The sequence below is a fragment of the Bufo bufo genome, chromosome 2 (genome assembly GCF_905171765.1).
Source record: "Bufo bufo chromosome 2, aBufBuf1.1, whole genome shotgun sequence".
NCBI classification, from domain to species: domain Eukaryota; kingdom Metazoa; phylum Chordata; class Amphibia; order Anura; family Bufonidae; genus Bufo; species Bufo bufo.
The window spans coordinates 54,756,329-54,817,276 of NC_053390.1; the positions used below are offsets into that span (position 1 = coordinate 54,756,329).

At 45.0% G+C, this 60,948-nt stretch overlaps 1 protein-coding gene and 1 long non-coding RNA gene across 3 annotated transcripts; one reads left to right on the top strand and one right to left on the bottom strand.

Annotated features, from left to right (window-relative positions):
* Nucleotides 1–22,161: 22,161 nt before the first annotated feature.
* LOC120991319 lies at nt 22,162–31,892 on the bottom strand. The gene is made up of 4 exons (XR_005776623.1): nt 31,814–31,892; nt 23,701–23,803; nt 22,521–22,624; nt 22,162–22,430 (listed from the first exon to the last, which is right to left on the bottom strand). It is a non-coding gene; the product is annotated as an uncharacterized LOC120991319 (long non-coding RNA).
* Nucleotides 31,893–35,194: 3,302 nt separating this feature from the next.
* On the top strand, nt 35,195–60,480 carry SMAD7 (SMAD family member 7). 2 transcript variants are annotated; one of them, XM_040421111.1, is made up of 4 exons: nt 35,195–36,149; nt 39,713–39,766; nt 44,020–44,094; nt 57,759–60,480. In XM_040421111.1, exons 1-4 carry the CDS (start codon nt 35,672–35,674, stop codon nt 58,295–58,297), a joined length of 1,146 nt encoding a protein of 381 aa, XP_040277045.1. In that variant the 5' UTR covers nt 35,195–35,671; the 3' UTR covers nt 58,298–60,480. The 2 variants fall into 2 exon arrangements, with proteins under 2 accessions (XP_040277045.1, XP_040277046.1); XM_040421112.1 differs by lacking the exons at nt 35,195–36,149; nt 39,713–39,766 and adding an exon at nt 39,802–39,910.
* Nucleotides 60,481–60,948: the final 468 nt, after the last annotated feature.

Here is a 60,948-nt window from a genome sequence, read left to right on the forward strand (position 1 = left end):
TTCAAGTGTAATTTTAATGATAAATTTGGCCCCCCAGCAGCTGTAGTAATGGAGAAATCCACACTGACCTGCCCACCGCTGCACCGGTCCAGCTCCATGGCGTCTTCACGGGATACGTCCGCCTCTGCAGACAATGACTGCCCTCGGGGATGGTGTGTCCCCAAGTGGCATGGGACCCAGCAGTCACCCACCGCTGATGCCAGTCACTGTCTGCAGAGGCGAACATGACCCCGTCTGTGCAGAAGGTAACAGATGGGGACAGGAAGACCAGTGGAGATAGCCAGGATGCTGGAGCAGCGGGCACCAGGTCACTGTGGATTTCTCTACATGTATAGCCAACTGGGGGGCAAATAAAAAAACAAACAAACAAACTGGACAACCCCTTTAAATATATTCTTTTCAGGAAGTCTGTCCCCGATCTTGAAATGCTGCAATGACCTGTAGCCCATGCAAACAAGATTTTTTGCTTAAAGTCCCCAAAACCTCTTTTAATCTTTTAACCACTTAAAGGGGTATTCCAGGACCTATCCTGAAGACAGGTCATCAATATTTTCTTCCCGGATAACCCTTTTAAGGATGCGTCATATTTTGAACACAGGATTCAGGACGCAGGGTTTGTTTTTTTTTGTTTGTTTTTTTATCTCTGCATTTCAAAAGCCGTTTTTTCATTTTTCTTTTGATATAGCCACATGGGGTTTGTTTTTTGGCCGGACCAATCGTAGTTTTCATTGGTTCCTTTTTGATGTACATACAACTTTTTCATCACTTCTTATTTTTTATTTTATTTTTTCAGAAGGTGGAATGAATGAAAAAAGAGCAATTTTGGCATTTTTATGGGATAAATCATGTGATTATGTATTTTCTTTTAAATTTACTTTGTATGTAAAGTCAAAGGCGCTTCGGTGATTTTTTTATTTCCACTTTTTCCTTTTTTTCCTACAACCTTTGGACCTCTGATCACCCATATAATAGACATATATTGCGGTGTATGATGTCAATTACAGTAAAACTGAGGCTACTTTCACACTCTTGTTTTTGGCAGATCCGTCATGAATCCGTTACAATAATACAACCGCATGCATCTGTCATGAACGGATCCGTTTGTATTATCTGTAACATAGCCAAGACGGATCCGTCATGAACACCATTGAAAGTCAATGGAGGACGGATCCGTTTTCTATTGTGCCAGATTGTGTCAGAGAAAACGGATCCGTCCCCATTGACTTACATTGTGTGTCAGAATGGATCCGTTTGGCTCAGTTTTGTCAGGCGGATACAGAAACGCTGCAAGCATCGTTTTGGTGTCCGCCTCCAAAGCGGAATGGAGACGGAACGGAGGCAAACTAATGCATTCTGAGCGGATCCCTTTCCATTCAGAATGCATTAGGGCAAAACGGACCGCTTGTGAGAGCCCTGAACGGATCTCACAAACGGAAAGCCAAAACGCGAGTGTGAAAGTAGCCTGACAGTATGCCAATTAGGCCCTGCTAAATACAGAACCTAATAGGCAACTGAACGTTGTAGGCCTGGGGACCATTCTGGCTGCCATGGCAAGCCCTCTGCACCCTGCCATCATGTCACGGGGGGGCTGATGGGCTGAAAGAGGAAAAGAGAGGAGTTATACTGCCAGGATCCGAGTTAACTCCATTTCCAGAACGATCTGAAGAATAGATCAGGCATCAGTCCTTTGCATAAATCTACACGCCCTCAAATTTATAAGGTCTCTTTCACACGAGCGAGTTTTCCAAGCGGGCGATATGCGTGACGTGAACGCACAGCACCCGCACTGAATCCTGAAAAACGCAGCATGTTCTATATTCTGGGTTTTTTACGCAGCTCTGGCCCCAAGTGAATGGGGCTTCAGTGAAAAACGCATTGCACCCGCACGGAAAAAACTGAACGCAATCGCAGACAAAACTGACTGAACTTGCTTCCAAAATGGTGCGAGTCTCACTGAACGCATCCGGAGCCAATCCGTCACGCTCGTGTGAAAGAGGCTTCTTTGTTAGGAAATCCTTTGCCATCATTTAATGTCTACAAGGTATACAACCCCATTCATTGTATGCTCCTTGTCACTTATAGTTCTCACCGTTATCGTTAAAGATGGCGCCATGCGGCGTCTGCTCTTCCAGTTTCTGTTTGTATAGAAAGTGTCTGTTCCTCAGCCAATGGCGGAGCAGCCCAAATTTTATTTGGGATGATAAATTTGCTTGAGGCTGAATGGGAGTCAGGCCCAGGTGCGTCCTGCAGGAGATGTCACTGAGATCTTCTGTTGTCACCCGTGTTCCTTGCATTTATGGAAGAACCTTTAAAGTTTGCGCTCCTGCATGATACTTCCTCATGTTGAAGAGTACGGATGGTGCCTGGGGCTGGGGATGCGTGTGCCTGCAGCGTGAGCGCCAGTAACAATGCTCAGCAGGCCATCACCTTCATACATGAGTATTATTAGTATTTTAAGGCGGGAGGGAGGGGGGGAGGGAATACTTTTGCCCCAGGTACAACTGACAACATTCTGACACCCATCAGCAGACCACACAGTACATAACCACCCTCTGGTCATGTCTAATTGAAATTTCTTGTCATTTTCTTGTCTCTTCTAATCTAGTGGGTGATGCTGACAACCAATATGGCCGCCATTACATAGCTTCCCTAGGTGGGTGGAGTTATTTTAGCTGTCATATCGATTGTCACGTGGCTTTCCTGCCCCCCAAAAATAGATGTCACATAATACTACATTTCTCAGACAGTTCCACTTCCGAGATGTACCTCATCATTGGGAAGCTCCCTGAGAAAAGTGGACAAGCCCTTTAAGTGAGATCATATTTCTAAGCAGTGATGTTTGTAAAGGGGATGGGCGGTGACAACGATAGATGTCACTATTAAAGGGTCTTAAATGGGTTGTCTGGGCTACAGACATTCATGTCCTATCCTTAAGAGAGGTCCTTAATATCAGATTGTGTGGGTACGACAGCCCCACCGATCAACTATTTTGGGCTGCTGCAAACAGCGCCGTATACCATGTAGTGGCCGTGTCTGGGTACTGCATCTCGCCTCCCATTCAAGTTAATGGGAAATGAGCTTCAGTACATTGGCGCCAGAAATTACACAGTGTACGGAGCCTTCTGCGTCCGCTCTGCACACTGTTAGCTCCCGATGCTGTGGCCCCCACCGATCTGATATTGATGACCTATCCTGGGAATAAGCCATAAATATCTGCAGCACAGAGAAACAAGTTAAGCCCATCTGTCAGCAGATTTGTCCCTATGACACTGGCTGACCTGTTACATGTGCGCTTGGCAGCTGAAGGCATCTGTGTTGGTCCCATGTTCATATGTGTCCACATTGCTGAGAAAAATGATTTTTTATTATATGCAAATGAGCCTCTAGGAGCAATGGGGGCGTTACCATTACACCCAGAGACTCGGCTCTCTCTGCAACTGCTGTGCCTTTTCCACTTTGACAGCACCAGGCAGGCGGGAGGAGGTTTTCACTGCCTGTCCCTCTCAATCAAAGTGCAAGTGGTGCTGCAGTTGCAGACAGAGCAGAGCCTCTAGGTGTAACGGCAACGCCCCTGTTGCTCCTAGAGGCTCATTTGCATATATTAAAATATAATTTTTCTCAGCAATGGCTGAATGAATGGCATTAATTATCACTTTATCATTAATTATTGTTTCCCCAGCGAAATCAAGAGTCTATGTGATCTCCATCCTGTGGCTTATCAGCAGCTGGGAAACTACAATTCCCAGCATGCAACCTGCATCTATCAAGGCATGCTGGGAGTTATAGTTTTACAGCAGCTGGCCAGTTCCCCCTCCTGTCTTGATGACTTCATTTGCATGCTGCGTATGTGCCAGATGTCACTTGAGGTGGCTTGTGATGATGTATCTCGCTTCTGAGGCATCAGTCAAGCCAAGGGCGTGACTCTTTAGAAGAGCGGCTCCACCCTCTTGACTCTTTACATGCATTAGAATACAGCCTTGTTTCACCGCTTGATGCCGAATCTGCGGAAATGTAGAAGAATATCATTGTGACGTCCTAGGTAACAGGCTGACGGAGGTTTGGGGTCATAATTCCTCATGATGGGTTACCTTTAAATGAAGCCACTCGGATTTATATGTCACGCGCTGGCGGCGGCACTGCCTATGAAAAGTGCAAGCTTGGCAAGCATGTAAAAGTCCTTGTTGTTCGAGGGTTTAAGGCTGTTCTCATTCTGGCGTCATGTGCACAGTCAGGACCGTACTGGCATTTACCTTGTCTGGGACACCTGTCTCCCAGGACTTAACAGCTGATCTGAACGTGCGGACATTGTGTACCATGGGAGTCTGCACCTCAGGAGTCAGGTGGATTAGTGGACGGCAGGTATTAGATGTATGCAGCCTGATCTGAATGGCGTCATAAAATATACCAGGTGGGTCTAAGGCTACTTTCATACTAGCATTTACATTTTCCGGTATTGAGATCCGTCATAGGATCTCAATACCGGAGAAAAACGCTTCCCTTTTGTCACCATTCATCGTCAATGGGGACAAAACTTAACTGAACAGAACGGAATGCTCCAAAATGCATCCCGTTCCGTTTGGTTGCGTTCCCATAACGGAGAGCGGTTTGCAGCATGCTGTGGTTTTCTTTCCATCCTGGGAATGCGGAGGAAAACGGATCTGTCATGACCCACAATGCAAGTCAATGGGGACAGATCCGTTTAACTCTTTCACAATAGAAAACGGATCCGTTCCCCATTGACTTTCAATGGAGTTCATGACGGATCTGTCTTGGCAATGTTACAGATAATACAACCGGATCCGTTCATAACGGATGCAGACGGTTGTATTATCAGTAACGGAAGCGTTTCTGCTGAACCCTGCCGAAGAGTTAAAGTAGCCTAATACATAGCACGAGTGCAAAAGTTATCGGCAGGTGTGGAAAATATGCGGCAAAAGTAAGAATGCATCAGGAAGGCGTCTTATTAGCTCCAAATTTATTCTGCAGCAGGACAACGACCCCAAACATACAACCAATGTCATTAAAGGGAACCTGTCAGTGGGTGGCCGCTAGCACATCCGCAATACCCAGTCCCCATAGCTCTGTGTGCTTTTATTGTGTAAAACAAACGATTTGATACATATGCAAATTTACCTGAGATGAGTCCTGTCCCTGACTCATCTCACGTACAGGACTCATCACAGGGTAATTTGCATATGTATCAAATCGGTCTTTTCACACAATAAAAGCACACAGAGCTATGGGGACTGGATATTGCGGATGTGCTAGCGGCCATCTAGCAACCCATGTCCTCAGCTCTATACACAAAATCCCGGTGACAGGTTCCCTTTAAGAACTATCTACAGCATAAAGAAGAACAAGGAGTCCTGGAAGTGATGAGATGGCCTCTACAGAGTCCTCAACATCATCCAGCCTGTCTGGGATTACATGAAGAGACAAAACGATCTGAGCAAGCCTACATCCACAGAAGATCTATAGTTATATTTCCAAGATGCTGAGATGTTGTATAGTTAGATCTCATAGATGATGGAACAACCTCCCTGCCGAGTTCCTCCAGGTGTACCTAGAAGAACTGAGGATGCTCTGAAGGCAAAGAGGGGTCACACCAAATATTGCTTTTGATTGATTCCTTCACTTTGCATTTTGATAATAATAAACTATTAACACTTCTATTTTTTGAAAGCCTTCTCAGGCACTGACGTTACCTAATTCCGTTATATGTTCCGTTATAACGGAATTTTAGAACGGAATGCAAAATGCAAACCTTTAAGGCCTCTTTCAGACGGGCGTCCCGGGTGCATTGTGAGTGCGCACACAATTTCAGTCATTTTAACTGCGATTGCATTGCGTTGTTCAGTTTTTATCGCTCGGGTGCAATGCGTTTTGCACGCGCGTGATAAAAAACTGAATGTGGTACCCAGATCCGAACTTCTTCACTGAAGTTCGGGTTTGGGTTCGGTGTTGTGTAGATGTAATTATTTTCCCTTATAACATGGTTACAAGGGAAAATAATAGCATTCATAATACAGAATACTTACAAAAATGTTGCTTTAGGGGGTTAAAAAATGAAACAAAATTAACTCACCTCATCCTGTTGTTCGCGCAGACGGCATCGTCTTCTTTCTTCTTCTTTGAGGACCTGCAAAAGGACCTTTGATGACGTAATTGCACTCCCCACGTAGTGACGTCAGTGCAGGTCCTGCTGAATGAAGATAGAAGATTCTTCTATCTTCATTCAGCAGGACCTGCGCTGACGTTACCGCGCTCACCACGTAGTGAGCGCAATTACGTCATCAATAGTTCTTTTGCAGGTCCTCAAAGAAGAAGAAAGAAGACGATGCCGGCTGTGCGATCAAGTGGATGAGGTGAGTTTATTATTTATTTTTTTTTAACCCCTTAAGCAACATTTTACTAAGTATTCTGTATTAAAAATGCTATTATTTTCCTTTATGACCATGTTATAAGGGAAAATAATACAGTGAATAGACTTTAATCAATTTACTAACATTATCTCCTAGCAACCATGAGTGAAAATCGCATTGCATCCGCACTTGCTTGCGGATGGTTGCTATTTTCACGCAGATCCATTTATTTCTATGGGGCCTGTGTTGCGTGAGAAAGGCAGAATATAGAACATGCTGCGATTTTCACGTAACGCACAAGTGATGCGTGAAAATCACCGCTCATCTGCACAGCCCCATTGAAGTGAATGGGTCCGGATTCAGTGCGGTTGCAATGCGTTCACCTCACGCATTGCACCCGCATGGATTTCTCGCCCGCGTGAAAGGGGCCTAATAGTCCTGTCGACAGGACTATTTTTTCAGTCATGTACAGTACAGACCAAAAGTTTGGACACACCTTCTCATTCAAAGAGTTTTCTTTATTTTCATGACTATGAAAATTGTAGATTCACACTGAAGGCATCAAAACGATGAATTAACACATGTGGAATTATATACATAACAAACAAGTGTGAAACAACTGAAAATATGTCATATTCTAGGTTCTTCAAAGTAGCCACCTTTTGCTTTGATTACTGCTTTGCACACTCTTGGCATTCTCTTGATGAGCTTCAAGAGGTAGTCCCCTGAAATGGTTTTCACTTCACAGGTGTGCCCTGTCAGGTTTAATAAGTGGGATTTCTTGCCTTATAAATGGGGTTGGGACCATCAGTTGCGTTGAGGAGAAGTCAGGTGGATACACAGCTGATAGTCCTACTGAATAGACTGTTAGAATTGGTATTATGGCAAGAAAAAAGCACCTAAGTAAAAAAAAAACGAGTGGCCATCATTACTTTAAGAAATGAAGGTCAGTCAGTCAGCCGAAAAATTGCGAAAACTTTGAAAGTAAGGGCTATTTGACCATGAAGGAGAGTGATGGGGTGCTGCGCCAGATGACCTGGCCTCCACAGTCACCGGACCTGAACCCAATCGAGATGGTTTGGGGTGAGCTGGACCGCAGAGTGAAGGCAAAAGGGCCAACAAGTGCTAAGCATCTCTGGGAACTCCTTCAAGACTGTTGGAAGACCATTTCAGGGGACTACCTCTTGAAGCTCATCAAGAGAATGCCAAGAGTGTGCAAAGCAGTAATCAAAGCAAAAGGTGGCTACTTTGAAGAACCTAGAATATGACATATTTTCAGTTGTTTCACACTTGTTTGTTATGTATATAATTCCACATGTGTTAATTCATAGTTTTGATGCCTTCATAGTCATGAAAATAAAGAAAACTCTTCGAATGAAAAGGTGTGTCCAAACGTTTGGTCTGTACTGTATAACGGAACCAAATGGAACCGTTATGTGTCCCCATAGACATGTTTTAGGACAGAGCAAAACGGAATGCCTCTTGAAGGGTTCTGTTTTGCATTCCGTCCTAAAATTCCATTATATTTTGTTATAACTCAATCTACAACGGAATTCCGTAACGCCAATGCGAACCGGCTCTTACATTGCACATCGTTGTATAGGGTAAGGGGAAATTCACCTGAAAAATAGGAAGAATTGCACACCATATTTATAATAAAAAATGTAAGTCTACCCTGCAAACAATCCTAAAAGTTTGATGACCATTTACAAGACCTCTGCTTGATGTCAGTAAATGGAGACACTCTGCCCTGATCATGTCTAGCTGACCCGGATGCATAGTTTGTATCATTGTATCAGATCTCTCTCTCTCTCTCTCTCTCTCTCTCTTTATCAGTCTTTGGGTGTGATTAAGAATGTTTACATTCTCTGACAGAAAGCAGAGGTCATGAAACTGGTAAGTAATTGAAACACAAGGTAAATGATAAAGGTGCAGACGATTTCATTACACAATTTTTTATCTTTACTTATATATACAGTATATATATATATATATATATATATATATATATATATAAAAATAAGGGAAACCCCTTTATGCTGGCCAGGGGCGTACATATAGCAAAATTTACCATGGGGCCCCTTCCATGTCTTGGATCATACCATCACACAGCCATATTTGAGGTCCAATGCTTGTTCACCTAGCCCACTACCTGTCCTGGTTGGAGAGAAGTTTGCTGGGAGCCTTCCCTAATCTAGTTGGCTCTTACCTTGCTTGAGCTGGGCCCCAGCACTGGGGGGCCACACAGAAGCCCTTGAAGTGACCTTTTCATAGCTGCCTGATTGTTTGATGGACAACTGTCCTCACTGACCCCCCCCCCCCCCCCTTCCCCAATAAAATGTAAGTTTAGGGTATATTATAAGGGAGAGGGAGATAAGGGGCGAAGCAATAAAACTGGATGGTTCAACAATCCAACTTGTCTGGCCACCTTCATTTACATTAGACATTAGACAGCCTCTATAGACTGTAGACAGCCTTGATAGATATTGGCCGTCCTGCACAGAGGTTTGCCTAAATAGACATTAGACAGTCTACATAGATATTAGAAAGCCCCCATAGATATTAGGCAGACTTCATGGACATTAGACAGCATACATAGATATTAGACAGCCTGTATTGAAATTACGAAGCCTCCATAATTATTAGGTAACCTTGATAGACAGACATTAGACAACCTCCATAGATATTAAACAACTTCTGTAGATACAGTCCTGATCAAAAGTTTAAGACCACTTGAAAAATGGCAAAAAATCCTATTTAGCATGGCTGGATCTTAACAAGGTTCCAAGTAGAGCTTCAACATGCAACAAGAAGAAATGGGAGTGAGACAAAACATTTTCTGAGCATTCAATTTAATGAAAACAACGAATAAACTGAAACAGGCTGTTTTTCAGCTGATCAAAAGTTTAGGACCACATGCCTTTAAAAGGCCAAATCTGTGCAAAGATGTGGATTCATTGTCATTTTCTGTCAGGTAGTCACACGTTGTGATGGCAAAGGCAAAAAAACTCTCCCTTTTTAAACGTGGTCGGGTTGTTGAACTGCATAAGCAGGGTCTCTCACAGCGCACCATCGCTGCTGAGGTGGGACGCATTAAGTCATTTGGAATTTCTTAAATGATCCTGAGGGTTATGGAACAAAAAAGTCAAGTGGAAGACCCAAAAAATGTCATCAGCACTGAGCCGGAGGATCCAATTGGCTGTCCGTCAAGACACTGGACGATCCTCGACCCAAATTAAGGCCCTTACTGGTGCTGACTGCAGCCCCATAACCATCAGACGGCATCTGAGACTGAAGGGCTTCAAAAACAAAAAACATCTTCAAAGACCTCGTCTCCTTGAACACCACAGAACTGCTCGTTTGGACTTTGCAAGAGAGCACCAAACATGGGACATTCAAAGGTGGAAGAAAGTTTTATTCTCTGATGAGAAAACATTTAACCTTGATGGTCCTGATGGTTTCCAACGTTACTGGCATGACAAGCAGATCCCACCTGAGATGTTTTCTACGCGCCACAGTGGAGGGGGCGCCATAATGGGGTCTGGGGTACTTTTTCCTTCAGTGGAACAATGGAGTTTCAGGAATTGCAGGGGCGTCAAACGGCCGCTGGCTATGTCCAGATGTTGCAGTGAGCATTCCTCATGACTGAGGGCCCTCGTCTGTGTGGTAACGACTGGGTTTTTCAACAGGACAACGCTACAGTACACAATGCCCGCAGGACAAGGGACTTCTTCCAGGAGAATAACATCACTCTTTTGGCCCATCCTGCGTGTTCCCCTGATCTAAATCCAATTGAGAACCTTTGGGGATGGATGACAAGGGAAGTTTACAAAAATGGACAACAGTTCCAGACAGTAGATCGCCTTCGTGTGGCCGTCTTCACCACTTGGAGAAATGTTCCCACTCACCTCATGGAAACGCTTGCATCAAGCATGCCGAAACAAATTTTTGAAGTGATCAACAATAACGGCGGAGCTACTCATTACTGAGTTCATGTTTGGAAGTTGGATTTCTGTTTTGGGGGGATTTAGAGTTTTTTTGGAGGTGTGGTCCTAAACTTTTGATCAGCTGAAAAACAGCCTGTTTCAGTTTATTCGTTGTTTTCATTAAATTGAATCCTCAAAAAATGTTTTGTCTCACTCCCATTTCTTCTTGTTGCATGTTGAAGCTCTACTTGGAACCTTGTTAAGATCCAGCCATGGTAAATATGATTTTTTGCCATTTTTCAAGTGGTCTTAAACTTTTGATCAGGACTGTATTAGAAAGCCTTCACAGGCCTTCAATATTCTTCATAGATATAGGGCAGCCTCTATAGACATTACAACACCTCCATAAATATTAGGCAGCCTCTATAGATATTAGACAGCCTCCATAGATATTAGGCAGCCTCTATGGATATCAGATGGCCTCAATAGATATTAAGCAGCCTCTATGGATATTAGATGGCCTCCATAGATATTTGGCAGCCTCTATGGATATTAGATGGCCTCTATAGATATTAGACAGCATCTATGGATATTAGATGGCCTTCATAGATGTTAGGCAGCCTCTATGGATATTAGATGGCTTCCATCGGTATTAGGCAGCCTCTATAGGTATTAGACGGCCTCCATAGATATTAGGCAGCCTCTATGGATATTAGATGGCCTCCATAGATATTAGGCAGCCTCTATGGATATTACATGGCCTCCATAGGTATTAGGCAGCCTCTATGGATATTAGATGGCCTCCATAGATATTAGGCAGCCTCTATGGATATTAGATTGCCTCCATAGGTATTAGACAGCCTCTATGGGTATTAGATGGCCTCCATACATATTAGGCAGACTCTATAGACATTAGACAGCTCTCACAGATATAGACAGCCTCCTCTGATCTTAGGCAGCCTCCATAGATATTAGACAAGCCTCACAGATATAGACAGCCTCCTCTGATCTTAGGCAGGCTCCATAGACATTAGACAGCTCTCACAGATATAGACAGCCTCCTCTGATTTTAGGCAGGCTCCATAGACATTAGACAAGCCTCACAGATATAGACAGCCTCCTCTGATCTTAGGCAGCCTCCATAGATATTAGACAAGCCTCACAGATATAGACAGCCTCCTCTGATCTTAGGCAGCCTCCATAGATATTAGACAAGCCTCACAGATATAGACAGCCTCCTCTGATCTTAGGCAGGCTCCATAGACATTAGACAGCTCTCACAGATATAGACAGCCTCCTCTGATTTTAGGCAGGCTCCATAGACATTAGACAAGCCTCACAGATATAGACAGCCTCCTCTGATCTTAGGCAGCCTCCATAGATATTAGACAAGCCTCACAGATATAGACAGCCTCCTCTGATCTTAGGCAGCCTCCATAGATATTAGACAAGCCTCACAGATATAGACAGCCTCCTCTGATCTTAGGCAGGCTCCATAGACATTAGACAGCTCTCACAGATATAGACAGCCTCCTCTGATCGTAGGCAGCCTCCATAGATATTAGACAAGCCTCACAGATATAGACAGCCTCCTCTGATCATAGGCAGGCTCCATAGCTATAGACAGCCTCCTCTGATTTTAGGCAGGCTCCATAGACATTAGACAAGCCTCACAGATATAGACAGCCTCCTCTGATCTTAGGCAGGCTCCTTAGGCCAAGCAGATGCCAGAAAGGAAATCTAATATATTTAATGGGGATAAAGATCCTATGTGACCTGTTGGGAATAGTAGAAGTTACTTCAGTGATTTTGATGCTGTTTGCACAGAACTTTTATCTCCTCCGCCGTCTCTTTCCTCCTCCCACCCTCCACCTGTCTTGTCTCATTGATCAGATAGGGGTTAGGAGGACCAGGAGCTGAATGTTATCATTGCTCTTTTTGCTCTTCTTTGTTTGAGGTAAAGATGTCCTTTGTCTGTGACTTTGATGGTGACAATACGCCTTGTTTGCCCTGCCGTCTGCTTGGAGTCCGTGATCAGCCGCCGTCTACTCAGCTCCATTCCAACTTTCGTCAGAAACTGGTCAACAACAGGCTTTGGACCTGGAGCAGAGTGGACCTGACATCATGTCTAAAGAATTGTGACCAGACCATTAATTGGTTCCTCTTATCTGGTCCATTGATTTATGGGGGAAGGACAGGAACGACGCTGCCTGATCTGCTGCTATAAATCTGACAATAATCGCATGAAAGTAATTATTACCTTCTATTCCTGACGCTTTCTGATTGAATTATGGAACGGAGATTTAAAGGGGGACTCCACTCAGAAATGAAGTTTGGCCAAAGTAAGATGAGTTAAAGGGCATAGTCCAAAAATAAAAGAAAGCCCCAGTAAAAAGTCCTTCAGTCGTCCCATTCTGTTGAAAATTATTTTCAAAATTCTAAGCCGGTGACAACGGATACTGTCACCATTATAGAGATGATAGGGGTAGTCACACAGTTTTTGCTGGCATGTTTGTCATTCGTAGGTGAGAAACGTCTGCTAGTAACTGTTTGGGGATCAGCAATGGCAGCCATATTCCCTGCTTCTCAGAAACAACTCAGTTAAATAAATTTCAAAGGCGTTGACCGCTAAGGAGAGGCCTCCCCAAGAGTAGGCTCCCCGCTAGTGCATTTTCACTAGGGCCAATAATGGGGGGTCCCAGGATTTCCCATTTTATCACGTTTATATTCTCTGATAGAAACACGTCCAAGGTTAGACCAGTGTGGACAAGCCCTTTTAGTGTGCAAGCGGAGCTCACAAGGTGACAACAGCCGTGGCAAACAGATCAAAGGGCCACAGAGGCGGCCACCTCCCAGGGAAGGGTAATGGAGATATCTCACAACAACCATTTGTAACCTATCCACCGGACTGGGGATAAAGCCCCCATATTCCATCATCTGCTGAGTGTGGAGGTGGTATTTGTATGTAGCCATATAGTGGCCCCAGAATGAATTTTACTGGTTGGCCCTAGGCACTCCAGTCCATCTATCTATTATCTATCTATGTATTATCTATATATCTCATATCTACCTATCTATCTCATATCTATCTATCTACTGTATCTATCTATCTATCTATCTATCTATCTATTTATCTCATATCTATGTATTATCTATATATCTCATATCTATCTCATATCTATCTATCTCATATCTATCTATCTCATATCTATCTATCTATCTATCTATCTATCTCATATCTATCCATCATCTATATGTTATCTATCTCTCTCTATCCATCCACTGTATTATCTATCTAATATCTATCTCATATCTAAGTATTATCTTTCTATCTATCATATATCTCATATTTATGTGTCATCTATCTGTTATATCTATCTATCATCTATCTATATATCTCATATCTATCTATCTCCTATCTATCTATCTATCTATCTATCTATCTATCTATCTATCTATCTATCTATCATCTATCTATCTATCTCATATCTATCTATCTATCTATCTATCTATCTATCTATCTATCCCTCTACTAATATTACATAATAACAAACCTTTTCCGCTCAGGGAGTGAACTCTTGGTTCAGTGACTAAGCCCCAATTTCTGGAGGAACAGCAATTATTTGGTTACAATAGACTTGCTGCAGGATGACGGCTCCTAACTGTGAAATTGGGGTTTAGTCACAGTCGCAGCTCATATGGAACGTCCTCATTGTCAAATTAAAAACTGTATGTGTCATATTCATCCAGTATCACCGAGAACAGACGTGTCATTATCTGTCTCCAGGATGACATAATCTGGACAGAACACAAACTTTGCTCTAATTTCAATAAACTGTATATTCTATATATATATGAAAATATCAAAAGGGTGAAGTTACAGGCCGCCCCCATGATGACTCTTCTTATTATTGTGTTCTTGCTGATTCTCGACCCATTAAAGTCAACCTGCAACTGCAGCACGGAGTGCACACGGCCAGGGCTCGTATATTGCGGACCGGCCATTTGTGGCCCGCGATACAGGCACGGAGCCCTTAGGTTCGTGGGCATGAGCACTTATTCCCCTGCCCAGTCTTGGATAGGTGGTACTGTGAACCAGCACCTATAGGTGGAGTCCACCCTGCTTTATATACCTACCAGCAGGGGCATGTCTTAAAGGGGACCCGTCCTATCTCCTGATGTGTCTGCTGTAGTAACTACTTGCATTACCTGTGTAATAATTCTGGGGCATCTCGTCTTATGACTTTATGATGTGCCGTTCCTTTATTATTCCTGCCAAAAGTCATTCAATAATTGCATATTGTTTGAAATGAAGACTGGCGGTGGAGGGTGTGGGCCTGATTGCATAGTGTCGGACCCCCCACCCAGCTGGACCTTCATTGCAGACTGCTAGCAATTAATTCATAACTTCTAGCAGGAATAATACATATAAGATGCAGAATTGTTATTACATGAGGAACACAAGCAGTTGGTAAAACAGACGAGTGAGAGATAGAGGTGACAGCTCCTCCTTAAAGCTGAACTGACCTATTTCAGCAGGGAATATCTGCGCAGTGGTGCGCCTCACTGTCTATATTTTAGATTTGAGTATATTTTTTCGCCTTCAAGGGTAATATTTGATGTGCTTAAAAATGACATTGCCATGTTCAGTCTGAGCTCATACTTCCATACATGGCAACGGTAATCATACCAGTCCTGGATATTACTGTGCGGAATGTTCTTCCAGGCTTCTGTGGTGTCATCTGTCAGAATCAGCCTGTGATTGGCTCCGGGTACATCGCGAGCTTATCATCAAAATGTCCAGATCTCTATCTGGAGTCCATGGCTCCTCATTGTCTCCGGACTGTTCCCTCACTCCTGCTTTCTCTAACCTCTACCTCATTTTTCTTTACTTCTATCTTTCTCTCTCGCTTCTTTTTCTCTATTACTACCATTTTCTCTTTCCTTTCATTCTCCCTTTTCTTTTTCTTCTCTTTCTCTCCCTTCCTTCTCCTTCTTTCTCTGCCATCCTTCTCTCTTTCTCTCCCTTCTTGTATGGCTCCAATCACACGTCCGCAAAATGGGTCCGCATCCGTTCCACAATTTTGCGGAACGGGTGCGGACCCATTCATTCTCTATGAGGACGGAATGGATGCGGACAGCACACAGTTTGCTGTCCGCATCCGCGGTGCGCGGCCCCGATCTTTGGGTCCGCAGCTCCGCAAAAAGATAGAGCATGTCCTATTCTTGTCCGCAGCTTGCGGACAAGAATAGGCATTTCTATGGGGGCGCTGGGCAATTTGCGGGTCCGCAACACACCACGGACATGTGAATGCAGCCTAACTCTTCCTCTTTCTTGCTCTCCATTTTAATCTTCTCTCTTCATTTTATACTTTCTTTCCTTGTTTCTTTCTTTATTCCTTCCTACCTTACCCTTCTCTCCTTCCGTTCTCTCTATCTTTCTTCTCCCACTCGCTCCCTCTTTTCTCTTTCTGTCTCTCCATTTGTCTTCTCTCTTTTAGGCTACATGCACACGAACGTTAGGGCTCCGTGCAAATTGCGGTCCGCAAATGCACGGGCACAGACCGTGGGGCAGCCGCATGGGGATGACAGACCCCTTCACTTGAATGGGGTCCGCGATCCGCATCCGACGGTCCGCACCACAAAAAAGTAGTGCATGCGCTACTTTTTAGCGGTGCGGAGGCACGGCTAGAAACACCACGGAAGCACTGCGTAGTGCTTCCGTGGGGGTTACGATCCGTGCCTCCGTTCTGCATCTCCGTGATTGCGGACCCATTCATGGGTCCGCTATACGTGATGCGGAATGCACACGGCCGGTGCCCGTGTATTGCGGACACTCTGTATGCGGGCCGCAATACAGCCACGGGGGGCAGACGGTCGTGTGCATGTACAACCGTATGTGTTTTGCGGTCCGCAAATTGGATCCGCAAAAAATGCCCAAAACGGACAAGAATAGGACATGTTTTATTTTTTTGCGGGGCTACGGAACAGACATACTGATGTGGACGGCACACAATGTGCTGTGCGCATTTTTGGTGGACCCATTAAAATGAATGGGTCCGCATCCTATCCGCAAAAAAAACGGAACGAACACGGAAACAAACAACGTTCGTGTGCATGTGGCCTTATCCATGCTTTCTTCCTTCTTTCACATTCTCACTCTAACCCCTTCCCTCCTCTTTCCTTTATTCTGTTGTATTCTCTCTTCTAGGCTGCTGTCACATAGGTTTATGTCAAAGGTTTTTTTTGGGTGACTTTTTTGCTCCATTTTTTGCAGTAAAAATTCCAAATAGCTGAAGGTCCAAGGGAATATGAAATGCAGAACATGCAGTGTTTTTTGTACTGGTCTTTTTGATCATTAGTTGGCATTTTGTTTTGTTTTTGGCTTTTAAAAAAAAAAAAAAGGTGTAAGGGAAATATGAAATGTCCTGGGTTTCATATTTCCCTTAGGCCTCTTTCACACTTGCGTTGTTGGGATCCGGCATGCACTTCCGTTGCCGGAGGTGCCTGCCGGATCCGTAACAACGCAAGTGTACTGAAAGCATTTGAAGACGGAACCGTCTTCCAAATGCTTTCAGTGTTACTATGGCAGCCAGGACGCTATTAAAGTCCTGGTTGCCATAGTAGGAGCGGGGAGCGGGGGAGCGGTATACTTACAGTCCGTGCGGCTCCCCGGGCGCTCCAGAATGACGTCAGAGCGCCCCATGCGCATGGATGACGTGATCCATGTGATCACGTGATCCATGCGCTTGGGGCGCCCTGACGTCACTCTGGAGCGCCCGGGGAGCCGCACGGACGGTAAGTACACTGCTCCCCCGCTCCCCGCTACACTTACCATGGCTGTCAGGACTTTAGCGTCCCGGTAGCCATGGTAACTATTCAGAAAAAGCTAAACGTCGGGTCCGGCAATGCGCCGAAACGACGTTTAGCTTAAGGCCGGATCCGGATCAATGCCTTTCAATGGGCATTGATCCCGGATCCGGCCTTGCGGCAAGTCTTCAGGATTTTTGGCCGGAGCAAAAAGCGCAGCATGCTGCGGTATTTTCTCCGGCCAAAAAACGTTCCGTACCGGAACTGAAGACATCCTGATGCATCCTGAACGGATTACTCTCCATTCAGAATGCATTAGGATAATCCTGATCAGTATTCTTCCGGCATAGAGTCCCGACGACGGAACTCTATGCCGGAAGACAATAACGCAAGTGTGAAAGAGCCCTTAGATCTGCAACTAGATATGGAGCTGGTGGATCTGGCGCTCTTGGCCTTTTACAGCTCATTCACTATAGGAAAAAAAGGCAGTAAAAATGGTCATTTAGAGAAAAAAAATGCCACTACAAAAAAGTCACAAGAACGGCAGCAAAAAATACAAGTGCTCTAATAAAACTGAGGAAAATACATGTGCAAGGACTCTAACAGTGATATCATACTTCCTCACATGTTGGCTTACATAGGACTGCAGTTAAACCTGCCGAAGCAAGTGAAGTCCAAAAGTGTCACAAAGTGCTACAGGACAAATTCATCGCTGCTACAATTCACTACATCTCTCGCACAAGTCCACCTCCCTATTATCATGTCAAGTATGGGAGTTGGAAATTAGAGCTTTGTTATAACTTTATGCCTCGGGGAGATCAGTAGTTTATTAGATGAAACCTTGCACTTAAAGTAAATTCACCCAAAACTGAATTTTCAAGCTTTTCTGTGAAATTAGAGAGTGACAGGGGTAAGAGGGGCCGCTTACCTTATGTAATGAGACAGCACCTTTACATATCGGGTTCCTTCCTCCAGTCTGAGGAACCACACCGAGGTGATAACTCTTGCTGAGGGGCATGATGCTGGAAAACCTCCTTACCTTTGATCCTCAGTAAACCCTTTGCCTGGGTCAAGCATCTGCAGACGTTTTTATTGCTCGTCTGCCATAAGGCACTGTCTTATGTCATAGAAAACCACAAAGTAAAAGGAAGGCTCTTGGCGACAAATGTTGCGGGTTTGCATCCACCGTAATGTTGCGTGTACATTTTACTGTAGGGGGCAGCACCGAGCTTATTCACAAACTGCGGCTCCGCAATTTTAAAAAATGCTCTTAGAAAATTTTTACAGGTATGTCTCTAGAATAACAAAAAATAAGGAACCCTGGAAATTGTCTAAATTAAATATTGTCTACCATTTTGTGTATACAGCTCCTATGCAGACCATTGTGTCTCCATGGTTACGCAATAAATGTCTCCCTTGGAAAAATCCTCCACAGAACCCCCTCAGAGGTCAGATCCACATGCAGAGTTAGCTCCATTCAATGGGAGTTAAGCCACAAATGGCTACCTTTAAAAATTGGTAGTGGGGTCAAGAAGTGGTGATACCCCCTGAAAACAGGTTCTGGAGGGGAGCCTGAACACTTTAGGGTATGCTCACACATTGGAATTTGCACATATATAAAGTATAAACATACCTTTTGTGGAGCTTTTAGCATCAGGAGTAGTGTGAATGTGATGTTTTATTCTGCCAGGTTCTGCTCCTGCAAGTGCACTGATGTGCTCTTTCTTCTCTGCATTGATCTGCTTCACAGCTCCTCCCCTCTGCTATGAGTGACAGCTGTAGCATCCAACCAAGAGACCAGTACAGCTGTCACTCAGAGCAGAGGGGAGGAGCTGTGAAGCAGCTCAATGCAGAAAGCACTTCACAGTGAAGCTCCACCTTCTGGGCACTTGCAGGAGCAGAACCTGGAAGAATAAAACTTCATATTCACACTACTCCTGGACTCCTATAAAGACATTTTGGTGCCAGACCACAAGCGGAGGAAGTGTTGACACAGGAACATAGGCAAAGAAGTTCTTCTCACAGGCAACCTGTGGCTTGAACTGCTGATATCCCAAGATGATAAGCTTTATAGATATTCTGGTACACTTACTGCACTTCTTCTTTTCATGTCTGCTCCCTGCAGCCACGTCCCCTTCTAATACCCCGGTGTAATTGAATGACTATTTTCAGGAATGCTAAGAATAGCTGTCAGTGCACTGAATGCTGATTTATATCATGCAGAGTTTATTATGTCATGTGGCAGAGAGGGCCGAGGGTGTCAGGACATCATCCGGAAAGTATGGTGACTCCTATATTAGATTCCACTAATAAAATGATTATTTCTGTCTATGTGTGGTCACATTTAATGGAATCTGCCCACTGAGGGTCAATTAGAGCATTACCCATGTCAGAGTTCTCAGGAATACACAATTTCATCTCTCTGTCAGATAAGAGAGGATATTAATATATTTCACTTATCTTTACTGAGGTTATATATCAGAGGAACCAAACCGTATCAAACCGCCACACTGAGCACAATCTCTGGGATGAAGCCACCGGAGACCTGAGCCTCACATCAATATTACAGTACTATAAAATATCCAGGAACATACATGATGATAGATAGATAGATAGATAGACATGAGATAGATAGATATGAGATAGATAGACATGTGATAGATAGATAGATAATAGATAGATAGATAGAGAGAGAGATAGATATTAGATGATAGATAGATAGATAGATAGATATGAGATAGATAGATATGAGATAGATAGATAGATAGATAGATATGAGATAGATAGATATGAGATAGATAGATAGACATGTGATAGATAGATAGATAATAGATAGATAGACATGTGATAGATAGATAGAGAGAGAGATAGATATTAGATAATAGATAGATAGATAGATATGAGATAGATAGATATGAGATAGATAGATAGATAGATAGATAGATAGATATTACATAGATAGATAGATATGAGATAGGAGATAGATATTAGATAGATAGATAGATATGAGATAGATAGATAGATAGATAGATGATAGATAGATAGATAGATATGAGATAGATAGATAGATAGATAGATAGATGATAGATAGATAGATAGATAGATAGATATGAGATAGATAGATATGAGATAGATAGATAGATAGATAGATAGATATTACATAGATAGATAGATATGAGATAGGAGATAGATATTAGATAGATAGATAGATATGAGATAGATAGATAGATAGATAGATAGATAGATAGAGAAGAAAGAAAGGCAGCACTCCAAAATTGATGAAAAAAGTGGACGGTTTATTCCCCCATCCAGCAGCGACGTCTCAGTCTCTCATTGGAGCCTTTGTCCAGCTGAGTAACATGTGCACGGTGGCAGACATAAGTAGTGCAAACAATTTCATAATCACAAATCGATAATTAGACAATAAAGTGCGTCAAAAATATAACAATATTCAAAATACAATTCATCTGTCGTCATGATTATATATATAATGGTTGTGAACATGATCATAAAAAGTGCATACCATGATCCGTATAGTGGGAAAATCAATAAACATACATGATTGCCAATCAATATATGTAAAGTGTGCACAGTGTATGGCAATCAAAAATCAGTTAAAACATTAAAAAACCTTGAATGAGTCAGGTTGAATCATAGAGACATGGTGGAGTCTGCTGGCGTCCGGAAAAGCGATCGGCGCGTGCGCCGCTCCATGTGCTCTCGCGAAACACGTGATGATGCAAAGGGATATGGGAACCACATTAAAGATGGCCGCTATCCAACTTTCCACCAGGGCGCATGCTCATGCCCATACAGGCCGGCAGGTACCCTGTACAGAATTGCAAAGACACACTCAAAGGGTCCAAAGCTCCGCAGTTTTAGCAGACAATAAGCTGATCCACAAACGGAGAATCGGCGGGTGAACACCAGTCTCCATAGCGGAACGTCCGTATCAGGGGGGCATCACGGCATGTCAAACTAGATAGATAGATAGATAGATAGATATGAGATAGATAGATAGATAGATAGATATGAGGTAGATAGATAGATAGATAGATAGATAGATAGATAGATAGACATGAGATAGATATGAGATAGATAGATATGAGAGAGATAGATAGATATTAGATAGATAGATAGATAGATAGATATGAGATAGATAGATAGATATGAGATAGATAGATAGATATGAGATAGATAGATAGATAGATAGATAGATAGATAGATAGATAGATAGATAGATATGAGATAGATAGATAGATTAGACAAATAGATACATACTAGAGATGAGTGAATTTCATATTTTGAAATTCATTCACGCTTCGTTTGGTGGTAAAAGCAGAATTGCGTTATGGATTCCGTTACCACGGACCATAACGCAATTCTATGACGGAATATCTTTAGAGGCATTCCGTTATTCATTCCGTCCTAATAGAAGTCTATGGCCTGCATAACGAATCCGTCCTCTCCTGCGGAATGAATAACGGAATGCCTCTAAAGATATTCCATCATAGAATTGCTTTATGGTCCGTGGTAACGGAATCCATAACGCAATTCTGCTTTTACCACCAAACGAAGCGTGAAGGAATTTCAAAATATGAAATTCACTCATCTCTAGTACATACATAAATATCAGACAGATATGAGACAGATACCTTGACAGACACATAGAGAGAAGTATTATTCAAGAATAGATAGATAGATAATATAAGAAATATAATAGACAGATATTTGGCATAACACAGTGTATAAATTCAGATCATCTTGTTTTTAGCATCAAACCAGACTATTCCACCTCCTCTGATACATGCTGCAGTAGTAAATGATTGTGTTATTTTCCGTTTCTACGCTATGTCGGGACAATAATCCAGAGTATTTATAATCCGGCAGCTATCAGGTTTGTGTAACGCTGGATTAAAGACATTTTGTGGAATATATCTCCTTACCCTACTGCCCTCTTGTTCTTAGAAGAGTGGGGGGGGGGGGGGGGGGGGGACGACGATGACACATGACTACAGAACAGTAGACGTTTTCTAATTAAGAATTTTTGCGCGGTAGTTTAATTTCTTCTTTTACCAGCAAATTAGCATTGCAAAACTCTACATACCCCTAGAACCTTGAATTCTATGAGCTGTCCTTCAGGAGAGTATCTGCACGCCCCTGGGATATTAATTGGGGTGATCCCTCTAAAATGACTAGAATATGCCAGAGGAATATGTGCTCTGTGCTCGGCCTGTACGGTCTGTCTCCTGGCTGCATTGACCTCTGTGAGGTTCGATTCCATTATACGCCGGTGTAATTGAGACACGACTCCGCTCTTCACAATGGTTTCCTGGAAAGAAAAGGCGACCTAATTACCCAGCGGTGTCACTGAGCACCATCCTGGAGTGACTGCAATATCCGCACAAGAAGCCGCTCTCACCTGAGCTTTAGTTCCCATGGTTACCGAAGGAACAGCTTCCTATTAGAGACGCGTCTTCACACGAGATCATTATTGTCCGGGCGCTTATTTACTTCTGAATTTTCCTTGATAAAATTAGTTTAAAGGGTAGGTGTCATCAGAAAATCAAGTTTTTATTTTATTAGATTTTTTATAATTTTTATAGATTTTTTTTTTTGCATTTTTCCATGTCACCGTTTATTTAAAACAAAATCCTAAAATCGTGCCGTTTTTAGCGTGGCCACTAGGCCTAAAAATATATCCTGTACTTTAGCATTTAGAGATATGCTTTACAGCAGCCACAAGGGCCATAGACACAATGGTCAGGAGGGGACTTCATTGACTTCTATGGGAGAGTTTTCCAGGTGTGCTCTGTGACCTGTGCAGAGGTCATTGTGCAGGGAGGAGGGAAGCTAAGACATTAGTTATTGTGAATGGCAGATCCTGTGTGTGTACAAATATATATATATAAAAAATATTTTATTGTGATCCTGCCTGTGATGATAATGAGATGACTGCTGAAAAGCGATCTCCACTGACCATGAAGCAGTGTCAATTATTAGGCTTAGTGGCCAGTGTGAAAATTGCAGGATTTTAGCATTTTTATTAAATATAGATAGTGACATTGAAAATGTAATAAAATCGCCAAAAAAACTAACAGACATAGGCCGCATACACACTTGGGGATCGCAAATGCAGTCTCCAATGCACGGGCAACATCCGTGCAGCGGGCCGGACCCATTCAACTTGAGTGGGTCCGTGGTATGTCCGCACCGCAAAAAAATATGACATGTCATATTAATTTGTGGTGCGGAACAACGGAAAGAAACACCACGTAAGCACTGCGTAAATCCTTCCGGTGTTCCATTCCGTGACTCCGTTCCGCATCTGCGTAATTGCGGACCCATTCAAGCGAATGGGTCCGCATCCGTGATGCGTGGTGCACACGGACCAACGGCCGTGTGCATGAGGCCATAAAATGGGATTTAAATAGGCCATTTTACGACACATTCCCTTTATTTAGATTTAAATAATTTTATTGATTGAAATTCAATAGGAACAAAATGTTTTTACATTTTTCCCCCCTAATAAAATAGTAATATTTCACATGATCCTCCAGTGCCAATAGCTAATTAGAGGAGGGGTAAAGGGGGCCACCAACCCTGAGCAGTGTATTCTGTGCTGGGGTCCTTGGGCTGCCGTCGTGCCTGTTTTTACATATCAATTTCATTCTTCTGGTACTGAACTTCTGTCTGTGGAAAACTCTATAAAAAATAAAAGCTCAGAATAATTCAATAAAGCTTAAAAGGAGCAATAAAGTTGCAATATCTACAAAAAAAAAAAAAACTACAAAAAAAGGTCACATCTGCAGCCTTAGTAGTCCACTACGTCACCGCAGCTACTACTACTGCCTCTCCATCTATACATCTTATTCCTTGGTGGGATCTCTAGTTGGTTTTGGGTTCTCAAAGCCAGTAAAAAAAGTCTCTGATTTAATTTCTATATACCAGCATAGTCCTAGGTTAGGGTTCCACTGTGACCTCCCCAGCATAGGGGTAGAGTGCAGCTTTAACGATTATTCACAGTCAGGCCGCCTAGAAAATGACAACTGCCTAAAAAAAATCTAACATTTTCTGTCTACAGCTTCAATACAATTCCCAAGGCTGAGAAATACGGGTAGAGCTTCCTACCGATCATGCAGTACCATCAGGGAGGCTTCTGATCGACTCCAAATTTGTACTGCAGCAGGACAACGATCCCAAACACACAACCAATGTCACTAAGAACTATCTTCTGTGTAAAGAAGAACCTGGAAGTGATGATATGGTCCCCACAGAGCCATGATCTCAGCATCTTAAAGTTTGTCTGGGATTACACGAGGAAACAGAAGGATCTGAGCAAGCCTACCTCCTCTGAAGATCTACGGTCAGTTCTCCAAGATGTTTAGAACAACCTTCCTGCCGAGTTCCTTCAAAAACTGCGTGCAAGTGTACCTAGAAGAACTGATGATGTCCTGAAGGTAAAGGTGGTCACACCAAATATTACATTTTTCTTTTGTCCCTTTTTTGCAAATTTATAAAAAAATAAACTATGAACACTTCTATTCTTGAAAGCATTCTTAATTTGCATAATTTCCCTCACACCTGTCTTAGACTTTTGCACAGCACAGCATATCCCATCCATTCGGAAGCCGCACGTGGCCCTCGTACAGACTTTGCACAAGAGTTTTAAGCAGGACTAGATTTCCTACATGACTGTGTGCAATCTGAATGGCAATTTCAGTGGCGCGTCTGTGACACATAGGGCAGGGCTGCCTGATGAGGAACCTGACAGACTTGTGTCTCGGTCCATCCCCAGATATATTTTCTTAGGTCATTACCCTATTGTCCCATTTATTTCCTCTTCACTAACCTGTAAGACTTCCTATGCTGTGAGGTCATCTCCATGATACATTGGAACGCGGCATGATGTGTGTATATATGACTGTGTATGACTGAATAATTGAGGTGTACATAGCCCAGCGGAATCCGTACTCCAGTACTCTGCGGACACGTCAGCGGTGTACCAGTATACTGACTCTAAAGCCAGATAGGCACCCGAGTCTCTGGGTACCTATTTGCTTAGAAAAACCGCAAAATAAAGTATAGTAGAAAAACATTTTAGGTTATTTAGAACATTTTTAAAGAAAGTTTAACAAAAGTTTAGTTACTCTTTATTAAAGGGGTTCTGCAGTTTGTTTTAACTGATGATCTATCCCTTGGATAGATCATCAGCATCTGATCAGCGGGGGTCCGACACCCGGGACCCCCGACAATCAGCTGTTTGAGAAGGCAGCGGCGCCGCGGCCTTCTCACTGTTTACCGCTGGCCCAGTGACGTCACGACTTGTATCAACTGGCCTTGGCGCGGCTAAACTCTGTTCACTTGAATGGAGCTTAGCCCCGCCCAGGCCAGTTGATACAAGTCGTGACGTCACTGAGCCAGCGGTAAACAGTGAGAAGGCCGCGGCGCTGCTAGAGCGCCGCTGCCTTCTCAACTAGCTGATCGGCGGGGGTCCCGGGTGTCGGACCCCCGCCGATCAGATGCTGATGATCTATCCAGATGAGTCCGTGTAAGGTTCGTGTTGCATCCGTGTGGTGGAGGCCCCATTGAATCTAAGGGCTCATGCATACAAACATGTGGCGGCCGTTTAGTGTATTGGGGACCGCAATTTTTGCACAGAGAGAAACCCCACGGAAGCACTCCGTAGCGCTTCTGTGCCTTCCAGTGAATGGGTCCGCATCCGCGATGCACAAATGGCTTGTACCTGTATATTGCTGTTAGCGGTCCGCAATACGGGCACGGCCAAGCATTGGCTGTGTGCATGAGCCCTAACTCTGTCCCAGTCCCGAGTAAGGAGTGGATGCTGCTCTTGCTCATTCCCCAGACTTTCCCATCCCTTGAAGACGCGGTGGTATGAGGGAAACGGGCTCACAACACCCATTAAGAAGCCCAATCCGCCTACCCTATGAGAGCTGCGTCCTGGTGCTGACCACTATGCCATCTCACTTGGTAACACTCCTGCCCTCGTCTACCCACTCCACATGGGCGCACTGAAGTCAATGCCTGGTAAGAGGCGCCCAGTTACACCTCTTACATAGCTGTTTCCGTTTTTCTGTGAAACGATTTAATTTACAAGGATGTCGCGCCGTATAAACCGGAGCTGTCGTATTACCCAGGACAAGTTCAGACAAGGGGTCAATCTACACCAACCGGCGCTGTCCCGGCCTGCCCCAGTAATTGAGGGGACAGATATATTGTCTCCGCTGGTAGGAAGAAAAAATGGTGAGATTATGAGATTGACTCGACAGCAGCTGGAGTGTGGAGAATGCGAGGGAACCCTGAGCAGGTGCTGCGCGGCCTACACGGAGTCACAGGCGGGCCTGCACACTGCCCCCTAGTGGTGGAGCTTATTGGCTATTCTGTGGTATGCTGGTACTTGCAGTTCTGAAAGAGATCGAAGAGGTCTGTCCACGTTGGGATACACAAAAGATCAAGACCCCAGGGGTTTTCACACAGCTTCCCAGGAGTCCTGCATGGAAAATGTATCCAGAAAAACGTGGCTGCTTTCTTCCAAAAACAGCACCACTCTTGTCCACGGGTTGTGTGTGGTATTACAGCTCAGCCCCATTCACTTCAATGGAGCTAAGCTGCAATACCGGACACAACCCATAGACAGGGGTGGCACTGTTTCTGGAAGAAAGCAGACATGTTTTTCTAATCCTGGACCACCCCTTTAAGGATTGTTGCCAAGCTGGGTGGTGATGTTCCCTGCAGGAGCTGTAATGGAGGCTGCTATGGTTGCCACCCAGCTTTCCAAGAAACAGATGTTGTGTCTCCAACTGATGAGAACCTAAAATTCTCAGCATGCTGGGAGTTGTAGTTTCACAGCAGCTGAAAAGCTACTGCGATAGAGGGACGAGGGGCTGCCGAGCATCTCAGATTCTGCTTATCTTGGGCGAGGAGGACAATAAGAATTGCTGAAATAGGGTGACCAATCTAAATGTCACCCCAGAGCGGATGCCTGAGATTGTCACCCAGTTTAAGGCCTCATGCACACGGCCGTGCCCGTATTGTGGCCCGCAATCAGCACACCCTATCACGGATGCGGACCCATCCACTTGAATAGGTCCGCAATCTGGAAGGTCCGGTGGGTAACGGAGGCATGGAACCCCATGGAAGCACTATGGTTTCTCTCTGTGTCTCCGAATGGGTCTGGATCCGTCTGCGGCAACCGCATGGAGGTTGCCCGTGCATTGGGACGGTAAATTGCAGTCCCCAATGCACGGAATGGCCGGTTCGTGTGCATGAGTCCTAAGGCTGTATTACACCTGACGATTTTTCGGCAGATGATCGCTAACGAGCGTTCGTACGATCTCGCAGTGTAAGGCCTATTGCACACGGACGTTTTTTTTTCCCGTTTACTGGCCGTTTTTTGCGTTCCGTATACGGTCCGTATACGGAACCATTCATTTCAATGGTTCCGCAAAAAAAACGGAATGTACTCCGTATGCATTCCGTTTCCGTATTTCCGTTCCGTTTAACATAGAACATGTCCTATTATTGCCCGCAAATCACAGTCCGTGGCTCCATTCAAGTCAATGGGTCCGCAAAAAAACGGAACACATACGGAAATGCATCCGTATGTCTTCCGTTTCCGTTCCGTTTTTTGCTGAACCATCTATTGAAAATGTTATGCCCAGCCCAATTTTATCTATGTAATTACTGTATACTGTATATGCCATACGGAAAAACGGAACGGAAAAACGGAACAGAAACGGAAACACAACGGAAACAAAAAACGGAACAACGGATCCGTGAAAAACGGATCGCAAAACACTGAAAAAGCCATACGGTCGTGTGCAATAGGCCTAAGGCCGAATGCACGTCGCCGTGGAACACGGTTCGTGAGATACCGGACTGGCATCCTGCTTACTGCAGGAGCGCACGGCGTCCTTGGTTGCTATGACGCCATGCGCATTGTGCCGCCGCGGCAGTACAGTAATACACCTGTATAGATCATACGAGTGTATTACTGTACATCGGCGGCGGCACAAAGCGCACGGCGTCATAGCAACCAAGGACGCTGTGCGCTCCGGCACTAAGCAGGATGCCAGTCCGGTATCTCACGGACGTGTGAATGAAGCCTAATACTGACGCCGATTGCCCGCAAACTCTCGTTCAATGCACGCTTGCTTAATCGGTCTGTGTAATGCAGCCTTTATGGACACATCCAAAGTCTGCGACGCTGAATCAGACGGCGATTTGAATCTGTTACTCAGCTTGTTAGAACTCCTCGCTTACGTGATATAATGGTTTATATTGTGCTTTATGCTTTTGGCCTGGGCAGTGGACGGGTCACGGAGACATCTGACCGCCAGACCCCGATGTTCCTCTAGGTCGTCCTTCTTCCCCCTTTTATTCCATTGTCTGCTATTGACAACCTGACACCTCGTCTTACATTTCTCTGCGCCTTTAATGTGGTCATGTGACTCCTCAATGACCTGTGGGGTCTCCGCTGTGTGCAGTGGGGGGCATCCTATTCTACAGATACAGGCTGATTTGCAAATAGGTGCTAAATACTCCCCCCACCCCCGCCCAGGATCCCAACCTGTTCTAAAAATGTCAAAAATAAGAACCAGCTCTTCACACCCTCCGGCAGATCGGTCTAATTGGGCCCCATTGTATAATGTGTCCAGTGACGCTGGGATGCTGACCTGGTGTATCTAAGCCCATCATCTGTGATACAGTCTGCGTCCCCAGTGTATCTCAGTCCGTCATGTGCGATACAGTCTGCATCCCCAGTGTATCTCAGCCTGTCATGTGTGATACAGTCTGCATCCCCAGTGTATCTCAGCCCATCATGTGATACAGTCTGCATCCCCAGTGTATCTCAGTCCGTCATGTGCGATACAGTCTGCATCCCCAGTGTATCTAAGCCCATCATGTGATACAGTCTGCATCCCCAGTGTATCTCAGTCCATCATGTGTGATACAGTCTGCATCCCCAGTGTATCTAAGCCCATCATGTGTGATACAGTCTGCATCCCCAGTGTATCTCAGTCCATCATGTGTGATACAGTCTGCATCCCCAGTGTATCTCAGCCCGTCATGTGTGATACAGTCTGCGTCCCCAGTGTATCTAAGCCCATCATGTGTGATACAGTCTGCGTCCCCAGTGTATCTCAGCCCATCATGTGTGATACAGTCTGCATCCCCAGTGTATCTCAGCCCGTCATGTGTGATAGGCTTAGATACACTGGGGATGCAGACTATCACACATGATGGGCTGAGATACACTGGGGAGGCAGACTGTATCACATGATGGGCTGAGATACACTGGGGATGCAGACTGTATCACACATGATGGGCTGAGATACACTGGGGACGCAGACTGTATCACACTTGATAGGCTGAGATACACTGGGGACGCAGACTGTATCACACATGATGGGCTGAGATACAGTCTGCATCCCCAGTGTATCTCAGCCCATCATGTGTGATACAGTCTGCGTCCCCAGTGTATCTCAGCCTATCAAGTGTGATACAGTCTGCGTCCCCAGTGTATCTCAGCCCATCATGTGTGATACAGTCTGCATCCCCAGTGTATCACACATGACGGGCTGAGATACACTGGGGATGCAGACTGTATCACACATGACGGGCTGAGATACACTGGGGATGCAGACTGTATCACACATGACGGGCTGAGATACACTGGGGATGCAGACTGTATCACACATGACGGGCTGAGATACACTGGGGATGCAGACTGTATCACACATAATGGGCTGAGATACACTGGGGATGCAGACTGTATCACACATGATGGGCTGAGATACACTGGGGACGCAGACTGTATCACACTTGATAGGCTGAGATACACTGGGGACGCAGACTGTATCACACATGATGGGCTGAGATACACTGGGGATGCAGACTGTATCACACATGACGGGCTGAGATACACTGGGGATGCAGACTGTATCACACATGACAGGCTGAGATACACTGGGGATGCAGACTGTATCACACATGACGGGCTGAGATACACTGGGGAGGCAGACTGTATCACACATGATGGGCTGAGATACACTGAGGACGCAGACTGTATCACACATGACGGTCTGAGATACACTGGGGATGCAGACTGTATCACACATGACGGTCTGAGATACACTGGGGACGCAGACTATCACACATGACGGGCTGAGATACACTGGGGAGGCAGACTGTATCACACATGATGGGCTGAGATACACTGGGGACGCAGACTGTATCACACTTGATAGGCTTAGATACACTGGGGATGCAGACTATCAAGTGTAATACAGTCTGCGTCCCCAGTGTATCTCAGCCCATCATGTGTGATACAGTCTGCATCCCCAGTGTATCTCAGCCCGTCATGTGTGATAGGCTTAGATACACTGGGGATGCAGACTATCACACATGATGGGCTGAGATACACTGGGGAGGCAGACTGTATCACATGATGGGCTGAGATACACTGGGGATGCAGACTGTATCACACATAATGGGCTGAGATACACTGGGGACGCAGACTGTATCACACATGACGGTCTGAGATACACTGGGGACGCAGACTATCACACATGACGGGCTGAGATACACTGGGGAGGCAGACTGTATCACACATGACGGGCTGAGATACACTGGGGATGCAGACTGTATCACACATGACGGGCTGAGATACACTGGGGATGCAGACTGTATCACACATGACGGGCTGAGATACACTGGGGATGCAGACTGTATCACACATAATGGGCTGAGATACACTGGGGATGCAGACTGTATCACACATGATGGTCTGAGATACACTGGGGATGCAGACTATCAAGTGTGATACAGTCTGCGTCCCCAGTGTATCTCAGCCCATCATGTGTGATACAGTCTGCCTCCCCAGTGTATCTCAGCCCGTCATGTGTGATAGTCTGCGTCCCCAGTGTATCTCAGACCGTCATGTGTGATACAGTCTGCGTCCCCAGTGTATCTCAGCCCATCATGTGTGATACAGTCTGCCTCCCCAGTGTATCTCAGCCCGTCATGTGTGATACAGTCTGCATCCCCAGTGTATCTCAGCCCATCATGTGTGATACAGTCTGCATCCCCAGTGTATCTCAGCCCATCATGTGTGATACAGTCTGCATCCCCAGTGTATCTCAGCCCATCATGTGTGATACAGTCTGCATCCCCAGTGTATCTCAGCCCATCATGTGTGATACAGTCTGCGTCCCCAGTGTATCTCAGCCTATCAAGTGTGATACAGTCTGCATCCCCAGTGTATCTTAGCCAGTCAGGCGTGATAACATCTGTTGAGCCAGTGTATCTAAGCCCTTTCATGCAGGATACAGTTTCTGAGGCCAGTGTATCTAAGCCTATCTCTGGACTCTATGTACTAGATGTGCCGGCCATATCCCATGTATTTTGCTTTGCGCCGTGTACAGTATACAGCACAGCGCTCGGTATCAGTAGTCGCCTGTCCAGGGGGCGTCCCTGTGAGAAGCCCCCGGTTCCACATGTCTGCCCTGTAGGGTCTTCTCGGGCCTCCTTTATCTCCGGAGCCCTTGTTGTGTCTCACACCCCGGGGCTGTTGTTGGGCCCTGGCTCCAGCTGTCTGTCAGCCCCAGAACAGCAATGCAAATGAGGCAGAGGCGGCATTGTCTGCCTGCAGCACAGACGGGGCTGAGCCCAGCACTGCTGCCGCCCGCTCACCTGGCTGCAGAGGCCACAGCACCAGATAACAAAGGTGGAAAAAAGGAAAGATTGTCGCCTGGTGTCACCTGCCCGGACCTGGGGGGGGGGGGGAGACGAAGGGGTTACAGGGAGGGGGACAGACGGCTACTGGGATAGGAAATACTGTAATCTCACTGAAATTATACCGTATGTCTGCCAGAGGATGGAGAGATGGACAGATAGATGGATGGATGATAGATAAACTTTCCATGTTCTTCCTAAAGAACTCAGCAGTTCACATCTTAATAAGGCTCCATTCACACGTCCGCAAAATGGGTCTGCATCCTTTCCGCAATTTTGCGGAACGGGTGCGGACCCATTCATTCTCTATGGGGACGGAATGGATGCGGAGAGCACACAGTGTGCTGTCTGCAGCCGCAATTGCGGAGCGCGGCCCCGAATTTGGGTCCGCAGCTCCGCAAAAAGATAGAGCATGTCCTATTCTTGTCGGCAGCTTGCGGACAAGAATAGGCATTTCTATGGGGGCGCCGGGCTGGTGTGTTGCGGACCTGCAATTTGCGGGTCCGCAACACTCCACGGACGTGTGAATGTAGCCTTAGGCCTCTTGCACACGAACCTGTCATATTCACTTGAATGGGTCTACAATCACGGAGACGCGGATCAGAACCCCACGGAGGCACTAGTCTGCCTCTGCACTGCAAAAAAAATATAGAACTTTTTTTGCGGTGCGGACGGATCACGGACCCATTCAAGTTGACTGGGTCTCGATCCGTCCCGGCTGCCAGTGCACGAAACGGATGCACAACGTTCATGTGCAACAGGCCTAACTCTGTGCCTCAGCCAGGGATCGGAGGGTTAAGAGTCTCCCCAGTGCACTGGCCCCCAGCTATGGAGCATTAACCCCTTCTCACCCAGACTGGACATGCAGGGCTGTCACCGGCGGCTCCTATAGACGCTGTACGCGAGGCTCCTGTTGTTATATATGTGACATAAAAGAGCTTTTAGTAACCTGAGCTGTTTGTGCAACACAATCACTTTTTTTTTTTTAAAGCGACAGAGTGTCTAGACACCCACGTGATGGGGCGAGCCACTGAGCACTGGAGCCTGGGAGCAGGGAGGGAGGGGGCAGAGACAGCCAGGGAGGGAGGGGGCAGAGACAGCCAGGGAGGGAGGGGGCAGAGACAGCCCGGGAGGGAGGGGGCAGAGACAGCCAGGGAGGGAGGGGGCAGAGACAGCCAGGGAGGGAGGGGGCAGAGACAGCCAGGGAGGGAGGGGGCAGAGACAGCCAGGGAGGGAGGGGGCAGAGACAGCCAGGGAGGGAGGGGGCAGAGACAGCCAGGGAGAGAGGGGGCAGAGACAGCCAGGGAGGGAGGGGGCAGAGACAGCCAGGGAGGGAGGGGGCAGAGACAGCCAGGGAGGGAGGGGGCAGAGACAGCCAGGGAGGGAGGGGGCAGAGACAGCCAGGGAGGGAGGGGGCAGAGACAGCCCGGGAGAGACAGCCAGGGAGGGAGACAGCCAGGGAGAGAGGGAGGGGGCAGAGACAGCCAGGGAAGGAGGGAGGGGGCAGAGACAGCCAGGGAAGGAGGGAGGGGGCAGAGACAGCCAGGGAAGGAGGGAGGGGGCAGAGACAGCCAGGGAGGGAGGGGGCAGAGACAGCCCTGGAGAGACAGCCAGGGAGGGAGGGGGCAGAGACAGCCAGGGAAGGAGGGAGGGGGCAGAGACAGCCCTGGAGAGACAGCCAGGGAGGGAGGGGGCAGAGACAGCCCTGGAGAGACAGACAGGGAGGGAGGGGGCAGAGACAGCCAGGGAGGGAGGTGGCAGAGACAGCCAGGGAGAGAGGGAGGGGGGAGAGACAGCCCAGGAGAGAGGAGAGACAGCCAGGGAGGGAGGGGGCAGAGACAGCCAGGGAGGGAGGTGGCAGAGACAGCCAGGGAGAGAGGGGGCAGAGACAGCCAGGGAGGGAGGGGGCAGAGACAGCCCAGAAGAGACAGCCAGGGAGGGAAGGGGCAGAGACAGCCCTGGAGAGACAGCCAGGGAGGGAGGGGGCAGAGACAGCCAGGGAGGGAGGTGGCAGAGACAGCCAGGGAGAGAGGGAGGGGGGAGAGACAGCCCAGGAGAGAGGAGAGACAGCCTGGGAGAGAGCAGGGAGGGGGCAGAGACAGCCCGGGAGAGACAGCCTCGGAGAGAGGGAGGGGGCAGAGACAGCCCCGGAGAGAGGGAGGGGGCAGAGACAGCTCAGGAGAGAGGGAGGGGGCAGAGACAGCCCAGGAGAGAGGAGAGACAGCTCTGGAGAGAGCAGAGAGGGATGGGGCAGAGACAGCCGCAGAGAGACAGCTCAGGAGAGAGCAGAGACAGTCCCAGAGAGACAGCTGATGAGAGAGTAGAGACAGCCCATGAGAGAGGAGGGGGCAGAGACAGATCAAGAGAGCAGAGACAGCTCCAGACACAGAGAGCTCAGGAGAGAGTAGAGACAGTCCAGGAAAGAGGAGGAGGCTGAGACAGTCCCAGATACAGAGAGACAGCTCAGGAGACAGAATTATTATAGACAGACCCAGAGAGTTCACAACTCAGGAGAGAGGAGAGGGCAGAGACAGCTCCAGAAACAGTGAGAGACAGCTCATGAAAGAGGTGGGGCAGAAACAGCTCCAAGCACAGAGACACACAGATTAAGAAGTGGGTTCAGAGACATCCTCAGACACAGAGGACAAGTTCAGAAATAGACAGTCCATGAGCAAGAGAGGTGGAAGGAAATATACCAGGATAGATGAGAGGGCAAAGAGACAGCCCAAGAGTGTAGGGAGTGCTGCAGGTAATCCCAGTGACAGAGAGACATCTCAGAAAAGTTTAGAGGGTATAAACAACCCCAAATACAGAGAGACAGCTCAGGAATAAGGGACAACTGCTGAGAGAGAAGTGAAAAGAAGTCAGCCAGGATAGAAGAGAGGGCAATGAGTCCAGAAGGAGCTGGCAGAGGTGACCCCCAAGAAAAGAGACAGAGGGGCCATGACATAAGTAAAATAAAAGTGCAAAAGTAATAAAAAAGAGATCACACACATCCCTACCAGACCTGGAGAACCAACCAGTACTGGGCATCTGCTCCTGGCACAGTCCACACTGGCACAGACCAGGAAACTGCCTCAGACACTGGCATGGGAAAGAGACCTCCATAAGTATTGTCAATGGGCTTTGTGAGGCTGGCACATGCAGGTTTTTTGGTATACCTAGACCTGTGCCATCTACAGGCAGTGCGACCCCGGTGACAGGTGAGAGGGTCCCTGCCATTGACAGCAGCAGCAGCAGCAGCAGGATGTGTCTGATGGGACCTCCTCCTCCCTCTCCTCCTCCCTCCCCCAGCCGTCCCCTCCCTCCCTCCCCACATTTCCATCACACAGCCCGGCCTGCCCCGCAGCCTGAGGAGGAGGACACAAGACTCTGCTGCATTTTTTCCCCTCTGTCCTCCTGAGCAGCCGGATCAAGGATTCTTGTGGATTACAGCAGGAGCTGAGCTTGTGGCGTCTGCCCCCCGGATATACCGCAGCGCCGGCTCCAGCACTCGTTACATTGTATCCCTGGATCTACAGCGTGGGGCCCCTGATTGAGCCTTGGGCTGACACTAGTAATCGGGCATGCTGGGGCACCTCCGCGGGCACCTATGGTGTGTGTGCCCCCAGTGAAGGATCTCCCTCCGCTTTGCAGGATCTCTACCCCCCTCTAAGACTGGCGTATGTTCCAGATCGCCTTGGCTACTGCTCGGACCTCCAGTCCCCCCCGGGCTGCTGCTGCTTGTCTCTGTCCTCCGGCCTCGGATCCAGGATCCTTCATGATTTGCGGGCGTCATGCACGTTTTTTAGCCGGGAAGCCTTGCTCTCGTCCCGCATGTTCAGGACCAAAAGATCGGTGCTCGTCCGGCGACTCTGGAGGAGTCGAGCTACTCCCGGGGAGACGGGGGAAGGAGACGGGGAGAGCAGGGCGCATGGGGCCGGGGGCTGCTGCATGGGCAAGACCGGCAAGGTGTCCAAGGCGCAGCTGGGGGGGTCTGAGGCTGAACTGAAGGCGCTCACCCACTCTCTGCTTAAGAGGCTGAAGGAGAGGCAGCTGGAGGGACTGCTGCAGGCGGTGGAGTCCAAGGGGGGAACCCGCAGCCCCTGCCTCCTGCTGCCCTCTGCCAAGCTGGACTCCAGGCTGGGACAGCACCCCTTCTCCCTGCCCCTGCTGCTCTGCAAGCTCTTCAGGTGGCCGGATCTCAGGCACTCGGCCGAGGTCAAGAGGCTCAGCTGCTGCGACTCCTATGGCAAGAACAACCCGGAGCTGGTGTGCTGTAACCCGCATCACCTCAGCAGGCTCTGCGAGCTAGGTACGGGGGCCAGGGGACACATCTGAGCTGCACCCCACTGTGTGTGTAGTCTGCACCCCCACTGTGTGTGTAGTCTGCACCCCACTGTGTGTGTAGTCTGCACCCCACTGTGTGTGTAGTCTGCACCCCACTGTGTGTATAGTCTGCACCCCACTGTGTGTATAGTCTGCACCCCCACTGTGTGTATAGTCTGCACCCCCACTGTGTGTATAGTCTGCACCCCCACTGTGTGTATAGTCTGCACCCCCACTGTGTGTATAGTCTGCACCCCCACTGTGTGTATAGTCTGCACCCCCACTGTGTGTATAGTCTGCACCCCACTGTGTGTATAGTCTGCACCCCCACTGTGTGTATAGTCTGCACCCCCACTGTGTGTATAGTCTGCACCCCCACTGTGTGTATAGTCTGCACCCCCACTGTGTGTATAGTCTGCACCCCACTGTGTGTATAGTCTGCACCCCCACTGTGTGTATAGTCTGCACCCCCACTGTGTGTATAGTCTGCACCCCCACTGTGTGTATAGTCTGCACCCCCACTGTGTGTGTAGTCTGCACCCCCACTGTGTGTATAGTCTGCACCCCACTGTGTGTATAGTCTGCACCCCCACTGTGTGTATAGTCTGCACCCCCACTGTGTGTATAGTCTGCACCCCCACTGTGTGTATAGTCTGCACCCCCACTGTGTGTATAGTCTGCACCCCACTGTGTGTATAGTCTGCACCCCCACTGTGTGTATAGTCTGCACCCCCACTGTGTGTATAGTCTGCACCCCCACTGTGTGTATAGTCTGCACCCCCACTGTGTGTGTAGTCTGCACCCCCACTGTGTGTGTAGTCTGCACCCCCACTGTGTGTGTAGTCTGCACCCCCACTGTGTGTGTAGTCTGCACCCCCACTGTGTGTGTAGTCTGCACCCCCACTGTGTGTGTAGTCTGCACCCCCACTGTGTGTGTAGTCTGCACCCCCACTGTGTGTGTAGTCTGCACCCCCACTGTGTGTGTAGTCTGCACCCCCACTGTGTGTGTAGTCTGCACCCCCACTGTGTGTGTAGTCTGCACCCCCACTGTGTGTGTAGTCTGCACCCCCACTGTGTGTGTAGTCTGCACCCCCACTGTGTGTGTAGTCTGCACCCCCACTGTGTGTGTAGTCTGCACCCCCACTGTGTGTGTAGTCTGCACCCCCACTGTGTGTGTAGTCTGCACCCCCACTGTGTGTGTAGTCTGCACCCCCACTGTGTGTGTAGTCTGCACCCCCACTGTGTGTGTAGTCTGCACCCCCACTGTGTAACCCCCTGTATTATGTCACTCTATATACTCTGCACGCCAACTATAGTCTGTCAGACATCAGATCATGTACCCCACTATTTTAACTATAGACTGTCACCTCATGTCATATAGTGTGTACCTGAGGGCTGCATTACTTTATATACCTGGCACCCCAACTATTGCTACATTCCTATACTGTACCCCAACCCTTATGTCCTCTTATCTTGTACCTTTGAACCACAGTGTGTCTAGGTGCCCCCTCAGCACCCTGGCTGTCATCACATCACATGCCCCCATAGTATACTCACTCTGCGCCCCTCACTAGAAGTCTCTTGGTCTGATCTTACAATGCAATATGATATTATGCCATGTCTGTCATTCCTGTACATTATAAGGCTTTATTAGAAGTCTCCTCTGTCTTCACTCTTCTTGAGGATGATGGTGGATTTTACATTAGTGTCACTTATAAGGATGTATGACTGTAACACTATTCATGTCTGGGGCAGGCTTGGCTGTCTGTGCATGTAGATGTGAAGTTGCTGGTGACACTGGGTTACTGGGGGTATTTATTTGGCTCCTGGTGGACTCCAGGTTTCTGGGGGTATCTAGCTTGCTGGTGGACTCCAAGTTTATGACTGGGGGGTATCTAGCTGTCTGGTGGACTCCAGGTTTCTGGGGGTATCTAGCTTGCTGATGGACTCCAGGTTTCTGGGGGTATCTAGCTTGCTGATGGACTCCAGGTTTCTGGGGGTATCTGGCTTGCTGCTGGACTCCAGGTTTCTGGGGGTATCTGGCTTGCTGGTGGACTCCAGGTTTCTGGGGGTATCTGGCTTGCTGGTGGACTCCAGGTTTCTGGGGGTATCTGGCTTGCTGGTGGACTCCAGGTTTCTGGGGGTATCTGGCTTGCTGGTGGACTCCAGGTTTCTGGGGGTATCTGGCTTGCTGGTGGACTCCAGGTTTCTGGGGGTATCTGGCTTGCTGGTGGACTCCAGGTTTCTGGGGGTATCTAGCTTGCTGGTGGACTCCAGGTTTCTGGGGGGATCTAGCTTGCTGGTGGACTCCAGGTTTCTGGGGGGATCTAGCTTGCTGGTGGACTCCAGGTTTCTGGGGGGATCTAGCTTGCTGGTGGACTCTAGGTTTCTGGGGGGATCTAGCTTGCTGGTGGACTCCAGGTTTCTGGGGGGATCTAGCTTGCTGGTGGACTCCAGGTTTCTGGGGGGATCTAGCTTGCTGGTGGACTCCAGGTTTCTGGGGGGATCTAGCTTGCTGGTGGACTCCAGGTTTCTGGGGGGATCTGGCTTGCTGGTGGACTTCAGGTTTCTGGGGGGATCTAGCTTGCTGGTGGACTCCAGGTTTATGACTGGTGGACTCCAGTTTCCTGGGGGGCATCTAAGTTTCTGGCTAATGGTGTCCAGTGAAGGCACTGTCAATATAGGAAGTTGGCCAGACCTGTGAGCACTTCCCCAGATGTCGGGTGCAGTTTACTCGCTCCCCCCTGGAGTCACTGAGTCTGAGCTCTGATAACACAATGCAATGCTGCTTTACAGGCAAGTGTTAACTCTCTAACTCCCACTCGCTGGCTTCCAGGTTTTATGAGCCTGAGGTATTTATTGCTTGGTGCAGTGTGTAAAGCTTCCTAGACATCCAGGAATGTGGAGGTAAACTCCCAGTGCACCCTGATATCTGCCCTGTACATTACGATGCCAACCCTCATCTCATTATACCATCTGCAGGTGCGTGCCCACTGTAGCCCCAGAGCCCGGCATGCGGAGGGTTAAAGGCTTTATTAGGCTTATTGTGCAGGAAATCCAGTTGTAACTCTGTTGTGTTAATGAACTGGCAACATTGTATCAAGGTGAATGTAAATACAAAGAGAGAGAGAGAGTCCTGGCATTGAGGGCATTGCAAATCTGTAAAAAAAGAGAGAGAAATATCCCCCCCTAAGTGCATCCTGGGGGTGAGGGGAGGGTTAGAGCAGGAGCAGGCATGGAGAATGTCTCTCTCCCCTCTGTGTGTTACTAGCTGGGGATTATCCGGCATTGCTGGCTTGCAGAGTTGTACTAGAGATCCCTGATCAGACAGCCAGAGGAGCAGATAGCACTGAGCCTGGCGCCAGGCGGTCTCTTGTTTATCAGACTCCTAGAATCAAGGCAATCACCGCCTGCTGCCCCAGCTCCAACCCCCAGAGCTTACACAAACACAATGTCCCTCTTATCACAAGTCTCTATCTCTTCTCAGTCTTTTCCTTCTCATGGCTCCTTCTTTATTTTCTCAATACTTTTTTTTTATGCTTTTTGCAGAGTCCCCCCCACCTCCCTACTCCAGATACCCAATGGAGATTCTCAAGCCTTGTGGTGAGTACCTCTGCCTTTACTTCGAGTTCTTTCTTGTGCCTTTCATTCAGACTTGTGTCACTTCTGCTCACTGACAGTTTCCAGGCTATGTCCAGGCAGCAGCTACAAGTCCTGCTATCATTATGGGTAGGATGCACTTAATGTGTAAGTTGGGAAAACTTTTGTACCACTGAACTGAGCTTACTTTTATTAGCTTTTTATGTCTTTTTTATTTTTTATTTAATGATTTTTTTTTTTTACCTATTCTATTTGTATGTTAGTATATGATTTATTTAATATACATTTATTGTTTCAAAGCATTTAATATACAATATGTATTTCACCTTTATGTGCTTTAATCTATTTTTATTTGTATTTTTCGATTTGAATATTTTATCTATTTTTATGTATTATATATTTTACTTTTTATGCTTTTATTTTCTTAATTTTTTTTATTTTTTTTTACTGAAAAAAATTTTTTTTTTATTTTCTGGGAAAATACTCACCTCATTAATGTAAAATATATGATTATTTTTATATATTAAATGTATAACTTTTTATTATTTTCTTAACTTATCTATTTTTATTGGTATTTTTGTATCTGATTATTTTATTTATTTTTTATTCAAAGTAACTTTTTTTTATTTTTTAAAAAAATTTTAAAATTTTATTTTGTGTTGGATTTTACATGTTGGTACTGATTGTCTAGGCACTGTCATTGTCTATCCCACCTTTATAGCCTTTGGATAGGATGGGAATGGCATCTTGTCAGTACTGAACTTGTTAAATGAGTCTCTGGCAGGCCTGTTGCTCTTAATAAATGGGCTGCCCGCCAGGGCAAAAGCCCATTTTCATCTGGCACCGGCGCTGTTGAGTCGCCTGTGTGAACCTGGCTGGCATCCTGCTCACCTTGTACTAGATAAATAAAACTGACATTGTGGGATGCTTGTAGATATGGAGTTGGCGACAAGGTGCAAACACACTGGGCTCTGGGTATTGATTTGGTCAGGGGTTCTTTTCATGATTGTCATGTTACACGCAGTAAGCAGCATGTCTGTGCATCTGTCTATAGTTGCGATGTATTCTGGGTGACCATTTGGTGCCCTATAGGTGCTAGAAGGTTGTACTGTTTTTTTTTCAATGCTGTTTTTCCGTAAATGGATCTACCTTTAATTCAGCAGGATTTGGTTGGAATTTTTTGGTCTAGCCGGCTGCCAGTGTTGACACCCAGTTGGTTCTTTCCTTGCTGTGTAGCCGCCTACAAGATACCAGTCAAAGAATTGGTTGCACAGATCAGATGTGAGCGAGCAATTAACATTTCATTGGCAGTTTAAAGGAATCAAATGTTTATACCGATGGTCCTAACTACAACTCCCAGCATGTCCTGACCACCGCAGGCCCATAGGGCCTCACATTCCATTTGTAGCGTTACTGTATTTGCAGTGGAGGACATATTTGGACGGGATCCTCACTTTGCTGCTAATTCCAAGCTGTTGGTTTTTTGGCCACGCGGAGCCGTGTGTTCCCTCTGTTTATCTGGGGTTACTAGGTGAGAAGCAGGAACATCGTTTTGTAATGGAACAATCTGAAATCATCCCCGGTTTAACAAGAAGAAAGTGAAGGCTCGGCCGGTCTCATGATAAAACCACATTAAAGACCTTGATCTACCACCATGGACACAGAGGTCAACCAGTGATGAGTCTGGAGCCCTGGGCAATGACTGGTCACTGGAACAGAACTTGTGCTGCTTTGTATGTAGTCGGCGCAGACTTTCAGGCCTTTCTAAGCTACATGAGCAGTGTGGTCCAGCTGTTGTGGAACTACAACTCTCAGCATGCACATTGCAAAGTGACGGCTCAGTCCCAAAATGCTCATTTGTGAATACAAATATCTCTTGGCGCCCCTAGTGGTGGAGGGGTGGTACAATGCAGTTATTATGTCAGATTAGCTGCCAGGACTGGGTGCAGCAATAACTGTCTGTATGTCATCTGAATGATTTATACTGGGCATAGTGGTGTGAATCCTCAGGGCCTGGATTCTGTATATGTCAATGTATCTGTGGGAATTCCTCCCGATCGCCAGATTTGCTTTCAACTTGCAGTGGGATCAATAATCCCTATGCTTATCGGCATGCATCGGCTGAAGCATCTGGGCCAGACCAAAGTTTATCCATGAAGACTGGAAACATGGATTCTGATTCTTGGTGGGCAAAAGATGCCACCACAGGGAAGGATGCTATCAAGTAGCATTGGCAGACCATTAATCTTTACACCAAAGTGGGGGGCGTGAAAGGACCCTAGGGCATCATATCGTAAACCACTATAGCCTCTATATATTACATTTGACTGGAAATTGAATGAAGCCTATTTTGGAATTGTAAAGATGGCTGCTGTGGGTCTGTGGAAGAGATGGAGGCTTCAAGATCAAGGCCCTGGCATCCACGTGAAAGTATACAAGTTTTGAAGCTTCCTGAGAACGTCCCTTCGTTCCCTTGTGCTGTTACCTGGCCAAGTTCCTGTAATCGCATAACCTGGGGCGGCGTTTTGTGTGGGAGTTCAGAACGGTGCGCCTTCTATATGGCTACAGTGTGCCACGGGGCTGGATGTTGGCACCGCACACAATCGTGCCATTTAATAATCCTCCCGCACTGTACACATTCACTCGCAGGAGTTTCACTGGTAATGAAGGAGTGGAAAGCAAAAAAAAAAAGATTTCCTTAGGGCATTACGTAAAAAAACAAAAAAAACTTAAGTCGCTGAGAAAGTAACGATTGACAATTTCATAAGTGACTGCACTTCCTGTCTCCTCCATTGTTTGAAGTTTGATGAAGTGCATCCTGGTAAACTGTATATTCCTGTTATGGCTTCTGATTCTCCTCAATTAAACTTTTAGTGGACTTGTGTGGCCTTTTCTCTTACCGTACTGGCACCTACTGGTCTCGGTGTGTCCAGCAACTGCGTCCAGAGTATTCATCAGTTATGGCTGACATGATGCCATATGACCATAGGCGCTTCTAATCCAATGTGTCCAAGTATCTGTCCATCCATCATTCTATCATCTATCCTTCTAACCTTCTATTCATCAATTCATCCATCCATCCATCCTTCTATTTATCCTTTCTTTAATCTGTCCTTCTGTCCATCCATTCTTTTAGTCTGTCCTCCTTCTGTCCATCCATTCTTTTAGTCTGTCCTTCTTCTGTCCATCCATTCTTTTAGTCTGTCCTTCTTCTGTCCATCCATTCTTTTAGTCTGTCCTTCTTCTGTCCATCCATTCTTTTAGTCTGTCCTTCTTCTGTCCATCCATTCTTTTAGTCTGTCCTTCTTCTGTCCATCCATTCTTTTAGTCTGTCCTTCTTCTGTCCATCCATTCTTTTAGTCTGTCCTTCTTCTGTCCATCCATTCTTTTAGTCTGTCCTTCTTCTGTCCATCCATTCTTTTAGTCTGTCCTTCTTCTGTCCATCCATTCTTTTAGTCTGTCCTTCTTCTGTCCATCCATTCTTTTAGTCTGTCCTTCTTCTGTCCATCCATTCTTTTAGTCTGTCCTTCTTCTGTCCATCCATTCTTTTAGTCTGTCCTTCTTCTGTCCATCCATTCTTTTAGTCTGTCCTTCTTCTGTCCATCCATTCTTTTAGTCTGTCCTTCTTCTGTCCATCCATTCTTTTAGTCTGTCCTTCTTCTGTCCATCCATTCTTTTAGTCTGTCCTTCTTCTATCCATCCATTCTTTTAGTCTGTCCTTCTTCTATCCATCCATTCAGAAACTTCTAGACATCTATGCATCTGTCCTTTCCCAATTCCAGGGCTGCTGGTCTTTCCTTCAGCACAGGATCAGGTCTCATTAATGTGGAGAAGACATTGCTGGGGAGATCCACATCTGCTTTATATTTTGCCTCTCTGCTTGGATTCATTAAATGCTGCTCTGTTTCATGTTTTAAGAAAACAGAAATTCTTCTCTTACTATTCAGAGTTTTACTGTTTCTGCTAGTTTTTCTTTTTGCTGCTTTCAATGCCTTTTTGGTTGTAGTTCCTAGTGGGTCTAGCAGTTATTATGGTACCACAAGCCTCACTATGTGCTGATGCTGGGGTTAGTAGTTCCACAGCAGCCACTAGACTATAACGTACGCACCCTTGAGGCTCAATGTAGAACTACAGGGTCTGTGTGTGGGCATGCTGGGTTTTGTAGTGCCACAATAGGGTTGCAAGCTGCTTTATTTCATTTGTCGATCCGATCTGAAAACTTGGATTTTAACAAGTCGCTTTTCTTTCTTTTTCAGCGGATCCTACAGACTGTGTGCCTTCCTCCACTGAGACAGGGGGAACTAATTACCTGGCCCCTGAGGGGCTTTCAGGTGAGAGATCTGTCTTATCATAGATACATTGATGTTTTGTATGATACATTGTTGCTCTGTCCAAAAATACATTCTATTTGGAACTTTTTCTGGTTGGTGCAGGGAATAATTTTCAGGTCTGAATATTTATTTTTTATGGCCCTTGGTCTGTGTGGAAGCAGGGGCCCCCTCGCTGAGCGCACTAAATGAGATTTTGTGGGTACAGTAACGATAGGCTCGCACGTTTACTAGGCAAACATACCATTCCGCTCTAGAAACGAAGGTCATTAAAGCTGGACCAGGCTGTTCTTAATTGGGCTGTTATGTGAACAGACCCTCATGTATAGAATAAAAAAAAAAAATATCAAAAACAGAAATAGCCAGTAAATTCTTCTCAAGTCTTCATTAAAAATTTTGCCAAGAGGCCCCGGCAGTCTATATATTTTTAGTTCCAGATGTCATATCAAGTATAAACCCTTGTTAATACCATAAAGGAGGAGGGGAAAAAGACTTCTAGTAGGGTTTATATGGGAGTAATCAGGCTGCTTTGCATTATGGGTATTTGCTTCTTTCATGGCTGGCTAGCTGTATATTACCCGTGGCTTTTAAGGTATGCTGGGAGTTGTAGTATCGCAGGTTACAGCCCGCTGTGTTGCATCAGGTGCATGTCTTACCTGTTCTGCGTTGCTTCAGATGGCCCAAATGTGTGTTGTTTTTTTTTGCATATAATAGCAAGTGCGTTGCCCCACGTGGGAGTTTTTGCCAAATTGTCAATGATTATTTCACCCCTGGATTATCATTACCCATTGGGTATAAATATGGAAATGCATTAAAGGGGTTGTCCAGTGCAGAAAACCCATTTTCATATACGCCATTAGGGAATTCTGAGTTAATGGAGGAGGTCCTCATCCCTTGGTTTATCTCTGGAGGACCTGTCCTGTCCTACATTACACAAGCAACCTATTGACGTCAATGGACACTGCGTAATACATAATTCCTCCTATTGGTGGGGCTGCAGGGAAATTGAACACTTTCTCCCATATCACAGCTGATCTTTGGGGGGGTCCTAGCAGAAGGATACTTTGTGATCTGTTATTTTCAAGGAACTCTCTTGACAAATGGCGATTGTCCAAAGCAGAGAACCCCCTTTTAAATTATAGTACAGCCCTGAGATAAAGGTTAAAAAAACAAAAACCCTCCTGCTCTCGGAGTTCTTTATCAGATGACTGTAGAGCTGTGCTGGGCGTCTTTCATCTCCACATTAAATAAACTCAGTCCTGGCTTTCAGTAGAAGGTTCTCTTATCACTGATGGGATCTGCACAGTCTGGTCTGCTGGGGAAGGTCAAGGGTGGAGAAGAGAACTGTGTCTCTGTGAAGACCCCCTTAAGAGGAGGTGGGGGCTCTGGTGTAAGCTGAAGATTTCAACCACTCAGTGTTTCATTTCATGGTCGTTCTTCTTACTCTTCTCCCCCCTTCTTCTTTTTTTATTTTTATTTTTTGTATTTTTCCCACTTCTGTGGTTGGTGTGTGTGGGGAGGCTCCGAAGCCAACTAAGGGTTTAAGGAGGAATTTAAAGTCGTGGATGGATTTTATGGGTGTAGCTTGAGAAACTCTTACAAAGCCGCTGAATTGGTGACTAACTGTGCTGTTGTGTAACTCATTGACATGGTCAGTTAAGGTCTTGGGCAAAGTTTTTATTTATTTATTTTTTTAAAACTTTTATTCTTCTACTAAAGTTGTGGTTGAGCTAAGTATTCCATGGCATCTTGAGGCAGATGAAAAAGACTTTTTGCATTTCCAGTCCCCCGGGGGCACACTTCTGTTGCAGTCTAGGAAAGCTTTGTAACGATTTTATTTAAATGGCATGGATCCTCCTGGCTTGGTGTGTTTTGTATTCGGTGTCTCTTAACATACTCTTAATTGTGTATAATGTGCCTCCCCCCCCCCCTTCCCCTAAAAAAAAAAAAAAAAAAAGAGTTGAAAAAGTTGGTATGTAACTTAAGCTTGCTCTTGTAATGAGGTTCTGATAAGTGTTGATTCATGGAAGGAAAGAGCTTGACTACAGCAAGCCATGAAAAAGCCCAGCACCACCACATGAAACGCCATTTGTTTTGCATTAGCTCTGATTTACAAGCAGTCCTATTCTGCGTGCATGCCTTCTGCTTTAATGTTGAACCCCAAGAGAAGGAGAATTCTGCGAGAGAGAGAGACTACAGGGAAAGGGGAGGGGGAATTGCAAAGCTGTTTTCTCTTTTTATGTGTTGTCTTGATGTGACTTGTTACATTGTGGCTACAATGTGTCAATTTTCACAAGTGCCAGGTAGTCTAATAGCATTGTCACAATAACCTGGGTGACCTCAGCTGCTCCGTTCCCCTGTCATTGTATGGGCCTGTTTGCGTGCAGTAGTTGCCAGTAAGCGATTGCAATAATTTCTTTTAACTTGGCGATTGCGCTACTTCTTTCCAGAAATCCAGCAATTTTAACATCATTTTGGACTATGATAGGTATTCTCTAGTTTGGGAAAAATTCTTTAATCTGGCATGAATGAGGTTTTTAGCACATGCTGGGTTATCATATATAAAAATAAAAAAAAAGATGGCTATTGCTCTGACTGGCCCTTCGGGGTGATTTGGGCCGCTTTCACACATACCGTCTTTGAAGCCAAAACTCCACAAAAAAAGAGAGGTAGAAACTTTCCTATATAATAAAAATCAGTGCATGCACTTATGTGTTTAGAAAAAAAAAAAACTGCACCAAAGTGTGATTGCATCCCTAAAGTGTTGTCCTAGGTGGGATCCGGAGAATGCCCCTTCCTCTCTTTGTTGTGCAATAGTCTCTAAGTACAGAACATTTCTGGCTCTCAGGATACAACCAATGAGACTCGCTCTCTGTTAAAGCAGATCCCCCTTCCTGCTTTTGCCTTGGGCCTCGCTGCAGTTAGCTTGGCTTAATGAATGGGGCACAGTTCAGGGGGGTGGGATGAAGGTCGGGACTTGGGAGACTGGAGCCAGAGATTTGATTCCTTTGGCAAAGCTAGAAAAAATGTAAATGCTAAAAACCTAATCCCTGGCGGGCCTCTCACAAAAGAGCTGGTTCCTCCTGCAAAGCACAGAGGTGACCTTTAATTCACTTGTGCTGCCCTTTCATGTTGTATATAAAACGCACTCCTCCTCCTCCTTGCTTTTTTTTTTTCTTTTTCTTAAAAGAATCTCGTCTTGGCACAGAAACGACTTTCGTGGGCAATCTTTACTTAATGACCCTTCCTGTGGTTTGTCTCTCTTATCAAAAGCGGCACAGACTATTCCCTATAGGAACAGAAGACAAACTTTCTTCGGCTATCATCTCGCCTTTCAATAACCTCAGCCATAAAAAAAACAAAAAACAAACAAAAATCATATAACAACTAATTGCCAAATTGTGTTTTTTTATTTATTGATTTATTTTTTATTTGGGTGCCTGGTAAACGGAGTTCATGTCTGTGCCTTTTAGGCTTAATACTGCCATATCGCTGACAAATTTGTATAGTACATAAATAATACTGCCATACAATACTACCTAAACAATAGTGTCATACAGTGAGGAAATAACAGTGCTCAATTAGTAATGCTATACTGTCCCTATATAATACCAGGGCTGGTATCATGAAGTAGACAAAAGTTGAATACCTCGAAGTGGTGTACAGTTATACCCCTGCCTATGTTATAATCCACCCCTCGCCCATATGATTGCACCGTTTGCCCAAGAACATGTGGCATCTTTCTTTATTTTGACTTGCGTGACCGTTTTGCTTAGCGGTGGTGGAATTTACCACCATGCAAACCAAGCGACTGCTTGGGGCCACAGAGGCCAAGATGGCCCCTGCTGGTCACAAGCAGTTAGAGGAAGAAAAAAAAAACTTCCAAGGCTGGGTTCAGACCTGAGCGTTTTATAGCGCGTTCCTACGCGCTGTAAAACGCTCAACAGGCAAAAACCAATGTTTCCCTATGGGCATGGTTCTCACCTGAGCGTTTTACAGCATGTACGAACACGCTGTAAAACGCCCTACGCCTCAAGAAGTACAGGAGCTTCTTTGGGGCATATTGTCGCGCAGTCCCGTCCATAGACTTCAGCGGGAACGCGCCTAAATGGGCGTTTGCTTGTTTCCGCCCATTAAAAACGCCTGTAAAAAGCGCATATCGAATACGCTCAGGTCTGAACCCAGCCTAAGGCGCAGACGTTAAGTTGCCCAAGGGCCTGGGAGCTCTGTCGAGCAGAAGTGCCCAGGCTGTACTACTGCTAAGTAGAGAGTGGGACTTGGCGGGCCAAAGGAGTGGAGCTTACTGGTGCAACGGGACCCCCCCCCCCCCCACACACACACACCCAGAAGTGCCCTGGTGGCTAGGTTTAGAGTTGCACAATGTATGTCCACTGCAAAGTGACTGGATGCTGCCAAAAAAACATTGCGCGGGTGGGCCAGCCAGTATAAAATCAGGGCGTATACTGGTAATTGTTAGGCTTCTGCCGCCCACTCCCTTTAAATACACTGGAGAGCTTAGTTTTATGAAGCTCAGTCATTTCGGTACTGTTAGACTTTCAAAGTCCAAACAGCAGAGCTGAGTGTGTCATTGGTTTTAGGTTTAGAGTTTGTCACTTTGTTCATGGCGACTGCAATTATCGCACTATGCTCCTATACGGGTAGATGCACACGCTCAGATTTTGCTACTATCTCCATTCAGATGAATGGAGCAGTGTTTCAGTTGCAGAAATCTCTGCCGCAAATCTACCGTGTGTGAATATAGCTGAAGACAAACTGCAGTCCTAACGGCGAGGGAGTCCTGGTTCATCCCTACTACAGAAGTCCTGGCGTCTATGTGCCTAAAGCTTCATTATGACATAGCAAACAAGCCAGGAATGTTTGTCTGTGCCTTTGATCCTTCTGGTAACTCTTCACGTCGCGGAGGAGCAGTTCATTCACTGAGTCTTTAGACGTGTCATTGACTTCGACACATATTCTTGTTAATAATAAACTAAAAATGCCTTTTTTTTTTTTTTAACCCGTCATGTCTGCGCTGGGGCCTACTTGAAGCTGAGGTCGAACTCTCTGTATTGACTTGTGTGTTTAAGGGGTCTGAATGGAATCTGCTATAACATAGGGCCACTCGGCTTTCTCAGATTCCAAACCCCCCCCCTCAAAAAAAATAAAAACACACAGAAAATTTGCTTCATTTTTAGAACAGATGTGCCCATAGCCATGGGTTAAGTGCTACTGTATTGGAGACCATATTGGTTTTTGGCCAGCTTTCCAAGAAAGAAGTAGGCCTCTTATCAAAACAAAAAGGAAACTCGGCCTTGTAGTGTATAGCAACCAATCAGAATGCAGCTTTCATTTTTCCAGGGCTGTTTAAGAAATGAAAGCTGAGCTCTGGTTGCTAGTGGCAACAAGACAAGAGTTGATTGAGGCCTAGTAGGCTTGGCAGAGGCTTCAAAATGTCGGCTTCCATTTATAACAGCCACACTTTAAAATTCACGGGTAGTCCAGATCAATATTCAGTTTCGGTACCGATTTGTAGAATTTTTGGCTGCTGAATTTCTATGAGGTGTGTTTTTTTTCTTTTATTACGGAAAAGGGAGAGACTGGAAATATGAGCTTCTCCTTGTAATTTCTTTGGCAGGAGAAAAATATGTTACTAGAGGATTATGTGAACTGCGTGAGTGGAGAGAGAAAGAGAGAGAAAAAAAAATGGATTGGGCCCCTACAAAGTGAGGGTTATCGTCAGGGGTTAACAGTAAGACGACAGAGTAAAGGCTTTGGATGAGACTAGGCCGCCTGCCAGACTGGGTGTACTGCTGTAAAGTACACACACCATCTGACCGTCCCTGCAAGAGGCCAGGCCAGCAAAAAGAGGAGGGAAACGGGGTCTTGGCAAGGGCCTTGTATAGCTTTTGGCCTTCTAGTGTCGGCCTCTTTCCTGGCAGAGACTGCTCCCGGCAGCTAGGGTGGGCTATGCAAGACTGAGGGGGCTGTTTAAATTCGCTGCGGTCATTTATAAGCTTTCATTTTATATTTTTATATTTTTCCTTTTGGAATTTTTTGTTTATGTTTTAATGCGTTTTATGGTTTGTAGCCCCTCGGGTACAGTCCTGCAGCCCTTGTTGTCATTCTTAACACGACAGGAATGCATGGAGCCATAGCTGTCTGGGCAGATCACTCCAGCGCTCAGCGCCTTCGCTGCTAATGTACTTCATGCTATCAGTCTACCGCCTGCATTATCGGCTACATGACTGCACAGTTTAGAAAATGAACGTTGAATTCCTACTGGTGCCGTCTCTTGATGACCCGAGAATGAGCTGTCTAGGAGAGTACTGTAACAGGCCACGCCGAGGTCACTGCCAACACAACCATCTTTCTTAAGCAGGATTAAATAACCCACACAGCAGTCTGGCTGACTGCCTACTGTCACCGAGCAGCTTCCTTGCAGTTTATTTTCAGCTCCAAAGATTTGGGCTTCTTATCCGCAGCCTCAATTTAGTCGTGACACACAAATAAAACTTTAAGATGACTTCTTCACATCAAGAGGTCCTATTTTTAGGGCCCAGTGGAGGGGGACGCAAAAATGCTCATGTGGACTGCGGCTCGAGTGGAGCTGTGGGTTTGGTCCTACCGTGACGTTCTAGGAATTGTATTCCCATGGTCCACCTTACAATGGAGGTGTGAACAAATTCTCAATTTTCTGCCTCTTGGGTGCGTTGTGCCTATAAATTTTTATAATTTTATTTTTTTTGCGATTGGTTGTAGCTCTTTTATTCGTGTTCCAGGATAACTCTAAAATATAGTGACTCATTTCATGGCCCGGCAATAGTTTTCACCTTACTGGTTAACAGGAAATATTAAGAGAGGGGAGGAAGCTGCATCATTCCTCGTGCAAGAACCCTGCCAAAAACGGTTCTTAAGAAAGGGAGTTTAAAAGGGCTTTTATTCACTTAGTAAAAGTTATTAAAAAATTGTTTGGCATTTTTTTATGGTTTCTTCAAACCCTATAGATTAACTCTGCCCCTACTCTTATTTATTATTACTTTTATTTTTATTATTTATTTTTTTGCCATTTACTGAATTCTTCCTTTTTTCTTTTTTTTTTTCCCTTCCCCAAAAGTTTGAGGCCAGGAAGGTTGTTGGCTGTGAGCTAATTTTGGTTTTGGCTGCTGCAGTCTCACACGGGTCCCCACCCTGCGTCATTATCTTGGGTTTAACATATAAAAATGAGAATTTTTTTTTTATTATTTTTTTTGTAAGGTTTCTGTTGCCTTCACCCTCCCCAACTCCCTCTGCAAACAGCTTGAAGTGTTAAGGCAGAACCATATTTTTGTAAATTGTTCTTTTAGCCTTGTTGTAAACTTGAAATTTTTGTCCTAGGCCTTTACCCACAACTATAATCCTATGGCCACAGCTACAGAATCTGCTTAAAGAGGACTCCTGATGTGTCTGTTTTAGCAACTACTTGCATTCCCTATGTTATAACAAATCTTATTTCTTTGATGGGCCATTCCTATATTAGTCCCTCTAGGAGTTCTGAATTAATTACTAGCTGTAGCTCCTGATGAATGTTACCGGTTGGGGATGTGCCCCTGCACAGTCTGACACCAGCACCACTGATTGGATAGTGCCAGACTGTGCAAGGACGCTTCCCCAGCTGGTAACACCCAGCTGGACCTTCATTGCAAACTGCTAGCAATTAATTCATAAACTTCTAGAAGGAATATTAAAGGAATACCACGGCGTATTTTAATGCATGGGGAATGCAAGTAGTTGCTAAAACAGACATGTCCGGTAGATTAAAGGTCCTCTAATGTCACCATGGAGGTGACCCTTTAAGCATATGGTGCTGCCTCCATACAGATGTCATTTAGTTACAGTATTTATATAGATCCAGCCTCTAAAATGGCTGCCCAATTACTTTTTTTTTTTTTTTTTAAATAGTTGATGGATCTAATGTTCTTCTCCAAATCCCTTCTCGCTGCAGGACGGTTATTCATTACTGAACAAAAGCACCATCCTTACTATTTGCAGCCATTACGGGGTCTTTTCTTGTCTGGCACACAAGCGCTCCCCTCCAGCAGAGGCCTGGGTCGCCCTGATAGAGTATTGATGAGATAATAGCGTTCAACACGTGCTGGCCAAAGAATAGGCCTCCATAACCTAGTAACCTTACAGCGAGGAGATTATGAGGCCTGGGTCTGTTTCTGTGTCACAATGGGGTCTAGGCCCTGCGGCTCTGTCTGCGAACGTGTATATTATATTGTTACAGCGGGGGGGGAAGCCAATACCCCTGGTCTGCCATTTCTTTTTCTTTTTTTCTTTTTTTTTTAAATGTGCATTATATTTTTTTGCCATTTTAAGACCATTTATTTATTTTTTTAGTTTTATTATTTTTGTAATATATATATATATATATATATACATACTCACTGACCCATTCAGTTATGATGATGGTGGTACCAAGTAGCATAGCGGCCAGTTTCCATTTGTTCATACGTGTGCTGGACTTTATCATGTACCTGTAGTAGGTAGACAGGATTATAAACTCTGCTGAGACAGCAAGTAACCTGAAGAAACCAGCGGTATAATAAAAAATAAAAAAAAAGTCTCATCACAGCTGGCAGTCGCTGTTAATAAAACCTGTCTGAGTTATATTAATGTAGTAGACAGGAGGGTGCAGGAGAGCATTAAACCAGAGAGCTGGTTACATTTTAACCTCGCCACTGACGTCTGTGGTCGTTAGACATTTGTCTGGCTTCTACGGAGTGATCCTGATCTGGCTGTCCCGTCTCCTGGATATTAAGGTTATATACCCTCCCTTCTTCCTGTGATCTTGAACATAAAGAGTTCATACTGTTTCGGAATTAGTTCCCGAAAAAAAAAAAAAAATGTAGACTTTAGTTTTTATTTATTAAAAAAAAAAAAAAAAACATTCTAAAAATAATTATCGAATTTTACTTTCTATACATTTACATTCTATTGTTTGGTCTCCCAACATTCTGTCCTGGCTGCCATGGTTGTGCGTGTGGTTGTGAGTTCAGCATGTGCTGGAGGGGACCTGATTAGATTATGAAGGCAGACATAAGTAATGATTAACTTTTTAAGTCTGCACACTGTCTCCAACCTGGCTGGTGGTAAGGCTCCCCCCCCCCCCCCCCTCCCTCCCAGTGAAGTAGTCGGTCTGGTATTGCACTGCAATGGATGAAAAGAGAATGGAGAAGGCGAGAAAGAAAGAGAGGTTTTATCTCCAACCCCCCCCCCCCCCCCCCAAAGCCTTTTCCTCCTTTATCAGATTCAGCAGTGGAATGCAATAAATGCTGCAAAAATGTCATCTCCTGCAATCTAGGATTGCTCAAAGCGCAGAGGAAGGAAAAAAGTTGAAAATGTTTTTAAACCTACGGGAGGGAGGGCAAGTTAGACGTAAGGAATTTGTCACATGCAGACACCATTCATCTTTCAGCAATGACAGGGATCTGAAGTTGGACGTTGTTACAAAGAAACTCGGAATTGGTTGAAAATTTGAGAAACTTCAAATTGGTTGGCTGGATAGGTTTGCAGCAATTGTCGGCTAAGCGATTGTATCGATCAGGCCGTCGATTTCACTTTTGCACCCCGTCATTCGGTTCCCCTATGATCATTCCCTTGGAGTGAGTTGAACAGGGCTAAACTTTTATACTATAACTTAGAACATTTTTAGCACTTTTTTTTATTTATTTTTATTCTTATTTTTTTTTCTCCCCCAGACTTAATAAAAGATGTCTCCATCTCATGTTAAGAGTTTCCTGACTCGAGTCTGAGGTTATTATATTTTTTTTTTTCCCTCTGCAGACAATTTGTACTTTGAGGTTGTTTTTATAGGCTGAAATTGTCTCCAAACAAGAAACCGCATTCGCTTGATAATATACATTTTCCTGACTATTTAGGTTTGAGGGACGGCAGCGTCTCCTTTCCGTATAAAGTATTTTGACCACAGACTGAGCCTTACAATAAAAAGGATGTATGTGTTCCCATTCAGCAAAGCTCCAAACTTGTGTTTTCTTCAGCACAATTTTTTATTTTTTTTTTAAATGCGCTTGTCTGGGAGCCATCATGGTGTAGCATAGTCTTTTGCATGACAGCTTGGTCACATGAGCAGATTCCCCAATGGCAGACTTATATACTGAATGTTACCTTATGGTTTTTTTTGTTGTTTTGCTCTTTGACTCTTTTTGCCATTTTTGGTCATGGGGATTTCTTGGATTCTATTCGAAGTCTTGTTTCGCTTGTTTTTTTCCCTTTGTCAGTACCTGGTCTGTGTTTGTATCTATTGTATAGGACTTGCAGTGTTTTGCATAAGTCATCATACCTTTTGTGTATAGTGGTTCTGAATGGAATGGCTGTTGTACAAAGAGAGGCCCTTTTTTGTTATTTGGAGCCTGATGGTGACCGCAACATCTCATGTCTTGGAGCTACTTAAAGAGCAGCTGTCAGCATGATCAACCCTATTAAACCAGGTATATTGCCTGGTAGGATTGATCATGCTAAATTAAAAAAATAAAATAAAAAAAAACTATTGGGTTGAAAGTTGCCGTGATGGAAGATGGATATTGCTGTAATAGAATTTGTTACAAATGTTAATTGACCCTGATGAATGCAAGGGCCTCCACTGAAAAAAAATAATGAAAAAAAATTGCACAAAAAAGTGGGAATTGTTCCTTGGTGGTGGAGGAGTAGGTCAGTCCTGACATTAAAAGAGTTAAACACACTTAGCATCTCACACACATACAATGTGGATGGGTTTTGGCTTCCTAATAGATCCCACCCTTCCTTCAAGGCATTTTGCTGTTAAGAGGCTCTCAACTTCAACCTACAAAAAAAGCACTCTATAATTTGCATGGCTGATGAGACTGACTTCTGGGACATGGGGAGACAAAAAAAATAATCAGCCAGTTCCTTTGTTTCCACCAGAGTTGGGCAGACTTCTTTTTTTTTCCATGTCTGTCTTGGAGACAGTTCATTGTCCAGTTTAGGTCATCAGGTTGACTCCTTAGTCGGAAGGAGGCCTTTGGGCTCACAAGGAATAAGTCTTGACAATCGCACTTGGGCTGTATTCACACACAGCATATTAGTTGCAGAAACTGCTGGCACAGAGTTCTTTCAGGGTCTCCGCAATCCCCTTTCCACATGAATAAAGCGGCTGCAGAAATGTCTGCACCAAAACTGCCCTTATTCTTGCCGAAGATTAGGTTTGATTTTAAAAAAAAAAAATTTTTTTTTTAAAGAATTCTCGGCCCTGACTGGTGGGGGCGCTATTGAGCATTTCTTGGGTTATTTAGGTTATTAATACCCATACTAGACCAGACATAAAATGTAACCATATGTGCCTACAAGAAGTGGCATTTTTCCTTTCCAGAGACCAATCACAGTTAAGGCATTGTCATAGGTCTAAATGACTAGACATCAAGTCAACACCGCTGTCCCTCAAAACGGAACTGAGTAGACATATTTATAGTGTACCTTGGCTTCGGACCATTGAAAAGTTTGGCAATTACCTGAAGTTTAAAAAAAAAAAAAATGTCCTTGGAAGTCGATGTCATTGAAGAAGCTGGTAAAAATTCATTCATAAACTTCGCCCTCCGTTCCTACAACCGGCCCGTTCATCGCAAGCCAGGGTAGCTCGTTTTCTACGCGCTGCCAATTAAATAAGCCTTTGTATGTGGCAATGAGCGGCTTGTTATGTGGTATTCACTAATGCATACACAAACACACACAGACCAGTCTCGCTCCCCCCCCCCCCCCCCCCCCCCCTCTCCTTTCCTGGAAGGGTTCCTTTCATGTTGGGGTGTAGAGAAAGGATGTAAAAATAAATAAGAAATGAAGAATAAAAAAAAATATATAAAAAAAAACGGTAAGCATTTTGGAGAAATGCTGCAGAAGCTGAGGCACCACTTGTATCTTACCTCCCTTAATTTTTTAATTTTTTTTTTTAATTTTTTGTAATTCACACCGCCCCAGAAAGGGGGCACCAATAACTCTGTCTGGAGCTTAGGCCATGAAAAGGTTAACAGAAGAGTAGGTTACACTCGCCAAGCCTGCAATTTATATGGGCTAGGCAATTACAATAATCTGAAAACTCCTCTCTTTACTGACGTCTGTCTGAAAATTGCAGGGTGTACTGGCAGGGCCCTTGAGATGAAAGGGGAAAAATGCAGTCTTAAGGATTTTCTTTCACGCAACAGGGTGACTACAGCCCTTCCATTTACAGATCTTTCCTGGCTTTCTTTTATTAGTTTTTTTTATGAACTTTAGAGTTATGATTTTATTTATTTTTTGTGTGTTTGGCATTTTCGTGCCTTTTTAGTTAAGGACTAAATAGGTTTTTTAGTTCCCCTCTTTGCCTACTGTGCCTCTAGCCCTTTCATAAAAAAACTTCTGAACTTTTTTTTTTTTTTTTCCTTTTTAACTTTTGTTTCTGAACTGTTTCTTGCAGTGTTTGTTTTTCTGCAATGTGTGCTGCTTGTTTTTGTTGTATTGCGTTTCGACCATTTGTGTCTTGCTTTTTATACATGCTTTTTTCCAAGTTTCTGTAAGAAAGCACTGTAGTTTCAAAAAGGTTTGGTGAAAGGTAATTTGATAGGTTTCCTAACCCCCTCCCTACAACCCTCCCTCTCTTTTTTTTTTTTTTTTTTCTTTTCCCTTGCTAGCTGCCTTTTTTGGTGCCAGGTTTCAATCCGATAGAGATATTTGAGGAAAGTATTGTGAGGCACAATGAAGGGGGGGATCCAGAGGCAGCCGAGTACACACACCTAAGCTTGTCTGAATTCCTTCTACTTATTTGATATGGAATTTTTGTAAACCTCCATCCCCTATACAGCACTTCCCCTCCCCCCTTCTAGATATCATCAGCTCTTGTCCAAGAGCTTTAAGAAAGGACATTTGCAAAATTGCCTTTAGTGTATTTTGAGCAAAATTGTAGTTTTAAGTGTAAATTTCTGAGTTGTTGTGTTTTTTCTTTTAGCCTTTTGAATGCTAGAAATGACTTGTTTGCATGTGGGGGTGGGTGGGTTCTTTTTTGTTTTGTATTCATTGTCTTTTTGCTATAGTAGTTGTGTTTTTTTTTTTTTTTTTTTTTTTTTTTTTTTTGTCTGGCTGGTGGTGAATAGAGATGATGTGTGGTAGTTGTATTTCTTGGTTAAAAAAAAAAAAATTACAATGAATGCTTCGGTGCACAATTTCCGGTCTCCACCCTAAATACCACAAACCACAATTTTAATGAGCTGGGTTACATGTTTAGCAGAACAAACCCCTTTATTTCACAGGCCTAGGGTCCAAGAATGCAAAGATAGGGTAATTCAACTTTTCATACCAGAAAATGGGAGAGGTGTGAATTGCAAAAACTTGAAACCCCAGGGTTGAATATTTACTTTATATTTATATTCCTATTATTTTTACAATTTTGCTAACTGAACTATATAAACCCATTGATTTTTTTTCCTGCCTTTCTAACGATAGATTTTTTTAAAAAAAAGTGATTTACAAAAATTCTAAGCATTTTTGTGGCTTGTTTGCAGTATCACTCTAAAGCCTGTAGGTGTCACTGTTGAAAATAACACAATACGTATGAGGATATTTTTGAGAAAAATGGCGCTCTTGTTCTAATGTTCCGTTTTCTCTTTTTTTCTTCTCAACAGATTCCCAACTTCTCCAGGAGTCTGGGGACCCGTCCCATTGGTGCGTGGTTGCATACTGGGAAGAAAAGACACGGGTGGGTCGATTATATTCTGTCCAAGAACCTTCCCTGGATATCTTTTATGACCTACCTCAAGGGAATGGCTTCTGTATTGGGCAACTAAACTCGGACAACAAAAGTCAGCTGGTGCAAAAAGTACGCAGCAAGATTGGATATGGGATCCAGCTGACCAAAGAAGTGGATGGCGTTTGGGTTTATAATCGCAGCAGTTATCCGATCTTCATCAAGTCGGCCACACTGGACAACCCTGACTCTAGGACGTTGCTGGTCCATAAAGTGTTCCCCGGATTCTCCATCAAAGCTTTTGACTATGAGAAGGCTTACAGTTTGCAAAGGCCTAATGACCACGAGTTTATGCAACAGCCGTGGACTGGATTTACTGTACAGATAAGCTTTGTGAAAGGCTGGGGACAGTGCTACACGAGACAGTTTATCAGCAGCTGCCCCTGCTGGTTGGAGGTGATATTTAATAACCGATGACTTGGAAACAAGTGGACTTTAGGACTCTATGACTACATGCTGCTAATATTTCCTTCCGAGTGCTTGCTTCTTTGTGCAAAATGTTTGTGTTTGTTTTTTCACGTTTTTTTTTTGTTTTTGTTTGTTTGTTTTTTATTTTGAGAAATAGCTTATGTCAATTTTTTTTAAATTTTTTTTTTTTGGGGGGTGGGAGGGGTCCTTTAAATATTATTCTTATAAGTGTGAATGATTGCAGAGAAAGCTGGGGAAGGGGGAGCGATGAATGGGAAATCCCTCATAAGATCCTAATCCTCTCTCACAGCAACATATTTGATGAATGCGAGGGATGGGAGTAAATCAGTATTTATTTTTTTATGTAAAGTCGACCCCCATCCCGCCATTATTCTTCTTCCTGACGTCTGGGTACAGAAAGGCGAACAGCCGTAATATGTGATAAGCAATCGGGCTTGTAGAGCATGCTTAATGTATGTTTGACACTTGGAGAATCAACCACTTTGTCCCGGGTCAACTTTTTGGATGGTCCGACTCATTGACTTGCTCTAGGAATTCATAACTCAAGCTCTTGGTGGCTTCCAAAAGTCAAGGCAGCCCAAGACATTGTTTTCCTTCGGGCCAATTTATTGAGCCACTCAACTATATAATCCATGCAGGAGCTGCCAAGAGTCTGAGTTGGCATTCTCCAAAGGGGCCTTCACAATGAAGGACGGCCATCTTTCACCGGTAGAACCTTGCTGATTGCAGATGTTCAGTTCGAAGAGTACGATATGTGCTTGAGTCTGGAGTGCAGTGACTATGCTTTATTTGATAAAGACCAAATAAAAATAAAAAAAAACTGCCAACCTACCGACAGCCCCTCCCCCCAACTGCCCTTCCCCCATGATGACGTCATCAAACACTTTACTTTTATTTTTTTGGCAGCGCATTAGGCTTGTTGTTTTAAATAAGCCGATGCAGGATAAAGCTGCTGCTTTTTCTTCTTCTCCTAAATCCACGGTCATATTTATCACCTTTTCTTGTATATGTATATCTAAAGCGGTTGTATACATATAGAAGAGTTCTATCCTTTCAGCAGTTCTGTGGACGCTGACAGGGCCGCAATGGTCAATCATTTATTTATACTATAGGGAATAAGAAGCGAATAGTTTGTGCAGCGTTGTATGGTTAAACTTTATTAAAGTAGTTGTCCAGGATTAGAAAAAAACATGGCAGCTTTATTGGATTGAGTGGCGCTGAGCCGCAATACTACGCATAGCCTGTGGCGCCGTTTTTGGAAGAGAGCGGCCCATGGATTTCTAATCCTGTACGACCCATGCAATATCCCTGAAGGCCCATTTTACATACAACCTTTTGTGTTTTTTGTTTTGTTTTTAGACTGGGGACAGTCAACTTTCAAAAAATGTAGAAAAAAAAAAGTTGACAACTGTCCCGCTCTTTAGGCAGCCATTTTTTTTAGCATGTTTTTGGCCTAGAAATAGGGAATCTGTGTCTCCAAAAACTGTCTAAAAACAACCAATCACCGCCCAGATTTTCAATTCGTATTCTGCTGTTGAAAAGTGAAAGCCGAGCTGTGATTGGTTGCTGTGGGACAGTTTCATAAATCGCCAGTGAGCGATCCCTGCTGGTCCCATACTAATGGTTTAATGCTACAAAGTGCTGCACAGTCTATCGACTCTTACCGCGGACCAGCCTACCGCACACGGCAAGCCATATTGTGGCCTGCGCCGAAAGTTTTTAGACAGAGGCCTATCTTTTCACCAGATAATAAACCATGTAATAGCGCCCAATTCTGGTGAACGGATAGGCTGTATTGCTGCCCACAAAATGGCCGCCTCTGCGCGTGCGGCGCTCTGGTCTGCTTCCAACACATCGGTTAGGGATTCTACAGAATAGATTTCTGTAACGTACAGTATTTACTATATATTTTCCTCCTTCTAAGGTACAAGTTATGCACAGAGGACGTTCATTTTTTTTTTTCTATGTGTCGTACGTGACGTATGATGCGTTGTCATTAGTTATGGCTCAATGAGCACGATTTAACATAAGCTATTTTTCTAAAAACCGAAGTTTAAATGAACAAGAGTAGGCACTCTTTGGATCTTAAAGCAATGTAGTGCTTTGGAAGAAAAAAAAAAAAAAAAAAGAACTGAAAAAATGGACTCCTTTAAAAAAAAAAAAAAAAAAAAGGAAAAAAACCCCTGAGATTTATTAAAGAAAATGTATTTTATGTTATATATAAATATATTATTACTTGTAAATATAAAGACGTTTTATAAGCATCATTATTTATGTATTGTGCAATGTGTATAAACGAGAGAAATTAAAAAGATGCACTTTGCTTAATATAAATGCAAATAACAAATGCCAAATTAAAAAAAGATAAAATCTAAATTCTCAAGCTTTTCGGCTCTTTCTTATAATATTGTGTATGTGATTGTGCTGAGCTGCAGTCCCTGACGTTTCCACACTGGTACATAGAGGGACACTCTGCTGCCGTCTCTTCATTTTCAGGGGTCCGTTCTAGCGAAAGCAGGGGAAGAGGCTGCTACGTGGCCCAAACTCGGAAGGGGCCCGCCCCAAAGATTTCATTGTCGGGGTCCCCTCAACAGTATTATACAATGACATTATATACAGTGACATAACAAACGTGTAGG

Bases quoted from the DNA above. Each gene is read 5' to 3' on its own strand.
- SMAD7 (XM_040421111.1), top strand. From the start codon at position 35,672: ATGTTCAGGACCAAAAGATCGGTGCTCGTCCGGCGACTCTGGAGGAGT. The intron at 36,150-39,712 runs GTACGGGGGCCA...TGCTTTTTGCAG, and splicing joins CAGCAGGCTCTGCGAGCTAG to AGTCCCCCCCACCTCCCTAC. The intron at 39,767-44,019 runs GTGAGTACCTCT...TTTCTTTTTCAG, and splicing joins GGAGATTCTCAAGCCTTGTG to CGGATCCTACAGACTGTGTG.